Source organism: Cetorhinus maximus, unplaced genomic scaffold (assembly GCF_964194155.1).
Source record: "Cetorhinus maximus unplaced genomic scaffold, sCetMax3.hap1.1 HAP1_SCAFFOLD_196, whole genome shotgun sequence".
Classification (NCBI taxonomy): Eukaryota; Metazoa; Chordata; class Chondrichthyes; order Lamniformes; family Cetorhinidae; genus Cetorhinus; species Cetorhinus maximus.
In genome coordinates, this window is record NW_027596175.1 from 516,672 (window position 1) to 577,619 (window position 60,948).

At 41.9% G+C, this 60,948-nt stretch overlaps 1 protein-coding gene across 1 annotated transcript; it reads left to right on the forward strand.

Annotated features, from left to right (window-relative positions):
- Positions 1–22,090: 22,090 nt before the first annotated feature.
- LOC144673007 (ras-related protein Rab-18) lies at positions 22,091–58,237 on the forward strand. The gene is made up of 7 exons (XM_078535006.1): positions 22,091–22,291; positions 28,657–28,712; positions 33,021–33,082; positions 51,047–51,119; positions 51,325–51,443; positions 54,333–54,399; positions 54,896–58,237. Exons 1-7 carry the CDS (start codon positions 22,224–22,226, stop codon positions 55,069–55,071), a joined length of 621 nt encoding a protein of 206 aa, XP_078391132.1. The 5' UTR covers positions 22,091–22,223; the 3' UTR covers positions 55,072–58,237.
- Positions 58,238–60,948: the final 2,711 nt, after the last annotated feature.

The window sequence follows — 60,948 nt, forward strand, 5'->3', positions numbered from 1 at the left end:
ATTCTTAGCCATTGTCATAACAATGCTTAGAGTGAAGGTCACAAGGAGGCAGAAATAATCAATGTTTCACTCAGAGAAACTAATAATTCACATAGACATAGAAATATATATGAACCAATTTTAACCCATCAAAATCAATGTTAGGGGAATGGTAACAATATCAAAATAGGGTTGGTGGACCTACTGCCCTGTGAACGCTAATGCTCCAGCAGCTGTTCTTTTTACCGGGGCCTAGAGTTGGGCAGGTAAAGGGCTGGTCTAGTTACTACCTAACATTTCTATATGCAAGCTGATGACACCCAGCTCTACCTCACCACCACTCCTCCAGTGCGTCTGAATTGCCAGGCTGCTTGTCTGATGTGTCTACTGGGTGAGCTGAAATTTTCTCCAATTAAATATTAGGAAGACTGAAGTCATTGTCTTTGACCCCCACCACAATCACCACTCACTAAACCCCGACTCCATCCCTCTCCCTAGCTGATGCCTGAGGCTGAAACAGACTGTTCACAACCTTAATGTCATATTTGACCCTGACATAAACTGCTGATCATGCATCTGCACCATCACTATGACCGCCTATTTCCACCTCCGTAACATTGCCTGACTCTGTCCTGGCTCAGCTCGTCTGCTGCTAAAACCCTTATCCGTTTCTTGTCTGGTGTTAACTATTCCAATGCACTCCTGGCCAGCCTCCCACATTCTACTCATTGTAAACTTGAGGTCATCCAAACCTCTGTGCCCATGTCCTAACTCTCATCACTCTGTTCACCAATCAGAATGATGGAATTCTCTCCATAAACCTCTCTTTCTCTCTACCTCACTTTCCTACTTAAGACGCCCCTGAAAACCTTTGGTCATCTTCCGAACATCTCCTTATGTGGCTCAGTGTCATAGTCTGTTTTAAGATGCTCCTACGAACCACCTCTGGATGTTTTAATATGCTAAGGGCATCTATACAAATACAAGTTGTTCTCGTAGTATACTCTTACTCCTAGTTACTATTTCATTATTAATATACACTAGAACTTTGGAATGTTCTAAGGTTGTGAAAGGCGCAATGTGAATACATGTCTTATTTGTTTTACGTTTATAACTTTTAGCTTGTCCCAAGCTGCAAGGAAATGTGGCCTGTGTTACCAGTTCATGGTGAGGGAGGGGGGGGTGTTGTCGGAGCTGCAGCCAGCAACATTGAAGACCAGCCCCAGCATCTTTGTAAGTGGGTTAAATTAAACGCAACAGAAAAATTATCTTACTAATCCTGTGGTCATCTAGACACAAGGTGCCATAGACTGCAATCCTGTGGTCATCTAGATACAAAGTGTCATAGACTGCAATCCTGTGGTCATCTAGATACAAGGTGTCATAGACTGCAATCCTGTGGCCATCTAGGCTCCGCGACTTTCATCAACTAGAAGGAATTCCATTCCATCAATGTTCAACTCATCTGTGACCATTGCCAATAGATTCTGCAGCTGTGTGTACTGGACCCTGGAAGCAGCCACAAGACTTACTTACTCAGGCACTCCCTGGTGCCCAAGCTTTTCACTCTCGCACCTCCCGCACACCTTCAAGGTTGGATTTAGTTGGTAACAAGGGCTCTCATTAAAGAGATGGCTACTAATTGCAGTGAAGAACCCAAGGATAGAAGCAGAGGAGAAGTACAGTACCTGCCTCACAGCAACCCGAGCCAGTATCATACAGACCATTGGTCTCCTGAAGAGGAGATTCCGGAGTTTGGATTGACCTGGTGGTGCCTTCAGCATGCCCCAGGTAGGGTCTTCCAAGTAGTGGTGTCTACTCTGCTTTGTAAAACTTGTTGCTGAAGAGAGGGAAGCCCTGGAATGGATAGTGGACGTTGAGGCGTCCTTAGATGAGGAGGATACTGAAGATGCTGATGACGAGCAACTGCATCCTGAACAATATCATGGACTACACGGAGGATGCACATAGGCACTAGGGAGGCTCAAGAGGAACTTCAGTTACATGGATGAATTGGAGAAGCTGGGGCTGTTCTCCTTGGAGAAGCCAAGGTTGAGAGGAGATTTGATAGAGGTGTTTCAAATCATGAGGGGTAGGGACAGGGTAGATAGGGAGAAATTGTCCCTTTTGGTTGAAGGATTGAGATCCAGAGGACACCAATTTAAGGTGATTGGCAAAAGAAACAAAAGCGACATGAGATAAAATAATTTTATGCAGCGAATGGTTAAGTTCTGGAATGCCCTGCCTGAATGTGTGATAGAGATAGGTTCAATCGGGGCTTTCAAAAGAGAATTGGATAATTATCTGAAGGGAAATATTTGCAGGGCTATAGGGAAAGGCAAGGGAGTGAGATTTGGTGAGTTGCCCTTGCAGAGATCACAGTCACAATGGTCTGAATGGCCTCCTTTTGTGCTGTAACCATTCAATGGGCAGGATTTTTCACTTTATATGTTAGCTGCCAGTCTCTTTTCATTCTCTCTTTGCCTCTCTTATTTGTTTTTACACTTCTCTCTGAGCTTTATAAACTTAGATTGGTTCTCAATTGTATTATCCACCTCGCATTTGTCATATGGATCATTTTTTTGCCTCCTCTTTCTGGCCATCTCTTTCATCATCTATGGAGATTTGAATTTGTTAGTCCTACTTTCCCCTCCTATGAATTTACTTTGACTGTACTTGAATCATCTTCTCTTTAAAGGCAGCCCATTGTTCTGTTACAGTTTTGCCTGCCAATCTTTGATTCCAATTTTGCCTGAGCTAGATCTGTTCTCACTGCACTAAAGTTGGTTCTGCCCAAGTAATTATTTTTACTCTGGATTGCTCCTTGTCCTCTTCCATAGCCAACCCAAAATTTATGATACCATCATCACTATTCACTAAATGTTCCCATACTGACGCTCAATCCACTTGACCCACCTCATTCCCCAGACCAGATCCAGCAACGCCTCCTTCCTTGTTGGACGGGAACAAATACTGATGTAGAAAATTTGACTGAACACACTTGAGAAACTCTTGCCTCTCTTTGCCCTTTATACTATTACTATCCAAGTCTACGTTAGGGTAATGAAAGTCCACCATTATTACTTCTCTATGGTTCTTACACCTCTCTGTAATTACCTGGCAAATTTGTTCCTCTATATCATTCCCACTATTTGACTGCCTATAGAATACACCCAACAATCTAATGGTATGGATATTTCTGTGCTCTAACCAAAGAGATTCTGTTCTTGACCCCACTAGGACATCCTGTCTCTCCAACGCTATAATGTTCTCCTCAATCAATGCTGCTAACCCTCCCCCTTTCTTCCTCTCCCTGTCTTCCCTTAACGCTTTATATCCAGGAATATTTAGCATCCAGTCCTGCTCTTTTTTCAAGCCAGATCTCCACTGTCACCATGATATCATAGTTCCATGGGGCTATCTGCGCCTGAAGCTCACCAACCTTATTTACCACACTCCATGCATTCGCATGCAAGCACAGTAAACCTAATTTATACCATTACCGCTCAATCTGACCCCTTATAATACCTAAAAATTTCCTACACTAGTGCTATTTTCTCAATTTTCTGTGCACCTTGGTTTTCCTCTCTAACATTACCTCCTGGTTCCCACATTCCTGTTAAGCACTCCCCGATAGCACTTGCAAATTGCCCCACAAGGACATTGAGCTCAGCATTGCTCAGAAACCTGTACAGGTTCACCCCCCCCAGAGTGTCCCAGAAATCTAAATCCCTCCCTCTTTCACCATTTTTCCAGGCATGCGTTCATCTGTTCTCTCCTCCTAATTTTATACTCATTTGTGTGTGGTACCAGGTGTGATCCAGAGGTCACCTTTGAGCTTCTGCTTGCTATTTTCTTTTCTAGCTCCCTAAACTCTGCCTGAGGTACCATATCCCTCTCTTTACCTAAGTTGTTGGTACTGGTATGGATGATGCTCACTGGCTGTTCATGCTCCTCCACCCGCTCAGAATCCCTAAACATACCATCAGGGAGGTATCATACCATCCAGGATTCACAACTGCGTCTGCAGGAAAGCCTATCTGTCCCTTAGTTATCGAAGCCTCTATCACTTTCCCATTTCCAATCTTTCTCCTGCTCCCATCTACCACAACATCCCCCACACCCCAGCCCCTCCCCCCCACCCCACCTCCATACAGCAAAGCCAGCCATGGTGCTGTGAACTAGGTTTTGGTGGTATCCTGGAGAGGAATTCAGAACTAACTTCCAACCCTCTCTCTGACAGATTCCTGGGGCTTGAATCAGACTGTTTGCAATCTTGGTGTCATATTTGACCCCAAGATGATCTTCTGACCACATATCAGTAGCATCACTAAGACTGACTATTTCCATCTCTGCAGCATCACCCAACTCTGTCCCTACCTCAGCTCATATGCTGCTGAAACCCTATAGCCATGCCTTTGTTACTTGCTTGCACTTAGCTATTCCAATGCACACCTGGCCAGCCAGTCTGTAAATCTGAGGTCATCTAAAACTATGCTTCCTTTGTCCTGAGACACATCAAGTACCATTTACCCATCACCCCAATGCTCAGTGATTTACACTGGCTCCCAGGTTTAAGCAGTGCCTTGATTTTAAAATTCCAGCCTTGTTTCCAAGTTCCACCATGGCCTAGCCCCTGCCTTGCCCAGTAATCTCCTCCAGCCCCACAACCCTCCAAAATATCCACACGCTTCCAATTCTGGCCTTTTGAGCAAACCTGACTTTAACCACTCAACCATTGGTGGCCATACTTTCTGCCGCCTGGGCCCTAAATTCTCCCTAAACCCCTGTGCCTCTCTACTTCACTTTCCTACAATAAGCTTCCCCTGAAAATCTACCCATGGCCTATCTTTTGGCCATCTGACCTAATATCTCCTTATGCGGTTCAGTGTTATATGCTGTTCTACAATGCTCCTGTGAAACACGTTGGGAAGTTTTAGTATCTTAAAGGCATCTATATAAGTACCAGTTGTTGTTGTAGTATCCTTTCACTCCTACTTATTATTTAATTATTTATATGTACTGGAGTTTGGAATGGTTTAAGGTTGTGAAGGCATTATGTAAATCCATGTCATATTTAGTTAACGGTTCAAATTTTTAGGAGATCTGGCCTATGTTACCAGTTCATTGGCGTTGTGATCCAGTCAGCAATACTGAAGACCAGCTCCAGACTTTCTGTATAGTGGTCCAATTAAACACCAAAGTAAAATTAATTTCCTATAGGTTTGGGGAGGATTGATCTCTTTTATGCTATTGAAAAGGCTGTGGGCTGTTTCCTACTTGACGTACAAGTCTCCAAAGTTGTGCGGGTTTCCTAATTGGTTGGGAATATTGTCATTCCCAGTTTAGGGAGTCCTTGCTCCAGTAATGCAGGTCCCCATGTGAGGAGCGAACCTTGGTTCCACTCTGTGAAAAGCCAATTGAACCATGTGCAACACTGTCTGTGATTTGGCATAATTGAGTCCGGTCTATTTTCTAGCAGTATTACTAGAATTTCACTTGGTGTCTCTGAGAAAAACCATAGAATTTCAAACTCCAGCTCTTTAATTTTACTTTTAACTTAAGAAAATCTGTCTAGGGGTTAAGTGAGAGTGAGGGTGAAAGATCAGAGACCCATAAAAGTGGTGTCCACAAGGTGTACAAATAATTACTCATCGTCACATATCTTAACTGCATCTTATTTTAAATCCTTAACTGTTTCCATGGGTTTTGCAATGTTAAAGATAAAAAAACTGGCTTGAACTGACTTTATACAAATTTTCCTAAATTTGTTTTGAATCAGTTTTTCCCACTAATTTTCTCCCATGTTTTACACTAAACATAAAGCAATGCGTTTTGAAATATTATAAAATATTTATCTTTAAAGATACTTAATCATTGTGCTGCTGCTCTTCTGCCCCCTGGTGGATTCTATATACATGTTTGTTTCGAATTCATTGGGCAGAATCGTCCCAGATTTGCACAAAGTGCAGTAGCGAGTGGGAAAAAGGATGTTTTATCCACTGGCCGCAATGGCAGCTTTTCACCTTTTCATGCCAATCCCGCCTCATTAAATCACACATTCCCAGGAAACACATCCTCTCATTCGCTCGCCCCGCCATCACCTCAGGCCTCCAGGTAAAACCGGGCGCCATATTTAAAGAGCTTCAAGGGATAGGAAGCTGCTGCGAACTGATGGCTACCAAATGGAGGAAACATGCTGCCCCAGATTTAACGACACCTCCATCGAGCACCAACTGGAATTCAGTGGAGGCCCGCCTTGATATCTTCTATACCCACTCTGGGCAGAGACCAGCAAGCAAGGTCACCAATCCTGCATGGGAGGTGGTGGCTGTGGTGGTCAGTGCCACCACCCTACAAAATAAGGCAGTCACCCAGTGTCGAAAGAGGATGAATGGCCTCATCTGTTCTGCCAGGGTAATTCACTCTTCTCATCACTCTCAACTCACACACTCACAAACCCATCACACATCCACAGGGATCTCACACCTCACGAGACACCACCACTATCTCTCACATGCACCTTCACATCTCAATCACATCTTCTCAAGCTCATGTCCTCATCCTGTCCATGGCTCCGCTCACCACACAAACATTCCATGCAGTGCCATGTGTCCTGTTCACACTCTCTCCATCTGTTTTCATGCAGGAGAAACTGGCTCACAGCAGCAGGGAGAGGTCCCAGATCAGGGGTGGAGTGGCCCACAGTAGACCTCTCAGTCACTTTGAGGAGTGTGTTATCGCGCTGACTGGTGAGGACATGGACCGTGCCTGCAGCGATAGTGAGGTCAGTGGCGAGTACCCACCTGAGGATCCTGCACTACATCACCCATCTCTCAATGCAAAGTGAGTGCTCTCTCTCCTGCTTTGGACTCTGCTGCCATGCACTAATTATCTCTACTTTGTTTCACAGGGAGCTCTGCCAAGGGACTGACACCCTCAGCCAGCCAGTCCCTCAGCTCCATCCAGGTCCTCACCTGCAACCAAGAGGACACCTCCTCTATTGAAGAGGTGGAAATAAGCAGCCTGGAAGACCCGTCACAGCGCTTACCCACACCTTCCATCATCACAGAAACACACACCTCAGTGGGGCCTAGATCTAGAGCAGGTTCAGCTTCACAATCTGGTAGTCACAACAAGATGAAGCAGGTTCAGCTGATCTCCCCGACATTGGAGGACTGCTGGGGAAGAGGCATCTGTGAGGTCCGTGTCAGATGACAAGCCTCTGGATTCTGCCTTCCAACTCATCGTGGAGAGTCATCACGTAGAGCTATTGGAAGCCCCCAACAGAGTGACATGAGAGCCAGAGGGGTGCAACAACCTGCTCGATGATGAAGTGGTGCCCACATACACATGCATGGAGGTCTCCATGGGGAGGATGGCAGACACCATGGAGACCATGGTCCAGCAGAACACGGAGATGTGCGCAAACCTGTACTCCGCTGCAGGAGCCATGGGTGAGTTCCTGCAGTGGCAACGTGAGAGAGCAGTGGGGCACCTTGACGTCCCTCCAGGTGCACCTTCCCCTCAAGGAGCCAGGCCGGGGCCCTCAGGCAGCCAAAAGGAGAAGGACAACCTTGGGTCATCCACTCAGGCATCTCAGAGGCTTATTCTGAGTCTCATTTGCCTGTGACCCCCTCAACCTAGTCCTCTGTCACTACAGAGGGAGCAGATGGCCCACAGGAGGACAGCGAAAGAAAGCCAGGGCCCTTAAGGCCTCAGCTGTCTAGCAGACCCAACCTGAAGTCAAGCTCAGGCACAGACAGCCCTGTTTGTATGGGGGCCAAATTAAAAACACCCAAAAAATTAACTTTCTGTAAACATTTTGGGATCTGGTCCTGAACTTCTATGGTGACACTGACTTGGGTTCCAGCCTTTAAACTGTCTGATGGAGCACTTGGTGTAACTGAGTCTCTGTCTGTTTTCCACAGCCTTTCTCCCACTATGCTATCAATTTTACTTTAATTTAAGTAAAGCAATCTAGAGATAAAGTGAGTGACGGTGAGGTCCATAAAAGTTCTGTCCATGAGATATTTAAATAATTATGCACCATTGTTTACCTTAATGCACCTTGATTTGAACCCCTAACTTGTTTCCTTCAGTTCTGCAATATTAATGATAAAAAATGACTTTAACTAACTTCATCCATATTCATTGGAGTTGTTTGGACCCAATCTTTCCCACTGATTTTCTCGCACATTTTATACTAAACATAAAGCAAAGAAATTAATGTGTTTTCAGAATGATGTTAAATATTATCTTTAAAGATCCTTAAGTAATCTGCTGATGCACTTCTGCCCCCTAGTGGATCCTATATACATGTTTGTTTGAACTTTAGTGCAGAAAATAATTCAATCTGCCATAGCAGTGGAGTGGGCATAAATATTATACTTGCCGAGACTCACAGGTGTAAAATTTATATAATTTACATTCTCTTCATATTCTCACATATACATTGATAAAAGAGGATCCTGTACTTCACACAGTGGTAAAGATCAGTTTATCTGTTGGTTTTCATTCAAGCTTTGAGGATGTTACAGGTGATGACAGATAATCAGAGAAAAAGGAGTTTTTCAGATAGACCCCTGAAGGTGATACCTATGGGGGCGGAGGGGGGGGTTGCGGTTTACAATCTTTAGGTTGGATAGGTACCTGAGAAGGGAATTGTAGGAAAACAGATGCTATAGCAGATGAAGCATAATGCCCATGGGCAAAGGGTTGTTGCTGAGGACAATCCTTGGAGAACTGTCTGACAACCTAGCTCTTTCTAGTGTTATAGTACGTTATGGTCATAACTGCATACTTCCATCTTTACCAGTTATATCCTCATATAGGCCAACTCGTCATGAAGGAAGTTTTTATCCTACCTTACACTATAATAACCCAACCTATAGCTTCTAATCAATGGTGGACACAGCCATAAAAGTATTCACCAACACCCAATGGTATGATGTTTGTATAATATGACAATTTAGGAACACAGAGATACAGGTATGATATTATCTTTATAGATCCTTAATTACTGTGCTGTAGCACTTCTGCCCTCTGGTGGATTCTATATACATGTTTTTTGGACTTCATTGCAAAAAAAACTCAGTCTGTCATCACAGTGGCCATTACAGCAGCCATGTCTCACACATTAGAGGTGAAATTTATATAATTTTACTTGCTGTGCAGAATCTCACATATACATTTCTTAATGAGGCCTTTTTATTTCTGACCTTGATTCAAAGTTTGTGAGTTTCTCTAACCATTGCATACCTCACTTACATGTAATCTTTAGTTCAGCGGTTATACTCTCTCCCTGAGCCTGAAGGTTGTTAGTTCAATTCGTACTGCAGGGACTTGTGCACAAAATTTAGATGGACACTCCAGTGCAGCACTGATGCAGTACTGCACTGTTGGAGGTTCTGCCTTTTGGATGTTATGTTAAGCCGTGGAAGTATCCTATTGCAGTATTTCGAAGAGGAGTATGGGTGTTTTCCAGGCCGCTCTGGACATTTACTCTCAACCAACATGATTGAAACTGATGATCTGATCAGTATCACATTCCTGTTTGTGGGATCTTATTGTACACAAATTGGTTGCTGTGTTTCCTGCAAAACAACAAAGACCAAGGCCGGAATTTTCCACCCCGTTGGCGTTGGGTGTCATGGCGGGTGGAGGGGGTGGAGCAACATGGTAAGAAGGCCAAAAATCGGTTTCACGCCAGCGTGAAAGCAAAGCGGGATCATCCGATGGTGTCCGCCATGAGGGAACGCCAATCCTGCTGGAGGCCGGCGTGAACCCGCTTTGTGTCCCACGAATGGATGCAAAGTAAGGCCCAACCAGGATCGTCCCCCCACGCCAGATTTACTGTTGTGCTGGCCGTAAACACAAGTGTTCTGCACAAGTGTGACGTGCAGAAATCGGGACTTACCGTTAGGGCCTTGATCAGATTGCGGAAGGTGGGAGGTCTCCGTTGATGTCTTGGGTCTGCTTCAGAACATCATGGTCTTGGTCATAGGCTGCTACGGGGGATCAGTGAGGCGGGGGGGGTGGAGGGGAAGGTGTATTGTTGGTGGTGGGAGAGGAAGGTGTATTGTTGGGGGTAGGAGAGGAAGGTGTATTGTTGGGGGTGGGAGAGGAAGGTGAGGGGTGAGGTTGCGGGGGTGGGAATGAAGGTGTCGGGGGGACGAAGGTGTTGGAGGGTTGAGGTTGGTGGGGGAAGAGGGAGTATGGGGGGAGGAGGGTGTAAAGGGGAGAATGCAGCAAGTGAGGATGTAGGTGTAAGGGGGGAGGAAAGTGTAAGGGAAGGAGTTTGGAGGGGGATGATGTCTGGCGGAGAGGAAGGTGTCCGTGGTGGGGATGGAAGGTCTCCAGGTGGAGGAGGGAGTAAAGGGGGCATGTCCAGGTGAGCGTGCAAGGGAGGGGCCTGTGGAATAAATGACCACCGCCTGGGGAGTGAACTGAGGGTAGGCATAGTAGGAGGGAATGGTGAGTATGAAAGGGGGCAGAATGAGTCAGAAGGGTTGGAGGGTGAGGGTGCGATGGTATCGGTAGAAGGGACGGTGAGGGTGGTTGGTGGGGACTCAGAAGCAGACACTGATCCTGGGGGTGCGAAGGAGGAGGTCAAGGAGGTCAATGTGGATGGAAGTGGGATTATCAGGGAGGTAGGGAATGTATATGTTCATTTGGACATGCTGGAAAGAAAAGGGTTCTGGCAGGAAAGTGACAGTGGGGAGGTTAAAGTTGATGCCGGGAGGGGGGTCGACGGTGATGGGGGAAAGGACATTGGTGACTGGGGGAGGGGAAAGAATGGGGGAGCGGATCAGAAATGTAATGACTACCATGATTGTAGAACGAAAGTGAGCGGAGCCTCATGTTGGCTGGGAACAGGTGCTGCATGGGAGTGTGATCAGTGGATGGGCGGAGATGCAGGTCAACTCAGATGGACAACTGAAAGCAAACCCCAGCAGGCAGCATTGAAAATGCTCAGATGAGTGTGATGGAGGAAGGATCCACATGTGTTGGAGTCTGCTTGCATGAGGCGCCAAAGGCCCTGCCCCCCATACACACACACACACACACACACACGCACTTCTGCAGAATCACTCGTGTGCCGGCTGCGTGCAGCTGAACTGCTAGTGAGGGGAGATGCAGAGGGAGTGCTCGCGAAGCCTATAAATGAAGCTGAAAAACAACATTACACATTATTCAGTGAAAGCAAATATATTTTCAGGTTGTAAATTGACAAAATGTGTTCACCTGTGAAACATTTGTGATCAGAATTTCATAACTTTTCTAGGCCTAGGTGCTGCCCTGACATCTGCAGCAGGGGTGGAATCAGCCTGTGCAATGGTTAGCCCTGTTGCCTCTGATGGCTTTGAGGGCACTGGTTTCCTTTGGTTGTGGTCCAGCTGCTTCCAGAGGACGAGGTTGAGGGGGTCACAGGAAAAGGGGACTCAGAGGTAGAGGACAGCCTCTGAGATTCCTGAGTGGATGACCCAGGGGTGTCCAGCTGCCGCTTCTCCTCTCTTTGGGTGCAGAGGTCCGCCGCCTGACTCCTTGAGGGGAAGAGGTATGTTGAGGTGCCCCATTTCCCTCCTGCAATGCTACTGCAAGAACTCACCCATGGTTACCGTGATGAAGTGCAGGTCTGCGCATATTTCCACGTTCTGATGGACCAGAGTCTCCATGGCATCCACCATCCTCCCCATGGAGACCTCCATGCATGCATATGTGGGCACCACTTCATCAGAGAACAGGAAGATGCACTCCTCTGACTCGCGAGCCACTCTGTTGAGGGATTCCAACAGCTCTGTGTGGTGTTCCCCAACCTTCTGCTGACTCTCCAGGGTGAGTTGGATGGCCAAATCCAGAAGCTCGTCATCTGACTCGGGCCTCACAGATGCCTCCTCCCAAGCAGCCCTCCCAGTGCTGGGGTGCTCAGTTAAACCTCCCTCCTCCTGCTGTGGACACATGTCCATGCGGTGATCACCAGGTTGTGAGCCCGAGCCTGCTCTAGATCTAGGTCCCACCGAGATGTGTGCCTCTGCACTGGTGGAGGGGGAGGGTAAGCCCTGTGACAGGTCTTCCAGGCTGCTTATTTCCAGCTCTTCAATGGAGGAAGTGTCCTCTTGGCTGGAGGTGAGGACCTGGATGGAGCTGAAGAACTGGCTGGCTGAGGGTATCGGTCGCTTGGCAGAGCTCCCTGTGAACTAAAGTAGAGATAATTAGTGCATGTCAGCAGAGTCAAAAGCAGAAGAGAGAGCACTCACAGTTGTGTTGAGGGAGGGATGATGTGGTGCAGGATCCTCACGTGGGAGTTCCCCGCTGACCTCACCGTCACCACAATCACGGTCGACGTCTTCACCAGTCAGCATAATGGCACCCTCTTCAAAGTGGGTGAGGGGTCTAATGTGGGCTACTCCACCCCTGGTCTGGGACCTCTCCCTAGTGATGTGAGCTAGCTTCTCTTGCATGGAAACAGATGGAGAGAGTGTGAGCAGGATGAATGGCACTGTGTGGAATGTTTGTGTGGTGAGTGGAGACATGGACAGGATAAGTACGCGAGCTCCAGAGGATGTGAGTCCGATGGAGATGTGAGCGTGTGTGTGAGATTTAGTGGTGTTGTTCCTTGAGGTGTGAGATCCATGTGGATATGTGATGGGCTTGTGAGTGTGTGAGTTGAGAGTGATTAGATGGTTGCTTTACCCTGGCAGAACAGATGTCACCATTCATCCTCTGCCTGCACTAGATGGCTGACCTCCTCTGTGCCCCGGTGGCGCTGACCACTGCTGCCAGGCTGGATTGGTGACTGGTGGACCTCCTGCGGCCAGAGTGGGGGCAGAGGACATTGCGGCCGTCTTCCACTGCATCCAGCAGGTGCCCCAGAGAGGCGCCACTAAATTTGGGGGCTTACATCTTCTTTGCTTTCAGGGCTATCTGTCACCAGGAGCAGTCCTGGTCTGAAGACATGAAGTTGGCATGTGCTCTGGTGCACTTTAAATATAGTGCCCGGAGTGAGGAAGCGCAGGTGTCATGGTGTGGTGGACAAATCCGAGTCCGCCCACCAGTGATCCAGCATTTTTCCTGTGAATGCATTATTAATGGCACGATATGGCACGAAAAGCTGCCATTGCGGCCAGCGGGTAAAACGTGCATTTTCCTACCGGCTACCACACTTTGTGCAAATCTGGAATAAGGACGAATATAGAAATGTAGGAACAAGAATAACCATTCAGCCCTTCAAGCCTGTTCACTATTCGACCAAATCATGGCTGATCTCTGTCTTAACTCCATCTATCCTTTATTCACTTATGCAACAAAAAAACCTACTAACCTCAGGTTGAAATTTCCAAATAACTCTCCTTAAAAGCTTTTTGGGGGTGAGAGTTCAGGACTTCCATTACCCTTTGAGTCAGCAACCCCAACTGCTCATCTTTCTCGTGGGGAACTAATCTTGCCAACCTCCTCCCTGTCTATCTCACCTCTCTCAATGCTGAGCCTGTGCGCTTTCCCAGGGGATAAGCCATTACTATCTCCATCTGCATCTGTCTCCACAATGTCCGTTCAATTGTGAACAAAGCTCTTGCCATCCATCTTGTGGATGGTTGCATTGAGGTCACAATCTTGATGGAAACCCCCTTGTTGAGAGTTAACGACACTTTCCCCCAGTGAAGACCTTCCACCAGTTATTCACCCCGCCCAGACTGTGGCAGTTGCAGTGTGACTCTTATCACCAATAACACCTTGTTCTGTGTTCTTACTCCTCTGACGCTTTCTCCTCTTTTGAACATCTCACCTTGTTCACTCACTTTCTTGCTCATTTAAAATCCTTCCACCCACCAAAGTACCACAAAATTTTCTCACTGAGATATCTTCACTATTTTCCTCCCTCAGTCTCTGCAATGAGTGGCTTCTCATCCTTGATGATGTCAATGCCCATCTCAATCTCGCTCTCTCTCCTCTGATTTCACTTCTCTCCTAAACTTCCTTAATTTCACCCTCCAAGTAAACTTCCTAACAATACTCACGGCCATCCCCTTGACCTTTCCATCTCAGATGGTCTCGCTACTTCCATTGCATTAATTCAGGGCCTCAATTGGCAGCAGGGCAAGAAGACCCCCACAGGCCTCCCTGCCCAGATTTAATCAGGGAGGAGGCAGGAAGGTGGTGGTGTCCCCATCCTCTACCCTCCTGCCCGATTAAATGTCAACCCACCCCGCCCCCCCGTCACCAAATTCACCACAGGAGAGGGCACTATGTTCCACCCAGAGTGCCCCGGTATCTCTCTCTCTCCCTGATGCCCACAATGTCTGCAACTCAGACTCCAGTTCAGAAACTCTGCGCCAAATTTGCGCAAGTTACAAACACATACAGCAGATATGATTGTCCAGGGGTGTCAGGCATTCCATAGATTCCCACATGCTGCAGTCACGGCACACACCACCATCCCTCCCATGTCTGTCTAAGCTTATTTATTTTATAATTTAGTTAGCTAGAGTCATAGTAGGCTACAGCTTCCTAGCTTGCAGACAAAAGAAGATCACCCGCCAACTACTGGAGTTTGACAAATGGTCGAAAAAAAAGTACCTCCTCCCGCTCTGATCTAAATTCCCAAATTAGCATTCTGTCCTCTGATCACTCTGTGCTTCCTCACGCTGTACAGGGCACAATTTTAAAATTTATGGACTAGATAAAATGTGGAATTATTATGAACTGTGAAGAGACTAATGAGAAATTTTGAGATAGGCTGGTGGAATATGTGGACAAGTGACAGGTGAAATTTAATGTAGAGAAGGGTGAAGTGATTCATTTTGGTAGAAAGAATGAGGAGAGGCAATACAAAATAAAGGGTACAATTCTAAAGAAGGTGCAGAATTATAGGGACCTGGGAGTACCCGTGCATGTGGCTGGCAGGTAGAGAAAGCGGTTAATAAAGTATATGGGATACAGAGCTTTATAAGTTGGGGCATAGAGAACAAAACCATGAATGTTATGATAAACCTACATAAAACATTGATTCGGCCTCAATTGGCGTATTGTTTCAAATTCTGGGCACCACATTTTAGGAAGTATGTGACAGTATTAAAGATGATGTAGAAAAGATTCCTGAGAATGGTTCGGGATGAAGAACTTCAGTTATGTGGATAGAATTGAGAAGCTGGGGCTGTTCTCCTTGGTGAAGGGAAAATTAAGAGGAGATTTGATAGAGTTGATCAAAATTATGATGGGTTTGGACTGGGTCAATAGGGAGAAACTGTTCCCATTGCCGGAAGGATCAAAAACCAGAGGACACAGTTTTAACATAATTGGCAAAAGAAGCAATGGTGACATGAGGAAAAAGTGTTTTATGCTGCAAGTTGTTAGGATCTGGAATGGACTGCCTGAGAGTTTGGTGGAGGCAGATTCAGTCATGATATTCAAAAGAGAATGGGACAATTATCAGGGCTATGGGGAAAAGTTGGGAGTGGAACCAGGTGTCTTGCTCTTCATACAGCTGGCACAAACATGACAAAATGGCTTCCTTCTGTCACCATTCTATGATTCTAGGATTTTGATACTGCAGTCAAAAGAAAGAGACAGGCAATTCAGTCAATCACTGAAGACTATAAACAATGCTGAACTGACCATTCCCAGGTGATTTGTAGGTATAAAATAATTGTAATTCCATATTTCTGTAGGTTCTATTGCTTGATTAACAATGTATTGAATGTATTGTGAAAAGCATAATAAATATTTTTAGTGGCTGACTGAAGCTCTTTAGTGTGACCTCAGTATTTCTGTAATTCCCGGGTAAGAACTCTAAAGACTGTTAGCACTCAGAAAAATCTTACAGACTCCAGCCCCAGCAAGTGGCGGGGTACAGTTTAGCTGCCTGGAGGTGGCCTCCTGATGGCAGACCATGGGACAAGCATTCCAGGCAGGCTCAGCGGCCGTCCCATAACTGCTTGTGCTCAGCTGCAGCTCCAGGCTGCCCTTTGGAGAAGTTTCCAAAGTGCCTTTTAGCGGTTGTAACTGTGACTGAGCAGCCATCTTTAGGATCCACTCTGCTCACCTCCTACTAGGGAGGGGGCTAAAAAAGGTGCCTTAAACATTGTCTGCCTCACCTTTCTGACTGGGTAGCCACATCCAGAGGGTTCACCTTCTGCGGCAGAAACATATATAAGACACAATTTTGGGACCTGGAATATCAGGGCTCTCATGGACACACCCACAAGTTAACGTCCAGAGCTCTGCACTGCATTTGTTGCCAGAGAACTCTGGCGATATGACATCGACATCACTGCTCTGAGTGAGACCCAGCAAGCTAGAGATCAGCAGCTCAAAGAACTCTGAGGCAGCTAAACTTTCTTCTGGAAAGGGAAATCAGAAGAAGAACACAGAATTCATGGAGTTGCCATCAAGAATGAACTTGGGAACTGGCTTCATGAGTTCCCTCTTGGAAGAAATGAGCATCTCATAACTCCTCATCTCAGACTGGCAAGGGGCCAATTTTCCACTGTGATCAGTGCATATAAACCCAACTCTGAATGCCAGTGACGAAACCAAGGAAGATTTGTGCTAAACTTGACCGAGCTGTCCGTGGGGTTCTGAAGGAGGGCAGGCTTATTCTTCTCAGAGACTTCAATGTCAGAATTGGAAGAGATTCCAATCTCTATAATGGAACAATTGGCAGGGAAGGAGTTGGAAATGTCAGCTCTAACGGCATTCTTCTCCTTACCAAACGTGTAGAACATGAGCCTATCATCACCAATGTCCTGTTCCGCCAGAAGAAGAAGTACAAGATGTTATGGCAATACCCACAGTCCAAGCACAGGCACCTGATCGATTATGTCATTATCTGTGCCCGGAATCACAAAGATGTCCACACCACCAGAACAATGACAGGGGCTGATGACTGCTGGACTGATCACCGACTTTTTCGTTCGATTATGTCCATTAAACTGGCTCCCACAAGATGGGGTGCAACAGAAGAGATATCCATGAAAGATCAATGTTGAAGCTCTGAAGGGCCCAATCAAAAGAGATCAATTCCAACAATGCCTTAGGAAACTTCAATCAAGAACAGAAGAAGACTGTCCACAGTGCTTGGTATGTCCTTAAGGTCAATATCATCAATCACTTCAAAGAGAAACTTGGGTTTTCTGTCAGGAAACATCAGGATTGGTTTGATGAAAATGATCAGGATATCAACAAACTGATTGATCGCAAGCACAAGACTTCCTGCGCCTGGCGGAATGACCCAATCTCAAAGCAAAAGAAACTGGCTTACCAATAAGCAGAGTACAACGGTGCGCTCGCAACATGAAGAACATGTGATGGGCAGGCAATGCAAAGGTAATTCAACATCTCACTGATATGAATGATATTCATGGCTTCTTCATTGCCGCAAAGACCATTTATGGTCCAAGTACTCAAGGACCAGTTCCTCTGAGACTAAAGGATGGGGGAGATTTGACCAAGGAAAGGGAAGCCAATTGGATTTGAAGATTTTTTCAATCAAGAATCAATTGTTGATGTGTTTTCAACTCAATCCTGCAACACCCAGTTAGAGGTGAGCTTGTAGCTCTGCCAATGCCTTTGGAGGTGATGAAAGTCATCACACAAATGAAGAACAACAAGGCAGCAGGAGGTGATGGAATCCCTGCTGAAATCTTTAAGTAAGGAGGACAGGAACTAACATTATAGCTCCATGTCCTTATCCTACAGATCTGGAATGAAGTAATTTAGGGGACAAATTCAGCCATGGAAATTAGAGAGGCATTGCCCTGCTTTCCATTGCAAGACCCCTTCAGAATCAACTTATTACCCTTGCTAAAGGGCAACTCCCTGAATCTCAATTTGGCTTTAGGCCATCAAGGGGCACGGCCAACCAGATTTTTATAGCTTGCCAACTACATGAACAACATCAATCTCTCTACATAGTATTCTTTGCCTTGACAAAGGCCTTCAACTCTGAAAATTGTGAAGCACTCTGGAAGATTCTGTTGAAATATGGATGTCCTCAAAAATTCATTACCATCTTTTACCTGCTTCATGTGATCCTTAACAATTCATTTACAGCCCCTTTGAGGTTAAGACAGGAATAAAACAAAGTTGTGTCGTCACTCCAACTCTCCTTTCGATCTTCCTTGCTGCCATGTTCCTTCTGACTAGAGACAAGCTCCCTGCTGGAATGTAGCTTATTTATTGAATGGACAGTGTTATGACCAATGCAGTTGGTAAAGTGGAGTTATTTAAAGGTCCCAGAGGGAAACGTTAAACAACTGCCATGACCTATTATTTTAAGTGTTATGTTTGAGATGCGATTCTAAATTCAGGAATCAGGCCATCAGTTCTCGAGGTTTTACATTAAACTAAATGAAACATTTTATTAATTTACACAGCTTAAAAATATATATACACATGGCTACAAATTACTACTATCATAATTTTTAACAAATTCCCAAACTAATCTCCATTAAGGCAACAGCAACCCATAGACTTAACCGAACTCCAGGCAAAGCATTTTCACCTTACGAATTCAAAATGAGGTTCTTTTCACTTTGGTTGCTGTGGAGACAGTTGGAGGATTACTGCTGCCTTTTGATCTCACATTGCCTGTCTTGCACACCCGAAAACTGCTGAAGTTATACCTACCACCACTGATTGAATTCAAATTCTCATTGTCTCACCAGCCTCTGTGAACTTCACCTTTTAACAATGAAACCCCTTTCATAGTACCAATTTTATTAGTAATATAAACATATTGCTTGGTAGCTGTTAGATAGGCATCAGTTTTCACCCTACTTATTGAATGCTGTAATCAAAAAATGCAAATGCACGCTATCTCTGTTACATATAAAAACTAGTACACATCAAAGCACCCAGACTAGCTGGCTTTTATCCAATTAAGACTAAACCTCTATTTTAAAAGGTAAATATTTTCCAATAATATTATATACATTAATAGCTTCATGACAACAGTGAACTATTTAATCTCAAAAGACTCCAATCAGAATCCAGGACCACCCCAATTTCAATCATTGAGTGCCAATATGCTGATGATGCTACAGTAAGTAATAGATCCCCAGAAAATTATCGATGTATTTACTGAGGCATACGAGAAAATAGGACTTACACTCAACATTCAGCAGACCAAAGTCCTCCATCAGCAAGCTCCAAATGCACATGCCCCAGCCCCATTGATTAGGATTCATGATGAGTGCCTGGAAAATGTGGAACACTTCCAGTACGTTGGAAGTTATTGACAAAGAAATCCAGCGTCACCTGAAATCTGCTGGTGCAGCCTTTGGCCACCTGAGGAAGCAAGAGTTTGAAAATCACAACTCCAAAACTGAAATCAAGCTCATGGTCTATAATGTGGTTGTGATCCCTTCCTTACTGAAACTTGGACAACATAGAGGAGGCACCTCAAAGCACTGGAGTCATAGCATTAATGCTGCTTGTGGAAGACCTTGCATATTAAATGAGAGGACAGATGCACCAACACCAGTGTCCTCTCGCAAGCAAGCACCACAAGCATCGAAGCTATGATTAACTGCCATCAGCTTCATTGGGTTGGTCATATAGTTTGGATGTCAGATACCTGGCTCCAAAAGGAGGTCTTCTTCTCCCAGTTCAGTCAGGGGAAATACACCAAAGCAGGACAGAAGGAGCACTTCATGGATGTGGTGAAAGCCAACATGAAGAAATGTAACCAGATAGCCCGCTTCTACCTCCTTCCCAAAATCCACAAACAGGACTGTCCCGGTAGACTGATTGTGTCAGCCTGTTCCTGTCCTAAGGAACTCATTTCTTCCTATCTTGACTCCGTTCTCTCTCCCCTTGTCCAGTCTCTTCCCGCCTACATCCGCGATTCCTCTGATGCCCTATGCCATATCAACAATTCCCAGTTCCCTGGCCCTAACCGCCTCCTCTTCACCATGGACGTCCAATCACTCTACACCTCCATCCCCCACCAGGATGGTCTTAGGGCTCTCCGCTTCTTCCTTGAACAGAGGCCCGAACAATCACCATCCACCGCCACTCTCCTCCACCTGGCTGAACTTGTTCTCTCACTGAACAATTTCTCCCTAAACTTGTCTCACTCCCTCCAAATAAAAGGTGTGGCCATGGTTACCTGCATGGGCCCCAGTTATGCCTGTCTCTTTATGGGGTATGTGGAACATTCCTTGTTCCAGTCCTACTCATGCCCCTTCCCAAACTCTTTTTTCAGTACTTCGATGGCTGTTTTGGTGCCGTTTCATGCTGTTGTCTGGACCTGAAAAAATTTATCAATTTTGTTTCCAATTTCCACCCCTCTATCACCTTCACATAGTCCATCTCCGACACTTCCCTTCCCTTCCTTGTCCTCGCTGTCTCCATTTCTGGTGATGGACTGTCCACCAATATTCATTACAAGCCCACCGACTCCTACAGCTACCTCGACTACAGCTCCTCACACCCCGCTTCCTGTAAGGACTCCATTCCATTCTCTCAGTTCCTTCGCCTCTGTCGCACCTGTTCCGAAGATGCCACTTTCCAAAACTGTGCTTCTGACATGTCTTCTTTCTTCCTTAACCGAGGCTTCTCCCCCACTGTGGTTGACAGGGCCCTCAGCCATGTCCGACCCATCTCCAACACCTCTGCCCTCACACCTTCCCCTCCCTCCGAGAACCATGATAGAGTCCCCCTTGTCCTCACTTTTCACCCCACCATCATCCGCATTCAAAGGATCATCCTCTGCCATTTCCGCCAACTCCAGCATGATGTCACCACCAAACACATCTTTTCCTCACCCTCTGTCAGCATTCCATCGGGGCTGTTCCCTCTGGGACCCTCAGGTCCACTCCTCCATCACTCCCAACACCTCAATCCCTTCCCACGCACCTTCCCATGCAATCTCAGAAGGTGCAACACCTGCCCCTTGACCTTTTCCCTCCTCACTGTCCAAGGGCCCAAACACTCCTTTCAGGTGAAGCAGCGCTTCCCTTGTACCTCCTTCAGTTTGGTCTACTGCATCCGCTGCTCCCAATGTGGTCTCCTCTGTATCGGGGAGACCAAACACAGGCTGGGTGACCACTTTGCAGAACACCTCCGGTCTGTCCGCAAGCATGAATCAGACCTTCTGGTTACTTGCCATTTCAACACACCATCCTGCTCTCGTGCCCACACGTCCACCCCTGGCCTGCTGCAATGTTCCAGTGAAGCCCAACGCAAACTGGAGGAACAGCACCTCATCTTCCGATTAGGCACCTTACAGCCTGCTGGACTTAACATTGAGTTCAACAACTTCAGATCATGAACTCTCTCCTCCATCCCCACCCCCTTTCTGATACCCCTTTTTCCATTTATTTATAATTTTTAAAATATATTTTTCTTTTCCCACCTATTTCCATTATTTTTAAATGTATTTCCATCCATTGTTTCATCTCCACCTTTTAGCCTATTTCGATCCCTTCCCCTCACCCCACCCCCACTAAGGCTATCTGTCACTTGCTCATCCTGCTTTCTATCCTTAATGTCACCATTAGCACATTCCTTAGCTAATATCACCACTGTCAACACCTCTTTGTCCTTTTGTCTATGACATCTTTGGTAATCTCGTCTTTGCCTCCAGCGATCACTGACCCTCTATCCAGCTCGACCTGTCCCACCATCCCCACCCCCCCAACCAGCTTATATTTCACTTCATTTCTATATTTCCTCAGTTCTGATGAAGAGTCATATGGACTCGAAACGTTAACTGTATTTCTCTCCGCAGATGCTGTCAGACCTGCTGAGTTTTTCCAACTATTTTTATTTTTGTTTCACATTTCTAGTCATACCGACTCGAAACTTTAACTTTGTTTTTCTCTCTCCACAGTTGCTTTATTTTATTCAAATACAGATATGAGAACTGTTTACTGTCTAAAGTACAAAATATGTCTGGTCTTTTTTAGCCAAAAATATCCTTTTATTGAGTGACCATGGGGTGAGAGGCAGGTCACCAACCATCGGTGCGTGCACTGGTAGGTATATATATGGACTGGTGGGTGTATGTCGATCAGGGTTGTGGATGAGAACCATATGATTGGTTAGAATGTGTGTCAATCATTGTTCAGCAACGCTACGTCATGTTACATAAGGGGCGCGGCCCCCCGTTGTGGACGGGCAAAGTGTGGATCGTGTCGTAAATTGTGAGGTTTTGTTTGTCTGGAGGGGGTATCGTAAATTAAGGGGCGGGGGAGGTCAGTTTGGAGGCGGGTTTCGCGACGCGGGGCAGTGTGAGCGCCATGGAGGAGGACATCCTGACCACCCTGAAGATCTTAATAATCGGTGAGAGCGGCGTCGGCAAGTCCAGGTGAGGCAGCACCGAGTTCCTGCTGGCTCCGGGCGGGCAGGTCCTGGACTTCGCTTCCTGGGGCCGCGCTGCATGTAGGCCCCGGCCCTCCTGACGCAGCACAACAGTATCCTGTATTGGCCCATGGGTTTGAAAATGTCACCACTTCTGTTTTTTTCTCTTTGAACAACAGTAATGGCAACGGTACAGTTTTTGCAGTGCAGAGACCGGCTTATTTCGCTCACACTGCACAGCGATGACAGTGCTCATATCTCCAAAACTCTATTAAATCCAACCCTAATAATTCTAACCCCTTAATCTTTATTCCAATCTTAAATCCCAATATTAATATCTAACTTTAACAGTGCTGACAATTCCTATATCTTCAAACCTGTACATTTAACTCCCTAACCCTAATAACCTCCATCTTAATCTACCAAACCCTAACAGCCCCTATATCTCCAAACCCCTACACTTAACTCGTCTCCAATTCTAGCTACGTAAACAGCAGCGCTAATAACCCTAACCCCTAATCTTAATCTGCCCTAATCCTAAATCCATATTGAACTGGGGAGGAGTGATGGTTACCTAATACACTGAGGGTGGCTGGGTGGAGAGCTGCTTCAACGAATGACACTGCACTGACTTCAGGGGGCGGGGTTATCCAGTAATCAAGAGTAAAGTTTATTATGGTCTTATTTTGAACTGTCCAGGTGAACTATTTGGGTTTTTATTCCTACATTGAGCATGTGGTAGGATCACCATGCTTTGAATGTTTATAGAGGTGTGCTTAAGAATTTTGATGTAGATTTTATTTGTTTAATTGTTGCCTTTCAGGTCACTGAATTGTAATTTAATGCAGATGCTTTGCCCCATTGATGTACAATCACAAACTATTGCACTGATAATTAAATCTCTTATATGATATGTAAAATAAAAACAGAAAATGCTGGCAAAACTCAGCAGGTCTGGCACCATCTGTGGAGAGAGAAAGAATGTTAACGTTTTGAGTACTTATGACTCTGAGTCTGAAGAGTCATACGAACTCGAAATGTTAAATGTTAACTCTGTTTCTCTGTCCACAGATGCTGCCAGACCTGCTGAGTTTTACCATCGTTTTGTTATTTCAGATTTCCAGCATCCATAGTCTTTTCCTTTCGGTATGTAGGATCTAATTAATTCTGCAGAGCACAAACAATAACAGACCTGGCATTTCAAATATGCAGTTGAAAGAAAGAAACATTTTATTTGTAAGGATGTTTTACACTCTTTGCCTGTCAATTCGGATGTTTAATTCATCATTTGGAATCACTTGAGCCATAAAGGCCCCATTTTATAGAGGCACAAACAATAACTGCCAAATGATAATCAAGTGCATCTCCTCATGTCTTTTGCATACATTTGTGTTGCTGCCTGCATTCACAACTTGCTCTAGTAGAGCAATAGCTCATGTCAGGTGATAATTTCTCTTTACACAAAGTTACTGTGTACCAATTCTTTTGAGCTATTGAACGTATATTCTATTGCAGAACATAATTTTGTATATCACTAATTTTGGTCTGGTGCTGTTTGCTGCTTACACTAGCTAACTTGAAGAATTTGCCAACCACATGGATCTACTGCTATTTTTGGACTTAGTGACTTGTGAAGTAACATTATGGAAGAAGAAAATAAAATTTTCTAAATTCAGTTTTTAGTTTAAAGATCCCATTATATATAAAAAAAAAATATCTGAAGTGTGCATTGGTCCACTGGAGAATGAAACTGCGGAATTGATGATGGGAAACAATGAAATGAACAAGTATTTTGTATCTGTTTTCATAGTAGAAGCCACAAAAAAAATCTCAAGATTAGTAGAAAAGCAAAGGGCAAAAGGGAGGGACAACCTTAAAGCAATCACGACCACTAGAGAAAACGTACTAGGAAAACTAATGGGACTAAAAGCTGACAAGTCCCTTAGACTGATGGCCTGCATCCTAGGGTCTTAAAAGAATTAGTTGCAGAGATAATGGATGCATTGGTTGTAATCTTCCAAAATTCCCTAGATTCCAGAAAGGTCCCAGCAGGCTGGAAAATCACAAATGTAACACCACTATTAAAGAAAGGAGGGAGAAAGAAAGCAGGAACCTATAGGCCATTTAGCCTAATGGCTTAATATCTGTCATTGGGAAAATGCTAGAATCAATTATTAAGGAGGTAGTAGCAGGACATTCAGAAAATCATAATGCAATCTGGCAGAGTCAACATAGTTTTGTGAAGGCGAAATCATGTTTGACAAGTTTTAGTTCTTTGAGATGTAACATGCAGGGTGGATAAAGGGGAGCCAAAAGGCATTCAGTAAGGTGCCACATAAAAGATTACTGCACAAGATAGCTCATGGTGTTGGGGTTTAAAGATTAGCATAGGTAGAGAACTAGCTAACAAACACGAAACAAAGTTGGGATAAATTGATTATTTTCAGGTTGGCAAACTAATGGAGTGCTTCAGGGATCAGTGCTGGGCCCTCAACTGTTTACAATCTATATTAATGATTTAGCTGAAGGGACAGACTGATTTGTAGCCAAATTTGCTGCTGATTGTATAGGTAGAAAAGCAAGTTGTGAGGAGGATACAAAGAGTCTGCAAAGGGATATGGATTAAATGAGTAGGCAAAAATTTGGCAGATGGAGTATAATGTGGGAGAATGTGAGGTTATCAAATTTGGCAGGAAGAATAAAAGGTAGAATATTATTTAAATAGACTGCAGCATGCTACAGTACAGAGGAATTAGAGTATATACGTGAATCACAAAAAATTAGCAGGCAGACAGCAAGTAATTAGGAAGGCAAATTGAATGCTGGCCTCTACTGCAAAGGAGATGGAGTATGAAAGTAAGGAAGCCTTGCTACAGCTGTACAGCACATTGGTGAGAATGCACCTAGGATACTGTGTACAGTTTTGGTCTCCTTACTTAAGTTTGGATATACTTCCATTAGTAGCATTTCAGAGAAGGTTCATTAGATGGATTCCTGGAACGAAGGGGTTGTTTTGAGGAAAGTTTGAGCAGGTTGGGCCTTTGTTTATTGGAGTTTAAAAGAATGAGAGATGAGTTTATTGAAACATATAAGATTCTGAGGGGGCTTGACAGGCTAGATCCTGACAGGATGTTTCCGCTCATGGGGGAATCTAGAACTAGGAGGTACAGTTTAAAAGTAGGCCTCTCATTTAAGACTGGGATTAGGGGAATGTTTTTCACTTCAACATTTAGCCCTTAGAATTCTCTTCCCTAGTGAGCAATGGGGGCTGGGTCATCAAATATATTCAAGGCTGAGTTAGACAGATTTTTGATCTACATGGGAGTTGAGAGTTATGGGGGACAGGTAGGAAAGTGGATTTAAGGCCACAATCAGATCAACCATGATCTTATTGAACGGCAGAGCGGGCTCGATTTGCCAAATGGCCTATTTCACCTCTTGTGATATTATTGATAATGCATCATGCTAGGGTTGCAAAACTAGGGTCAAAGGAGGTGGTGGTGAGATGGAGTTGATTTTTTTTTAGTGGATGTTTTTGTTCCACATATATTAAAGGTTTAATGCAACAATAACACAAATGAATGAAAATGGTCACAAAAGATAAATAATTGCCCTCGGTCTGTATGAAAGTCAGATCAAAAAATGCCCTCCAAAAATGTCTCTTAGGGCCTGAAGTCCTGAGATCTAAAATATTAGGAATTAACCATTGGAAAGTTGTTGCCACAGAAGAGCTCATTTACTCTCCCAGGGAATCAGTTGTTGGTATTTTCCATCTCTGCTGCTCCAACATCGATATGTGCACATGTAAGGACCATTTACACAGGCCTGAGGGATGATCCTGAAATAAGGCAATGAATTAACTCCACCTGGAATAGTGTGGTCACTGTATTACAGTGGGCATTCTAGTTTTGGAGGATTCAACAGCCGACAAGCTGGACTGCTATTAATGATTAAGCATGTATGGTAGGAGGAGAGACTTAAGGAAGTTGGGAATGGCTACACTGCCGAGGGTTCAATGGTCTGTGTGATGTAGATGTCCTAACATTGCAGATTGTTGGGATGTGGTGGGGTAGGTGGAGGGAAACATGAGTCCAGTCCAGAAAAGAGAAGGTAGAAACGTTAAATGTAACAGTAATATAAACCTTTAGAAGTTCATCAATTTGCATCAATCATTTTTATCTTCAGAATCTTGGGAGGTTGAAATTTTTCTACTTAAGTGACTTTTATTCAATTCCTTTCCAATATTTTTAATGAGGCTTGAATCTGCACTTGGGAACATAAGCTATTTAGTCTTGTGAGCCTGTTCTGCCTTTCAGTGAGATCATGGCTGATCTGTGACCTAATTCCCTGTGCCCGCATTTGCCCCATAACCCTTAAATCTTTAGTTAACAAAACAACCTGCTACTCTGATTTAAAATTATCTAGGATCAACTTCTACCACTTCCTAACTTGCTGCAAGGTCCTGCTGTAATTTTCAGACTAAGCCCCAGTCTTAGTCTTCACAATCTTCACCCTATCTGTTCCTCTTAATATCTTGAAACCTTCAATCAAATCACTTTTTAACCATCTAAATTCCAGGGAATACAACCTGACTTTGCATAATCTTGGAGTGCAGGTATCATTCTGGTAACTCTATGCTGCACTCCCTCCAAGGCCAATCTGTGGTATCCAGAACTGCTAGCAGTACTCCTAGGATTTGTATAGCTGAAGCATAGCTTCTACCCTCTAGTTTTTTAGATATAAAGGCCATTAGTCTTTGGATTATTTCCTGTACATGTTCATGATATTTTAATGATCTATGTACCTGGAATCTCCAAGCCTTTTTGGAGCTCCAAACTTAATTGGGTAGTTTAATACCTTTATATATGCACGTAATTATGACTTAAGTTACAGAGAACAAGTATGTGCAAAAGTCACATCATTGGTTAGGCTACCATTTGTAATACATTGTCAATCCTTTTTCAATGCTGCTTACTAAACTGTATGTACCACCCACAGATTGTCAGATGGAAGATATCTTGTTTTACATAAGAAATAGGAACAGGAGTAAACCATAAGGCCCCTTGGGCCTGCTCCACCATTCAACATGATAATAGCTGATCTTCTACCTCAACTCCACTCTCCTGTTTTCTCCCCATATCCCCTGAGAGAGCAAAAAATCTGTCCATCTTGATCTTGAATATACTTAATGATGGAGTATCCACAACTCTCTGGGGTAGAGAATTCCAAAGATTGCCAACTCTTTGAGTGAAAATATTTCTCGTCAATGATCATCTTCTTATCCTGAGACTTTGCCCCTGCGTTCAAGATTCCCCAGCCAGGGGGAACAGCCCCTGTGTCTAGTGTGAGGAGGAACAGCAGCTCCTCTTCTGGTTAGGCACTTAACAGCCTTCTGGATTCAACACAGTTCAACAACTTCAAACCATTTGCTCTGTCTTCCATTTTTAATTTTTTTTTCTCCCCAAGTGCCAATCTGTATCTTGTCATGTTTTTGCTTTCTGGCAGCACTGACCTTTGTTCTGCTATTAACACCTACTCTGCTGCAATTTTTTGTTTCTTCAACACTATCATTACTGCTCCTTTTGCCTTTGGTTCCATGACAACTTTGCCATTTAATCTCCCGCACCCCTCTAACCTGTCCCTGACCTCTTTTCCTTCACCTCCCCCTCCCCTCTTTTTCAACAGCATAAAACCCAGTCACATTCCTGCCTCTCTTCAATTCTGAAGAAGATTCATATTGGACTTGAAATGTTAACTAACTTTCTCCACAGATGCTGCCAGACCTGCAGAGTTTTCCAGCACTTTGTTTATTTCAGGTCTCCAGCATTGGAGTGTTTTGCTTTTATTAACCCCTGTGTCCATCCTGTGAAACCCCTTCAGAATGTTGTGTGTTTTAATGAGATCACTTCTTATTCTTTTAAACTCCAGGGAATATAGGCCCACTTTACTCAGCCTCTCATCACAGCAAAACCCTCTTGTCCTGCGAGCCAATCTAGTGAACCTTCATTGTACTGCCTCCACTGCAAATATATCCTTCTTTAAATATGGAAACCAAAGCTATACAGAGTTCTCAAAGTTTGTTTTCACCAAAGCCCTATACAATTGTAGCAAGACTTCCTTATTCCTTATTCTTATTCTTATACTCCAGTCCCCTTATAATAAATGCCATAACAGTACCATTATATTATTGTTTTCATTAAACTAAGAAAGAAAATCTTCATATTAAATCACAGCAATTATATTAATGAAATTACTCATTTCACTGACCATTTTTGCTGAAATGAGCTTCTGATAGTTGACCTTGCTTTTGAATCCTTTGTAAAATCTTTTGAGCTTTGTTCCATGACTTGACATTTCTTTTAATATTTTCAGTTTGCTACTACGGTTTACAGATGATACCTTTGACCCAGAGCTTGCTGCAACAATTGGTAAGTTTCTCCTGTAGGAGATTAACAATATTAGATTGTTTTTATGAATAATACTATTGAAATCCTTGTGCTCACAGAATGTATTTGAGCTCACAGAGAAAGCCCTTTAATGAAGTTGCCAACATAAATAAGTTTTTAGCAAAACTTCAATGAAGTTATCTTATATGAAGATGACTGCTGCTGAGGTTTAGCCATTTTATTGTATAATTATTTCTAATTGCTTAGTGTTCCTTTGTACTGATCTAGCTGCAGTCGGTGCTGGAGAAATGGAATACCTCTCCACTTTTGGCACACCGTATTAGTTTTGTGCTTTCCCAGCTACTAAATAGGTTGAGTGCAGAATAAAGCTCCAACTATTTGCTAGACTGAGGGAAAAAAATACCCTACTACGTGCATTTCCAGAACCAGCTATCTTTAGAACTTTGCTGGCACTGATGGAAAATATTATTCAATTTATGGTTAGTTTGGCTATGTGGACAAATGTCCACTAAAAACTGTTTCGACTTGTCAAACTTATCATGGAATCATAAGCACAGAAGGAGACCATTCAGAACATTGTGCCTGTGCAGGCATGAGCTATTCAATTAGTCTTGCTCCCTCCCTCTTTCCCCAGATCCTTGCAAATGTTTCCTTATCAAGATTTATCCAATTCCCTTTTGAAAATTACTGTTGAATCTACTTCCACCACCCTTTCACACACTCGATTCCAGATCATAGAAATCTGTTGTCTGTTGGTTCTTTTGCCAATTCAGCTCCTTTTATTATTTGGTCAAAATCCAGAAATTTTCCTGTCTTACGCCACTGTGGAAAGGCCATTGCAACAAGGAATCCTGTGCTTCAAGGAGAAGACCCACCACCATGTTAGGACAATTAAAATGAGTGATATAGAGGGCATGGGCCAGCATTGCTTACATCCACAGAATGTGTCAATCTTGCTAGGCTCTCTTATTGTGAATGTTGAACTTTGAAAGATAGTTATGTTTTAAAATGTCACCTTTAAATGAAGGTGAAACACAACATTCTGAAGTCTTGATAAGCTCCTCAGCTCGAAGACTTGCCCATGTCATCTGATTACCATGGAGAGAGAAACTCAAACAGAAACCCATTGAAGTGTCAAGTGACAGTTTTAACATCTTTAAACAGTATCTCACAGAAAAAGGACAACTGATGTATGAAGCATGGAGAGACAAAAAATCTGCTGCTGAGGAGCAGAAGGAACTGTTTTGTATTAACAACCAAACAGGATGTTTGTGAGAGTTTGCTTTCTGTTCAGAAGAAAGGAGACAGAACAGACAGCTCTTGAAGGTTCAAGTAATGGAGTGTCACCACGGTGTGCCATGCGGGTGGCAATCTGATCAGGAAAACTCAGTTGAGTAGAGCGATTGTCAAAGGACGCTGGATGTTTCGATCTGGCATGGTGGGAAGAAGTGAACCTGCTGAAGAGCTGGGAGTGATTTTGGGACAGTTCCTTTATTGCTATACATCTGCCAGAAACATGGCACCCACTGAAAGGGTTTTGTAAGACATGTCTTTGTTGTGAAAGTACCTTTTCTTGATGAATTAGTTGCCTGTTAATTAATGTTTGATCTATAATGATTTTAGTTTTTTACAGTAAAAAGTGAAATGTTGCCCTTTGGTTCTTCCCATCGGTCACAGGGAAATCCATCTCTTTTTAAAAGTTATCTTTCTTCATGGGGGATCCTAACACTCTTTGTAAATTCCTAATCATCGCTTAAAATTACCTCCATGTCCTTGTGTCAGCAAACCTCAACAATGTCCTCTAGGTTTTATGTTTCATATTTCACCCTGCTCTTTTGAATCTGATCTTTAGCGTATTATCCTACTGCCTGACTGTTTTTCCTCTACCATCAAACTCCTGCACTCTAATTCAGTTTTCAAATACTTCTTGTTACATCTCTCACCATCTTCAAAACCTACCATTATATCTTCACTCACCCTCTCCCATCTGCTCCCAACTTTCACTTGGCATGCATTTTCCACCCTTCCCCCTCCATTCTGTCAAGCTCCTGTTGTGAAACACTTTTAAATGCATGTTATTACAGCATAGAGTCGCACCACTCCTGCTTTGAAAATGAGTTGTTGAATTGCCTTGAAACTAACAGTCCAGCCGCACACTAAGACTGGTAAATGAAGCAACAAACCTCAAGCACAACTGATCCCGTGCCAACCCCATCCTTTCATGGCTGGAACTTTGACCCACACTGAAGGAATTAATTTCTCTCTGGCTTCAGGAGTCATAAGTGAAAAAAGTCTGCAATCTCATCCCACTTCAGAGTATGCGTGAGTCCATAGTACTTGTGGTTTATTTTTGAATAACACTGTCAATCTCATTCAGACAATAAAGATTGCTGATAGGGTAAGCAAAAAAATTACAGTAGTACAGTTTGGATGCTATTCTAATTTTGTGGTTCAAGTGCTTTGTTAAGTAGTCTTTTTTTAAACCTTTATCTAAATTAGGAATGTTTAATGTTGAAAAATTCCATGGTGTTCCATTTCCAGCTTCTGACTTCCCAGATGTCTTGAGCGCAGCAAAATAGCAATATGTTTCCAAATAGGCTTCACGTCCAGAGCACTGGTCCATCAGATCATTCTGGCCTGATAATTCTATGTAGTACCACCTTTCATATGAGCTAATCCTCCCCCTGCCGGAAACTGGGCCAACTCTTGCTTGAAGAAATTCAGTGCATTGGGGCCCACCACAGCCTGCTCCAGAGGTCCACTATTCTGTGCGAAAAGATCCATCTCCTGGCATCTCGAACTGCGCCAACTGTTGCAAGGGCATCTACAATGAAGCACAGGCGGTCAGATTCAGTGATAGTAACAGCCAATACCTGGCTGCACTGCCTTGCAGATATGCTACAGTGCTTGTGGGAATGCTGCTATGGAAAAGCAGAAGACAACCAATACCACCACTTCAGTTGTCAAACAAGGGCTGCTGCGTCACCAAACTTTTGGCTGCACTTTGGCTTTCCTCTGTTTATTTTTTCCTGTTGCATCTTGGCCCCTTCTGCTATGACAAAGACTGCTTATGGGGTGAGCTACTTTTTTCATTGTTCCAAAACTTTTCATAGTTTGTTCCATTAATTTGACATTCTTATTTAATTGTTCCTATCTCTAAACTTCAAGCACAATTTCTGCTCCCATTACTAGTATCCATTTATTATCATAGGCCTAGGGTGCAGATTTAACGAAATGGTCTCAGAAAATTGGGTGCAGGTAGCACATTCTTTTATATCTACTTCAATCATTTGGATGTAAACTACTTCAACCTGAAAAATGTAGGCTGCAGGTACTTATTCCATATTGAGAAATGTGAGAAAACTAAACTCTAAATGTGAGAGTACATGAAAACAGAGAATTTATAAGTGATTTATTTGTGGAAGTGGATAATTAAAATAATTTACAAAATGCACAAGAGAATTTTCTCAGCAACTTCTTCCTAAATATCTATATTGGGAAGACAGAAGCCAATGTCTTCAATCCCTGCTGCAAACTCCATTCCCTAGCCACTAACTTCACCCCTTTCCCTGCCTGTTTCATCTCTGTAATATCATCAGACCCCAATCCTCCCTTGGCTCAACTGCTAAGACCCTCATCCACCCCTTTGTTACTTCTAGACTTTATTATTCCAATGCTTTTGCCTGTGTCCAAACCAGGTTTTATTTACCCATCACCAATATGCTTGCTAACCTGCAGTGGCTCCCAGTTGAGCAATGCCTCAACTTTGAAATTTTCTTCCTTATTTTAAATCGCTCCATGCCTTGCTTCTCGCTATCCTTGTAACCCCCTCCAGACCTACAATCCTCAGATCTTTGCCTCAAATTCTGGGCTCTTGTGCATCCTCAATTTTAATAATTCCAACATTGGTGCCATGCCTTCAGCTGCTGAGACCGTAGCCTCTGGAATTCTCTCCCTAAATCTCTCAGCCTTTCTACCACTTTTTCCTCATTTAAGACACTCCTCAGAACCTAACCTCTGGAAATTTACTTAACCAATGAAAATTTGTAGGGCTATGGGGAAGGAGTAGGGGAATGGGACTAATTGGTATCTCTTTCAGGCAATTATGATGGTCTGAATGGCCTCCAGAGCTGTAAGATGCCAGGATTCTATTCAGTTCAGTTTGTTCAGTATTTTTATATGCTTGGGCTGGAAAGATGGGAAAATATTTCAGAAGAGATGGTGATGGATCATGAATCCAATTCGCCATCTAAATTGGGCGGTTGTTTCAGAATTCCTCCTGAAGGTTTGCAGATTAAGAATTTATACACGTATGTTTTTTCTTTGCAGGTGTTGACTTTAAAGTGAAAACGATTGCGGTTGATGGAAATAAAGCAAAACTTGCAATATGGGTGAGTAAAAGAATTGAATAAGAGATGTCTTCTGATTGCACAATTTGAATACAGATTGACATCTAAAGGAGGAATCATAGGGCTGGATAAAATGATGCCATAGAATTTGTGTGAACTTGTGCATAAAGGCATGACTGCGAATTCGTCAATAATACCCACAGTATGCCCTATGAATGCCAGAACTCCTGGTTTGTCTACTTGTTAACTCAGTAAATATATTAGGTAACTTTTTTCCCTTCATTCAGGCTGCTTGATCCTTTAACAACCCTTTTGATGTTCAGTCATGACTTCTGTAGTCTCTTTATAATGGTCCTATTTCATTTATTTTTATATACTTTGTATGGAGCAAACTTTGATCCGTGGCTCCATCTGCCCCCTCGCAATTATGTAAGAGGTAAAATGACACTATTTCAAGGAGAGTAGGGGGGTTTATTCCTGATGGCCAGACTACTATGTAACCTTCAATCAGGATTACACAAAAAGATTATCTGGCCATTGTCACATTGCTGTTTGAAAGAGTTTGCTGTGCACAAATTGACTGCCACAAGTCTGTCTTTCTTTTAAGTTCTGGTTAACTTCCTATGAGGAAATTGACCTCCGTTCTGTTCAGTTCTGGCTGGCCTGTTAGTATAGCTGAGTTCCATCCTAGGACTGGTCTCAATGCAGTAACCTGAATGCTTTCCCCCTATTGTGTCTCCAGACACCTTTCATTTGCTTCTCCAATCTGGTTGTTCCTGTATGAAGTATTGTGTGGTGTCATTAGTAATCCTGAGATTACTAACATTGAGATCCTGTTTTTTGGTCTATGACCTAACCCTGGAATTGCTTTTACAGGAGCCTAAATTCTGTTTTGCCCTACACCATTGAATCTGACATGGCTTTCACCTGGTTTCCTCTCTCTCTTGCCCTCTACACTTTTACTTTCACTTACATCCCTTATCTTCATACATCTGAGGCAACATGCTCTTTTGGATTTATGTTGACAGTTACAGAAGTACTCCCCTTGCTAATGTATGTCTCACTTCCATTATATTCCTCTACTGTCTTTCACTGGCCAATTTTCCGTGGAGCCAGGAATTTGCTTTGATCTAAATATGAAACAATTGTTTTATATACTGTTAAGCTTATTTGTCAAAGTTTTACATAGTATTTACAGCACATAAATAGGCCACTTGGCCCAACAGGCTTTTGTCGATGTTTATGCGCCACCCTCACCCCACTTCATCTAACCCATATCAACATATCCTTTTATTCATTTTCCTTTGTGTTTATCTAACTTTCCTAAATTGCAACATAATAATAAAAGCAGAATACTGCAGATGCTGAAAATCTGAAATAAAAACAGAAAGTACTGGATAAACTCAGCAGGTCTGGCAGGATCTGTGGAGAGAGAAACAAGAGTTAATGTTTTGAGTCCAATTTGACTCTTTGGAGTTTTTCCAACAATTTCTGTTTTTATATCCCTTAAATACAACTATGGCAAGCGCCTCAACTACTCCATGTGGCAGTGACTTCCACATTCTAACCACTCTGGGTGAAGAAGTTTCTCCTTAATCACCAGTAAATCCAATAGTAATTATCTTACATTAATGGCCCCTAGTTCTTGTCTCCCTGCAAGTGGAATCTCTACACCTAAGCTATCAAACCCTTTCATAGTCTTAAAAATCTTCTACCAAGACATCCAGTAAATCCTATTTGCACCTTTACCACTGTTTCCATATAATTTTTATAATGTGGAGACCAGAACTGTTCACAAGTGTGGTCTAACCAAGGTTTCTATACAAGTTTAATGTAATTTCTCTGCTTTTCAGTTCTATGCCTCTGAAATGAACCCCAGCCCTTTGCTTTCTTAGTGACCTGATTCACCTGCATCACTTTTTGATGTAACTGGACCCCTCGGATTCTTCTGTTCTGCAGCCCCATTTAAGCACTTGGGGAATTAAGCCATTATGGTATTCAGCATTCCCTTACTTCTGCTTTTGTTTCAATGGATGATATTCTGTTTTTAACCTTTCAATGGGTGATATTCTGTTTCTAATGTTTAAATCCCCTATTTTGTATGTACCTGTTGGGTGACCACCTGTTGGACCATATATTTCCAAAGCCCTTCTCCCAATTATGTGAGGCAGTGTCTTCTGAAGTTTGTCACCACACTCAAGTGCAATCAAAATACATAAAACTTGAAATGTGTTTTGGCCCATTACTCTTAACTTAATTTCGGTGCCTTGAGCGAGTGCTTTCAACTCCATGCTTGAAAGAAAACGATTGCCCAGTAATTTGAATTAAAGAAAGCATTGCCCCCCCCCCCCCCCCCCCCCCCCCCACCCCACCCTCCCCCGCCCTGCTTCCAGTTGAGGCCCTTGAGGCAATTAATGCCCACTTAAGGGCCCCACCCCATCACCTTTGGTATTAATTCAGCAGTGGGTGGGGTGCTCACCATGCAGGGAGCAATGCAAGCAAACCTTGGTGTGTTCTGGGGGCAGCGGATGTCCTTTGTTCAAAGGTACAGTGCCTAATCGAGGGACCTGGCATCAGGAAGGGGGTGAGAGAGACCCCCACCCCCCCACTCTCTTACTGTCGACACCTCCCTTACGACCACCATCTTGGCAACTCCCACCTTTCCGACCATCACTCATCTGTGCCTGGGTCCCCTCTCAATTCGAAGGATCGGGCAGATGTGGTACTAGCAGCAGCCACTGCTTCCCCAGCGTATAGAGGGGCTGCCAGCAGTGCTTGGCGGGTGGGACTTCTGCCCCTGGGGTCCTTGATCTTAGGGAAGACCCACTGTTGGCCTGTCAAGTGCCTGAGTGGCACGAGGTGTGGTGAATCTTCCCAAAAAGAGGTGAAGTGGGGGTTTAATCAACTCTCAAGCTGGCGGCAGAGAGCCCCGTCACTGCCACAAGATTCCGCCCATAATGACTAACCAGAAATAACTTCCAATTAAGAAAACACACGGACTGCAGTGGTTCAAGAAAGCAGCTCACCACAACCTTCTCAAGGGCAGTTAGGGATGGCCAGTGATGCCCACATCCCATAAATGAACAAAAGAAAATGTTGCTACACTGCATACCTTTAAATGCTTCAATTGCCTGAATTTTTGCGGTCAGCGGTGAAGCAAGTGTTTGCCCCTGCTCTCGAGCAAAGTTGCACACAAAGACCTAGTGATTTCTGTGGAAGTGGGCATTTCCATTTTTTCTCCATAGCAGTTTGAATCTGGCACCAAATCTTGGTGTGCAGCAGCAGTGATGTCAGCAGGTAGGCAGCCAATCAAATTTGAAGCATTCACACAAAGCAAGCCAGGAAACTAAAAGCACTTAAAATCTTCAATTTTTCGTTTAATTTTAAGGTAGAAAAATAAATGTGACTTAAAGTTTTCTTTTTTGAAGGTGTGTGGAATTTTTAATCATGGTTTGACATTCCATAAATATAAAATCAGCTTTTCAGGGCCAGTAATTATGAAGTTGGTTTGCCGCTTAAAAATCCAGTTATGCTTCAATCAACTTACTAACTTTTTCCAGGGTTTTTCAGAATTAGACTAATAAAGTTAGAGTTGAAGCTCTCGTTGATTCAAGATTGTACGGAAGATAGCAGTGTTTGTTAGTCTCTACACCACACCCCATGGAGGAGCGTAGACTTGCTGATAGCAACTTCAGGATTTGTTTGAGTAACCATCTAAACTGCAGGGTCTTGAATTTTTTTTTAAAGTGAGTCTCTCTTTTTCTGACTGTTGTGTCTCTGATCCTTCGGCATTTTTCCAAAGCTAATTCTTTAGTGTGCATCTGTCATTTTCTTTTACAACGTCTTTCAAACTCCTAACAAATAATTAGAATTAGAATTAATCATTAGGAATGAACTTGGGGGTAACCTACATGAAAACTGCATTTAACATGATTGTAAAAGGGGAGATCCTGACTGACCAACCTTCTTGAATTTGATGGTGCCCCTATTGCAACGCCACTTAAGGTCAAATATTACTAGTCCTGCTATTTTGGATCACTACTTACAAGTACCTCAGCCAGTTCAGGAGCAAATACTTACCATAAACCATGGGAAATATTTCTGGATCTGGGGCTTTCCCTGTCTGCTTTACGTCCAGTAAAAAAGGAGTATTCAACAAATATCAGTTGTCATCTTTCAAAATACTTAAAAATAATAATTTATGACTATTGCAACACCTGATATAGATTAACCTAGATCAAAATTGAATTACTAAAATTCCAGAGAGATTGCCTTGGATTCAGTAGTAGCTTGATCATCCTAACAGTGCATCAGGGAAAGTAGCCCAACTAGGATTTTTTTACATAATACATGTGCCAGAAAGTATTTGCCTTGTCTATGTGCTCGTAATAATTAATATTGTGAACTGAATGGATACCCTGTATGGTAAGGAGAGCATCCACTTCATCTGAGTCTGTAATTCAGTAATATGAACTCTTGATGACTCCAGCTGTTTTAGTCTTTTCCTCCAGAGTTTTTTAGGAGGCCAAGGCTTTCAATTTCTTTCTGGAGATGTAATATTGCCTCTAATAACTATCTTGGCTACTTCTCATAGGAGAGTTGGCTTATGTCCCTTCTTGTGGTTATTCTCCAAGAACATGGCAATTTGATTTGTAACGTGAAACAAGAATCTGGTCATCCAACAGGGAGCTGTTGAAGCATGACTTAAGCTCTCTGGCAGAACACCTATAGAAAGGGTAAAGGGCACAGTGTTCTGATCATACAGTTGACCCAGTTTCACATCTTGGATTACGACAATCTAGGAAAAGTGGATGGACTGGGAGTGGGAGTGGTTGATTCAGAAGCACGGGTAAGGACTGACTCAAAAATAAAGATTGTCAGATTGTACATATAAGTACAAAGCTTGCATCTGGCCAGCTATGTTAAAGGTCTTGTGCCTTTTGCAAAGGGTACATTATACTGATTAGTAAATTATCTACTGAAAGATTGAAGTTGTAATTAAAATCTCTTGCAGGTACAGGGGCTAGTGCCAGAAAGGAAAAAAAATCTCTGCTAAAAGTTTAATGTTTGAGCATAAGTACTAGCAGCATGATTGATTGTTTAGTTTTTCTGGGCAGATTGCATAAGCCTTTTTCAGGCAATGCCCTCCCAGGGGAATTACCCCTTATGAACTATAAATGGTAACTCTACATGTATTTAAAATTGATAAATAATAGCATAGGCAAGATTTAAAATAACCCATCAGTTGCTATTAGAAACTGAAGTTAACTGCGGACACTTAATGGTTTTGCTCAGTTTGAAATATTTCTGGAGCATTTGGAATTGTGATTAAATGTTGGCAATGTATGGAGATTTTGAAAATTAACTTTTATCAGTAGTAGGAATGCCAACAACAGCAACTTGCTACATTTCATGGAGACAATGCCACTTTCTTTAGAACTTATTCACAAAAGCGGGCACAATCCCCAGCTCCATGGGTCTGTATCGGATATTGGTTGCACCTCTTCCAACTTGCTCACTGGATTTAAGCTTGCCAGAAAATTGTGGTGTAAATTCAGGGAGCACGATGGTTTAACATATGGCACTCATTGCCAATATCAGCATTGCCATGGATTCTGGGTCCTTGTTTTTAACACTTGCATGGATATGCCTAAATCTGTTCTGAGATTTTGATAAAAAGAGGTGTTTTCAATTTCATTGATCAACAGAGGTTAGGGTGCCATTGTTTGACATGACACTATTAATTTTTCCTCTCTGAAGAAATATTTTGCCTGTGCGTACAGCACGGAAAAAATCATCATTCCGAAGATTTATTTTGTTGGATATAACTATCGCTAAATGTGTAGCTGAATGCATGATTGGTTTTCCTCTTTTTCTGCCAATTTTCCCCTTCCCTTATGTTCTCTGAAGGTATTGACTATTTAGCATATCGTTCCACTAATACCTCACCCTTAAGCCAGGTTCAACGTAGTTCAGTCGTGAACTTTACATGCTAAACTGTAGAATTTTAATGCTCAATGTGGTCTGTTATGAAGCCTGAAATCACTTCTGTATGTAAACTTGAAATTCTAAGCTTAATCAACCGAAACAGCAATTTTCTATAATTCATGAAGTTTTTTTGGCACAAATTGTAACTTTTTCTTGTCTTGAACTTTTGCTGATGTCTTTATTGAGTTAGACAAGCCCATACAAAATCATTTGTGTTCAGCAGTAAAAATTCACATCTGTAAATGCTGTATGCCATGAATGCAAAAGAAAAAGGTGGTTGTTGATCTATCTGCTGCAAAATATATTTTTGAAATAGCAAGATGTGGAAATCATTTATACCATTACGGTACAGTTCAGGTTGAGTGTTCATAGCATGAATAGTAATATTTCATATCTAACATCAATAACTGCTCAGCTGAGTATTGAAATTAAAAGCTTCTCAAATTGTCATGCATAATTTTATGTTTGGACTCTTTAATGGCATCTAAAGAGCTGCATCAATTATAGTGGTAAATAATAGGCAGGATTTTTTTGTTTGGCGGGTGTCCACGATCAACGGGTCCGGGAGTGGCTGTCGACTGCATTCGGGCCCCAACAGTGATTTCGTGCTGGCTGGCCAATTAACAGCCAGCCAGTGTGAAAGGCGTGCTGAAATGCTCAGCACTGCTGGGGTGGGAGTTTGAGGAGGGCAAACGCTGAAGTCGGTGCAGGGGACCGCGGAATGAAAGCTTCATGAAGGCAGAGAGCTGCCTCAGGGAGCTGAAGAATCCAAAAGCAATAATAAAAAAAAAAGTTTTAAAATGCTGAAAAAAATGTCCGCATCTCAGAATCAGTCCCTTTATTTCTTTTCTTTATTCATTCACAGGATGTGGGCTCCGCTGGCTGGGCCAGCGTTTATTGCCCATCACTAGTTGCCTTTTGAGAAGGTGGCGGTGAGCTTCTACACATATGGATTATGAAAATTCTGTCCAAACATTTTTATTTTTTATCATTAATACCAGAAACCTCATCCCTCCCTTGGATGAGGCTTCTTCAAAAAGGCAAATGCCGTCTGGACGATTCGCCCACCTGCCAACTGTAATGTTGGGCAGGCAATGAAAAATCTCCATCAATTACAATATTAATGGCCTTAATAGGCCTCTTAATTGTCGGCTGGCGTGCCCGCCAACCGAAATATCACGCAAGTGCGCGATGACATCGGGCCGCTCGCCTGACGTCATCACGCGCTATTTCATGCTCAAGTGGGTCAGGCGCACGCTTGCACACCAAGCGAAAAATTGTGCCCATTGACTCTGAAAACTAGTTATTTCAGTGTTTTACAATATTGTGAATTATTTCTGTGGCTTCACATTGCAGCATCTGAAATGTATTAAAAAAAAGTCTTGGGGCGAATAAGCGATTCTAGACACTGTCTGATATAAAAGCCATTGAATAAAAACTCTGATAAATGGAAGTAATTTTTGAAATTTAATGTGTCCTAATTATAATTTTTTTAAACTCATAAATAATGTTCAATCTTTATAATTATGTATGTGTGATATTTAAATATTGAACAAGCTTAATATCTGGCAGGATATTGGAACTTCACATGAACAGGAAAAAACAATTTCACTGAAATGATGTTCTGTTTGTTTTTGACTGCTTGATTAGAATTTGCTTTTAATTATGAACGTATGTAATAAAATGATCATGTCAGGAAGTTACTCCAAGTTAGATTTTGACTTTGCTCATCAGTTCTGTTGCTTACATCTCCTGAATCTTAATGTTTTCCTTGTCCAGCTTCTTGTTTTTGTTCATGCTTTAAAACTTGGATCACATTTCTGCCATGTATGGACCCCCCACACAATCTAAACTTGGTGTTCTAAGGCCTGGTGCTGCCATTCTGTGCCTTATTGACGATTGCAAGGATGATAATACCTCATTATGGCTAATAAGTCTGTTTATACTGAGTGACAGTTTAATTGATCTTGTGCTTCATCTTGGTATTTGATTTTGGTAGATATTGATGCACCTCTGGTGCCTATTTTACCTGCTCTTGGCCTTTTCCATCTCTTGCTTGGAGCAGATCACCAACAGTTGGCAAAATCAACAACCATGGCAAGGTAATAATACAAAACAGAATATATAAAAAACCTTTTGGATTTGGCTACTGCATGTGAAAGAACAGGGATCTCTGCAGCAATTCCTGGTCCTCTTGTTCTAAAAATAATACGTGTGAAGGAGCATGCGGTCAGTGTAGTACTTCTTTTGAAGCCAGTCACTGTTGCAATGTAGGAAAACGCAGCAGCCAATTTACACAAGGTCCATCAAACAGCAGTGTGACAGTGACCAGAAAATCAGATGTTTTTCAATTGATATTATTATATTCAGAATCACAGGGATTTGAGGGATAAACGAGGTGATATTGAGGGATAAATGTTGAGCAGGACACTGGGAGAACACCCCTGCCCTTCTTTAAATAGCGCAATGGAATCTTTTATGTCCATCTGAGAGGGAAGACTGAGCTTCTGTTTAACATTTCATTCAAATAGTGTAGCACACTCAGTACTGCACTGAGATGTCAGACTACAGTAGTTTATGCGAGCAAGTTATTGAAACAAAAGTGTGTGGCTTTGTTTTTACAGGGAGGTAAAGTTAAAAAGACTTTGTCAGGCCCTGGTTGTTTACGGTTTTTGATGCCCAATTATAGGAAGGATACCACAAAAAAAATGCGTATGTCTGTACCAAAGATGGTACAGAAGGGGACTTGTATCTGTAAAGAGTGTTTCTTTTGTTTTCTATACAGCTGATGAGATTAAGTGGGTAACCTCTCCAGTGTTTCCAACATTATGAATGGTTCTGATTAGAATTTGAAGGTTGAAGCAAAATAAATAATTTAAAATCGATAGTTGCTTGCTCACTGATGTTTGATTTGGGATTCATCCACGAGCTAAATTCCAGAGACGAAGGAAGAGAAGTCTTTCTTTGGCATCAAGGCATTTAACCAAGTGTGTCATCAAGGAGCCCTAGTAAAACTGAAGTCAATGAGGATCTGGGAAAGACTCAAGTGGCTGGAATCTTAACCAGCACACAGGAAGATGGTTGCTGAAGGCCAATCATTTCAGTCCCCAGACCGCTACAGGAGTGCCTCAAGGCAGTGTCCTAGGCCCAACCATCTTCAGCTGCTTCCTCTGGGACCTTCCCTCCATCATAAGGTCAGAAGTGGAGTGGTTCGCTGATGATTGCAGTTTAACTTCATTTGTAATTCATCAGATAATGAAGCAGTTCATGCCCATATACTGCAAGATTTGGACAATGTCCAGACTTGGACTGAAAAGTGAAATGTAACATTTGTGCCACCAGACAATGATGTCCAAAAAGAGAGACTTGGACACTTCTTGACATTCAATGGCATTACCAATTGCTAAGTCTCCCACCTTCAACATCCTGGGGAGTCACTATTGACCAGAAATTCAACTGGACCAACTACATAAATGCTATAGCTACTAAATTGGGTCAGGGACTAAATATTCTGCAATGATTTGGCTCATCACCTGACCCTCCAAAACCTCTGTCCACCTACAAGGCACAAATCAGGAGTGTGATAGCACATTCTCCACTTGTCTGGATGGGCAGCTGAAACAGCGTACAAAGAGTTCATCATCCAGGGCAAAGCAGGTCACTTAATAGGCACTTGGTCCATTAGCTTAAATATCCACACTGTCCACCACTGGCTGTCGTTGTGGCATCTGCAGGATGCACCGTAGCCAAGGTATCTCCACTGGCACCTCCTGAACCCAGGACCAACATCAGCTAGAAGGACAAGGCAAAAGGTGCATGAGAATCAGTGTGCTTGCACACAAGCAGGGGAGAGACCTCATCCTGAGTGAGACACAGCCAGAGTGAGTGTGGGTATTGGCAATTTTGTGAACAGTGGGAATTTGATGCAGAGGGAAAGAGGTGCTCTTTGCATTTTTTCTTTGCTATCCAACTTCTTAAATCTTCAGAGAGTGATCTTGCCCTGCTGCAGCAATAGAGGCTACAAGGGAGAGAAATGACTGGTAAGTAGTGGGTAAGGTAGGGTAAGTATTTACTAGTTTTATGGCTTATAGTTTAAGGTCTTATGTGGTTTATAGTTTGTATATTCTGTAGTAACGAGGATCAGGAAAGAATAGCCCGAGAGTAATTGATTTAAAAGGTTTAATTTAAAGGGGTAAGTCATGGCAGGAGAGCTCAAAGCCATGGTGTGCTCTTCGTGCTCCATGTGGGAAGCCGGGAACATTTCCAGTGCCCGGGACCAGCATGTGTGCAGGAAGTGTGTCCAGCTGCAGCTCCTGGAAGCTCGGGTTTCAGAGCTGGAATGGCAGCTGGGGACACTGTGGCGCATCCGTGAGTCTGAGAGCATCGTGGATAGCACGTTTAGAGAGGTGGTCACACCGCAGCTGAAGGGACTTGAGAAAGGAAGGGAATGGGTGACCACCAGGCAGTCCAAGAGAAACAGACAGGTAGTTCATGAGTCCCCTGGAGTCCTGCCCGCAAATTGGTATTCCATTTTGGAGGCTGATGAGGGCGCTGGTTCCTCCAGGGAGTGCAGACAGAGCCAAGCTTCTGGCACCACAAGCAGCCTGTCTGTACAGGAGGGGAGGAAGAGCAATAGTAATAGGGGATTCTGTTGACAGGGGAACAGATAGGCGCTGCTGTGGCCATCAATGTGACTCCAGGATGGTGTGTTGCCTCCCTGGTGCCAGGGTCCGGGATGTCACTGAACAGCTGCAGGGCATCCTGAAGGGGGAAGGTGATAAGGCAGAGTTCATGGTACATGTTGGTACCAATGACATAGGTAGAAAGAGGGATGAGGTCTTGCATCAAGAATTCAGGGAGTTAGGCAGTAGACTGAAAAGCAGGACCTTTCAGGTTGTAATCTCTGGATTACTCCCAGTGCTACCTGCTAGCGAGCACAGAAATAAGAGAATAATGCAGATGAATATGTGGCTTAAGAGTTGGTGCAGGAGGGAGGGTTTTAGAATCCTGGATCACTGGGACCATTTCTGGGGAAGGTGGGACCTATAAAAGTGGGGAGGTCTACATCTGAACTAATATTCTAGACTAATATTCTTGCTGGCGGGTTTGCTAGTGCTGTTGGGAGGAATTTAAACTAATTCGGCAGGGGGAGGGGTCACAATGTTAGCAGAATAGGGACACATCATAATACAGTAAAACAATCAAGCCAGAGGGAGTACAGCTGCATTAAGTTTCAAGGGAGTAAGGCAAAGCTGGATGGCCTCTACTTTAATGCCAGGAGTATTACAGGTAAAACGGATGAATTAAGGGTGAGGATTGACATGTGGAATTGTGATATAGTAGCCATCACTGAGACGTGGTTGAGGGAGGGGCAGGATTGGCAGCTCAACATTCCGGGATATAGAATCTTCAGGCGAGACGGGAGGGGGTAAAAGAGGAGGAGGCATTGCATTATTAGTTAAGGAGTCAGTTACTGCAGTAAGGAGAGATGATACCTTGGAGGGGGCATCGAATGAAGCTTTGTGGGTAGAGCTTAGGAATAAAAAAGGGGCAGCCACGTTGTTAGGTGTTTATTATAGACCCCCAGATAGTCAGCGGGAAATTGAGCAAATATGTGCACAATTCGCAGAGGTGTGTAAAAACATTAACAATAGGGTAATTATATTAGGTGATTTCAACTTTCCCAACATTAATTGGGATAGACATAGTGTTAAGGGCTTGGATGGAGTGGATTTCTTGAAATGTGTACAGGAGAACTTTTTAGGTCAATATGTAGAGGGTCCAACAAGGGACGGCGCAGTGCTGGACCTAATTCTGGGGAATGAAGCCGGACAGGTGGCTGAGGTGGTGGTGGGGGAGCATTTTATTGATAGCGACCACAACATGGTACAATTTAAGCTTGTTATGGACAAAGAAATCGATAAGTTGCAAAAAAATGTTTTGGATTAGGGGAGAGCGGATTTTAGTAAAATAGGGCAGGATCTGGCCAGGGTAGACAGGGAACAGCTACTTGTGGGGAAATCTACAGAAGAGCATTAGGCGGCGTTCAAAAAGGAAATAGGGAGGGTACATGCTCAACATGTTCCCTCTAGGGTGATGGGAAGTATCAAGCCCAGAGAACCACAGATGACCAGAGATATTCAGGTTACGATGAGAAAGAAGATACACGGGGAGCAAATCAGCAGAGGCATTAGTGGAGTACAGAAAGTGCAGGGTGGAACTTAAGAAAGCAATTAGGAGAGCAAAGAGGGGATATGAGAAAAATCTGGCTGCTAAAAGGGAAAATCCCAAGATATTCTATAAGTATATCAATGGGAAGAGGATAACCAGGGAAAGAGAAGGGACCAAGGGGGCAATCTATGGGTGGAGCCAGGGGACATCAGTAGAGTGTTGAACGAATACTTCACATCCGTCTTCACCCAAGAGAATGAGGGTGAAGGCATGGAACTCGGGGAGAGAGACTGTGAGGTTCTTGAGCAAATTGATATAGGGAGTGACAAGGTATTGGAGGTGTTGGCAGGCTTAAAACTGGACAAAGCTCTCGGTCAGGATGATTTGTGTCTCAGACTGCTAAGGGAGGACATCGCAGGGGCTCTGACCCAAATTTTTAATTTCTCTCTGGCCTCGGGGTGGTGCCAGAGGACTGGAGAACAGCTAATGTGGTTCCGCTATTTAAGCAGGAATGTAGAGATAAACCAGGGAACTACAGACCAGTGAGTCTCACGTTAGTGGTAGGGAAACTGTTGGAGAAAATTCTGAAGGAGAGAATCTATCTCCACTTGGAGAGGCAAGGTTTGATCAGGGATAGTCAACATGGCTTTGTCAGAGAGAGGTCATGCCTAACAAATTTGATTGCATTTTTTGAGGAGGTGAGCAGGTGTGTAGATGAGGGTAGTGTAGTTGATGTAGTTTATATGGATTTCAGCAAAGCCTTTGACAAGGTCCCACATGGAAGACCTATAAAGAGGGCAAATGCACATGGGATACAGGGTAATTTGATAAGGTGGATTGAAAATTGGCTTAGTTGTAGGAGACAGGGTGATGACAGAAGGCTGCTTTAGTGATTGGAAGCCAATGTCCAGTGGCGTACCACAGGGATCTGTGCTGGGTCCCCTATTATTCGTCATTTATATAAACAACATAGATGACTTTGTTGGGGGTAGGATTAGTAAGTTTGCGGAGGACACATGATTGGCCGGGTGGGTAACAGTGAGGTTGAGTGTCTTGGGCTACAGGAAGATATAGATGGGATAGTCAAATGGACAGATAAGTGGCAGATGGAATTTAACCCTGAAAAGTGTGAAGTGATACACTTTGAAAGGAGTAATTTGACAAGGAAGTATTCAATGAATGGCATGGCACTAGGAAGTTCTGAGGAACAAAGGCACCTTGGCGTGTGTGTCCATAGATCTCTGAAGGCAGAGGGGCATGTTAGTGGGGTGGTGAAAAAGGCATATGGGACACTTGCCTTTATCAATCGAGGCATAGATTACAAAAGTAGGGAAGTCATGTTGGAGTTGTATAGAACCTTGGTGAGGCCACAGCTGGAATACTATGTGCAGTTCTGGTCACCACATTATGGGAAGGATATGATTGCACTGGAGGGGGCGCAGAGGAGATCCACCAGGATGTTTCCTGGGATGAAACATTTAAGTTATGAAGAGAGGTTGGATAGACTTGAGTTGTTTACGTTGGAGCAGAGGAGACTGAGGGGTGACCTGATCAAGGTGTACAAGATTGAGGGGCATGTACAGGGTGGATAGGGAGCAGTTGTTCCCCTTAGTTGAAGTGTTCCCCTGGGTCAGTCACGAGGGGACATAAGTTCAAGGTGAGGGGGCAGGAGGTTTAGGGGGATGTGAAGAAAAACTTTTTTACCCAGAGGGTGGTGATGATCTGGAATGCGCTGCCTGGGAGGGTGGTGGAGGCGGGTTGCCTCACATCCTTTAAAAAGTACCTGGATGAGCACTTGGCACGTCATAACATTCAAGGCTATGGGCCAAGTGCTGGTAAATGGGATTAGGTAGGTAGGTCAGGTGTTTCTCACGTGTCGGTGCACACTCGATGGGCCGAAGGGCCTCTTCTGCACTGAGATTCTGAGAACACTACCTATTTCACCTTGAGCATATGTTGCAATTCTTCAGTTGCTGGAAATTCTTACCTAACAGCATTGTGGAAGTATCTTGACCACACTAACTGCAGCTTTTCAAAAAAAAAGTTAATCAATACCACCTCACGGGCATCTGGGGAGGTGTGGGTGGGGCAATAAATGTTGGACTTATCAGTGATGCCTACATACTGAAATTTTTTCCTAAAAGAGAAATATTAAATAGTATGAGAAGCAAAAACAAGAAAATGTTTAGACAAGGTGACTCAGGTAGCAAAAAACACTAGAACAGACTTAATAGGCCCAGAGTCCTGTTTTATGACAGGACTACTTCAAGTCCTGTGACTTATATAAAAGTCACACAAAAGTCTTTTATGTATCATGGCTAAGCACTGAATAAATTGCTTTGATCCTTAAATAATATTACTCTTCGGAATGCCTACTCTTGTAGCAGATTGGGCTGCAGGCCCTAAATGGTATTCACTCTAGAGTACTAATAATAAATTTGGGGTGGGGGTTGTGGGGGAGCTATGTCATGCCAGTTGGTGGCTCACATATTTATCAACTCATTAAAGTTTGTGATTTTTACAGTCAATTTGGATTTAAACTATTAGGACCTGATGGTTTGTCTACCTTGAGCTTGAGTGGCTTCATTTTTATCCATTTTCTATGAATAATTCTACTGGCTCTCATGCTATTAAAATTGTAATAATCATTATATCTGTGAAACTGAGGCAAAGTATTTATTTCACTGCCATTCCATCAGTCTACAGTGTGGCTGGTTTGTTAATTTCTTAGTAGCCCTACATGTCTTGACTAGCCCTTTAACATTAACATTAACGTGTATATAAAAAAAAATATTTTTACTGCCCTTCTTTGTTTATGAAGAGCAGGAAAAGACCAACTGTGACAAACAGAATATGGAATGTTTTGCATCCTAGAGAACTTTTTAAATTTTGTAATATAATTTTACTTCTGCAATGAACAGCAAAGTTTTTTTTTCTGTTTTTCCACCCAAGCAGAACTTAGTTTATTCTGAAGATGGTGTGGTGAAAGGGAGGTTGTTAAAGAACATAAGTGTGGGAATGAGACAAAATCTTTCAGTATAAAGTGGCTACATTTTTATTTTGCCTTGTCTACTGCAGTCACCTTAAATGAAGTTTTCAGAATGTGAACCCAATTAAATCCTTTCTTTGCCCTTGGTGATTTTAAAACATGTACTGAGTTGGGAACCTGTTGACATTGGTAATTAGATCCAATGGATACCTACTGATTACCATCTGTACCGGTTCACTGTGCCAAGTGAGTGATATCTGAGCAGGGAAAATTTAGTGCAAACCCAGCATTCGACTCTGTGCTAGGGTGCCTCCTGATTAGGATTCAGTACAGACCCGGAAGCAGGCCTGCTGAAGCTTCAGTGCAGGTGCTCACTGATACCAACAGGGCTTTCAACTGCTTGCAAAACCTAAAATGGAAGGTCGCTATAAGAATGGTGTAAAACTAACCTATAATACAAAAAACTTCTTGCCAGGTAAGAGATTTGCATTACCTGAGATTAAGGTGCTACTATATATTGGAGAAATTTCCCAATCTTTTTAATCATCCAAATAAACTACTAGATTTATTTGTTTTAACTAAAAAGTTCATCTTAGTCAACATAAGTTTAGGGAGACAATTGAAACAGTTAACTTGTGCCAAAAGCCATGCTTGTTAAATCTTCAGTTAACAGAATTCTGGCTTTTGAACTGTTGTTAATAATATACACTTGGATAGATTTGAAAGTCATCAAGCAAACCACAAATATATTATAAACGAAACAGTAATCTTTCACTGCCATGGAGTTGCCATATTGGGTGGTGTTTGCCCTTCTGCTTGCACAAGTATTCATGTCTTCTATGAATATTGCAAATTCTGGATAGAGTTGCTGATTTCAACTCGAAGGTTGAGGGCTGTTTAGAATTAAGGGCATATGTATTAGCTTAGCTGTAATGATTTCCCTGCTACTAAGAATGTCATATTGTTTATAAATCTTTTCATGCTCTGGAACCAGTTATGTTACATATGGATCACTATCAGGACTCTTCTGTGCCCAGAATTGAAGGAGTTCAGAAAAACCTGTCCCACCCATCCTCTTAGTTTAATTGCTTCTGTATCCTTCAAGTAAAATTCTTGGACTAGCATAACTTCACATTTCATTCTAGATGATTTAGACAAACTTTTGGATTGTTCACTGTGCAATTAATCTCCTTAACATTCCATGAGATCATTTTAAAAAAATTTGTCGTCTTACCAATGTAGCTCATTTTATAAGATCATTCTGGCACTATAGTCTGGCATGTTTAGATTTATGCTACTGGCTACTTGGGTGCGTTTAATCTTCAGGAATAGTTTAAGAATTCTGAAGCTTGAGAAGTTTGTTATCCAAAGAATCCAAAGACTTTGGCTACTGTTATTTTTAGCCACAGGGGGGCGCTTACAGCCAAATTATGGGATTTGTTCCTCTGGCATTTGGCAAGCTGAAATCCTCATGCTGTTATAGTCATAACAAGTGGAATCTACTGGGCTTTACAACACTGGATATTATCTATGATAAATGAGATGCTCTTCGCAGTTGGTGAGGCATACACAATTTGTTTAGCATAGGCACACTTAAGTGCTTAATCAAATGTTACTTGCCAGAACTTTCCACGTTATATCTGGTATCATTTTTATCTATTTTAGACCATGCCACTGAATGCAGAAAAATTTCCCATTTCAACACTACCCTGAAATGGCTTTGCAAAACCAATGTATTAACTTTCTAGGTTTTTTTAGGTTCTGTTATCAGTAGTACGCTGTTTAAAATTAAAATGCATCTGGTTGGCATAGTAGCATTCGAAATTGGCATTCCCCTCTAGAAAATTTTAAAATTTATGGGGCGAAACAGACTTGCTAGTTATTTTTTATTATTCTTTCATGGGATATGGGTGTCACTGGCTGGGCCAGCATTTATTGTCCCTCTATAACTGCCCTTGAGAAGGTGGTGGTGAGCCGCCACCTTGAACCGCTGCAGACCCTGTGGCGTAGGTACACCTACAGTGCTGTTAGGGAGTTCCAGGATTTTGATCCAGTGGCAGCGAAGGAATGGCAATATATTTCCAAGTCAGGATGGTGTGTGGCTTGGAGGGAAACTTGCAGGTGGTGGATTTCCCATGTGCCTGCTGCCCTTGTCCTTCTTGGTGATAGAGGCCACAGGTTTGGAAGGTGCTGTTGAAGGAGCTTTGATAAGTTTCTACAGTGCATCTTGTATATACTGCTGCACTGTGCATCTGCGGTGGAGGGAGTGAATGTTGAAGATGATTACTAGGGAGCAGCTGTTCAAGCATGGCAGATAATGTATTCAAAACAATGTCACAAAACGTATTTTGGTCTATTGTTTTTATATAAAATATAAAATGAAGTGAGCAAGACTGATTTTCTGTCTCAGATAAATTTCCCTGTAGTTAAAAATTCTAACTACCAGAAGTGTGCTGTTCAACACTTTGATCTACCTACAGTCTTAATTTGGATCTGCAATTTTAAAAATGTATGATTTCAAACATCAAGTATTTATTTCTGACTTCATTTCTAGTTTACTGGTGACAACTGTCATTTCATGCAAATTCAGTTTCGTGGGTGAAACATGAAGATTAGATGTTTCTCTTTTACAGAAAATAGTGTGATGAACACCTAAAATCAATTTGTTTCACCCTTGCTGAAAAATCCAGCTGTAAACTTCACTAATTTTAAATCTGCTTCAGCAAAATACTAATACAGTAAACTAACTATGAAAGATGACAAGACAGCTAGACAAGTACTCACTTTCTCACTTTTCTCTTTCCTCTATCCCCACACCTCACTGCCTGTCAATAAATTTCATTGTTCTTTGATTTCAGGATACTGCTGGCCAGGAACGGTTCAGGACCTTGACCCCCAGTTACTATCGAGGGGCACAAGGCGTCATACTTGGTAAAATTAGTTTACAACTTCTAAAGTCTGATTGCATGCAGTACTGCTTTACAATTTCTTAGCAAAATAACCTTTCTACCCATAAAGCAACTTTATTCATCAGGCACCAAAAACGTTGCAGTCCTGTTCACATCTATTTTAATGCTGCTTTGTCTCCAAGGTTAAACTACCTGCATTTATAAATTTGGAAATGCTTCTTTTTCAGTGTATGATGTGACCAGAAGAGAAACCTTTGTAAAATTAGAAAATTGGCTGAATGAGCTGGAGACATATTGCACAAGAAATGATATCGTGAAAATGTTAGTTGGAAACAAAATTGATAAAGTAAGTGATGCAATTTAGATGTCTGTTGAATTATCTTTGTTTTTAATCTAATATATCACATAATGTTGACCCTCTCCAAAATATCACTTCTTTGTAAGCTTTTTTTGAAATACCCTTTCCAGTGGTAAAGTTGGGATTTGTTTCTCATTACTGCCTGTTCTCAGCCCTTAATATCTTCAGGCACTTTAGTAGCAATAGCAGTAGAGTACTTATATTTAAATTGGGTTAGAAATAGAATTTTAATTCTGAGTTGCTTCAGCACGCCTATCCATATCATGTTTTTACCAGTATGCTGTGAGGCTAAGCCAGTAGATGGAGCAATGTACAGCATTCAATGTAGAGAAGAAGAAAAGGAGAAAGTAAGACATTTTGTCTTTGCAAGTTGGAATTGGCTGTCAGAAGATTTTCCATAGCCCAGACTAACCTGGTAGCTGGGTGATGGACTGCAGTTGAGGACTTTTTATGTATTTGTGTACATACAGCATTTTAAAGTTTCTTTCCAATGATGCTGCATCAGACCCTATATAATAGTTTCTTGTACTACTGGTCAGTTTGTCATGAGGTAAATGAATCTGTGAAAACCAGGATGGCAGTACCTTGCTATTATATATTTTGTTTTTGAACTCTACACCGATGTAAAAATATTTTGTGTTGCCTTAATAGTTTTAAAAATATTACTACTTTCACAATACAAGTAAGCAGAAATATGACAAATTCATTTAAACAAATAGGCAAGGCAAGAGCTTTATTGACAACCTCATAATAACAAGAAACAGCAAATCCCAATTTTCCCAATGGCAAGTTTACAAAAACTGCATTGTAACACATCCTGCACCATGTAAGAAATCTTCAGGATGATCAGGACACAATGCAAAAAATATGAAATGAACCAAACTTTAATCATATCCCAGTATTAGCATCTGAATGGAAATGCTATAAGAGGATGAGCAGACATTGTACTTCAAAAGGAAAATAAACAGGAACAGTCAGGAATTCGCTTCCACTTCTTGCCAATCCTGTTAATGGTTGTTACGCGCTAGGACACCAGCCATAATTACTGTTACCATGGTTTTACTAATCTTGTATCTTGCCAGTCCTTTGTGACACATCCATGTCGTCTTTCAAGGTTATTGGTTGCACTCTGATCGTATTGTTTTCCTATCAGATTCTTTGTTTCAACTGCCTGCCAATGAATTGTCTTAATTGCATTGAAGTTCATTTTTAAATGCAACATATTGGTTTCTGTCTTTGATGAAAATTAGTGTAATCGAATCACCACAAAGACAATATTGCTTCATTTTCATTATTCTATCAGATGATAAGACCATTGTAATGTTTTTTACTCCAACATTCACATCAGCTTTAATTTTAAACTTAACCCTAAAATCTCTTCATTATTGAAAAAATGCTCATACTCTTAAATATGCTACTGTTGGTTCATATAAACTACATAAATTGAGTTGCTCCCATAAAATTCTAGATGGCTGTTTAATGTTGTCTCTAATTTGAAAAGCCTAATAGTACTAATAGATGCTTCTCTAATCTTGAAATAAAATTTAAAACACTAGAAATATACAGCAACAGCATCTGACAGGAAAGATCGGCTAACATTTTGAATAACAACCCTTTGTTTCCGATGTTTTCTGCACTTGTACCAGCATTTCATTTTTATTTAATTTGGTAGATCTGTACCTGTATAATTTTTTTACAGGCTGCTACAATAGGTGCACAGGTTTATAAAAGTACTTTTTGTGTTGATAGCCCAAAGGTTTCCATCTGACTACTTCATAGCTGAAAGGCTAATCCATTGATTTTGTTATTGTGATGCATCTTTCAACACAGTAGTGATCTCGGGGATCTTTACAATGACATTTTTCAAAGAAAATGTGTTATTGCTACCGTTTTGAAACAGTAGGGGTGTCAGTGTTTTCAAGATCAACATAAAAACCAAAACATTAGAAAGATAAATGCTTCTGCTTGAGATCTTCCATGCAAACTCTTGTGATTACTTTTCAGACACATGCCCATCAGAAGGTTTTGAGAAGTGTGACTTGCCTCAGATTCAGTAGAATATTTCTTCACAATATATGAACCATGCATAACAATCATTGACACTTCAGTTTCTTCCAGTGAGAATCTTCAGGATTATTTCGCTCTTTAGCCTTTTTCCAAGCTTGTCCTAGCATACTGAATTAGGCACATGTCTTGAAATTACACTTTTAGAATATCGGCTTAGTATGTATGAAACTCCTTTGAAATATTTTGCGATGCTAACCCATTGACTCATCAAAATAGCAAAGGACGTTTGTATGAGTGCATGCAGTGTTTGTATGCTAATATCCACTGAGGCTGATTTCAAGTCCTGTCTTTCTAAACCAGTATCCCAGTGGCATCTCCCGAAAGTATTCATTCTCTCTGGAGTAATGAGGAGCACCTGAGGATAACAAGAAATTTGTACTCAATGCGATCAGGTGATCCTTTCCTTATGCAATGTATGCATAAAAGTTCTCATTCTGGGCTATGCTGTTGGTTATCCTGTAGCCATTGGTAATCATTGTGAATGATGGTCAATATTTCTGATCATTGTATTGCCCAGAGTGAGAATTGTTCAGCTGTGGCCCATTAAAAAATGCTGTACTCCGGGCCCTAACTATGACATGCAAAATTAGATTGCACCTCCTACTCCTGCTTTAAGACCCTCCTTTGGGCTCAGTATCCCTGTTGAGATGTTATAAACTTTCAAATACCTATGTCACCCTGACACGAATTAAAAAGTTATTTCAGCACAACCAAATTTAGTTACAACCCCCCCATCCCTAAGCCCATTGATGAAAAATGAATGTTTTAGCAAAGATATTTATGAAGCTGATGCTTTTGGTTTTATTGAAGGAAAACCGTGAAGTAGATCGGAATGAAGGGCTGAAGTTTGCAAGAAAACATTCCATGTTATTTATAGGTAGGTGGACAAAAGTAACTCCTGAATTTCTTTTTTGAATTGGGGGGAAAAGAGGAAAGGAAATAATTTGACAACCATGGTAGGGATTTCAATAATTTGTATTGTCTTTACATAAATGTTCTGCTACTGCCAGAAAAAAAAATCATTGCTGAAAATCAACAAAAAGTGCAAAACTGCTAGAAATGTGCAGCAGGCCAGTTGGTATCTGATGAGGTGGATTTAGTTGACTCTTCATTCTTTGGACGTTGCTAGACCTGCTGTATATTTCCACCTATGTTGCATTATTGTTTTGTGTGTGATGTATTTATTTCGGTTAAGTAGCATATCACCTGTTGAATATAGTTAGTTATTTTCACTTGCAATTCATCAGTTACAGCACATTATTGTGCATTTACGCTTGTAGTTTTCTTCACATTTTTAAAAATAAGTTAGTTACTGAACACTTCAAAAGCACAGCAAATGTGCTCTAAATCTTTGTAAAATGTTTATTTTGCAGAATCAAGTGCAAAAACACGTGATGGTGTGCAGTGTGCATTTGAAGAACTCGTTGAAAAAATTATTCAGACACCTGGCTTGTGGGAAAGTGAGAGTCAGAATAGTAGACTTAGGTTATCTGACTCACCTGATGCCAACAGTGGAGGTTCCTGTGGTGGATATTGCTCCATGCTGTAAACTGTAAGACTTTGGAGTCATTTCTTGCCAATTTTAAACAATTGGTGAGCTATTTGTATAAATTCTAAGAGTTGACATTGCAGTTTGCACACTTTGTTCAAATCATGTAAAACAATCCCCAATAACTTGCCCAAGGCCAGATTAGTTGTAGACATGCAGAACCTTGCAATCCAGGGTCAATGTTCATAAAACATTTTGCTTGTAATGTCAAACCTTCTTGTAATTTGAAACAGTTACATATCAAAACTCTCTGCAACGGTTTTCATCAGTGAGGGTCAGGGTTCGTGTGTACACGTTCATATGGTCTAGTTTCATCTAGTAACAATCTACCCACTGTGGACTTGAGATATTTTCTTCCTTTGCTTTGTTCATATTTTTTCACACTTCAGTGCCGAACCTCCCATTACTGTCTTTCCCCAACCCCCAAACTCAGAAATGTTTCATATGGTTTGCAAATTTTGGAGTATATGTGGTATGTGTTGGGAACACTTGATGTTAAAATGCTTCAATATAACTGAATTTTCACTACTGTTAGTCTAGCTGAATAAACATCATATAGATGCAGTAAGCTTGTATCAGATGTTAAAATAACATGCTTTCATTCATAAACTAGTGTTCAAAATTGTTCTCGTGAAATCTTGCTGAGATTTTTTTACAGCAGCTGAATTTTTTTAAAACTCACTTCCCAGTTGTGCTAAGCAGATGTACCCCAATACGCAGACACAAATTGTAACTCTTAAGATGAAACTATATGATTTTTACAGCCTCCACACTATAATACGACGAAGATCAGAACTATTATAAGGCCCTTTCTGCGATAATCAAAAGATGCAAAATTTGGAAAGATTTCTTGGAAATATTTATGAATCTAACCTTTTCAGTTAACTAAAAGCTGAACAGCACTTGTATTTTTAATCTTAAACTTCAATGTATGTGAATGTCTATTCAGTTTTTTGTACATTTAAGACTGCATTATTATGAAGGCACATTATGGAAGACACTTTGTAAGTATTGTACAAAGAAACTACAGTCTTTTCTTTAAAATGGTGATTCCAAAATCATTAAACATTTATAAGAAATACAGATTGAAGGTTGGTTAGTAATTGTAGAGTGTTTGTCAGTTGTTAAAGATGAATCAAAAAAAAACTGAAGTATACATTCAAGTCTGTGTCACTGCAGCTCACTTCCAGTGTTTGTGTATTGCACTGTACATTTGCTGAAACTGAAAAAAGATCTGAATTTGAAGTGGATTGTCATAAAGTGAGATATATGTAAATAATCCATGTGCTATTCAATTTCGCTATGTTATGTCTTATCTGTCTGGTGTCTTTTTGCTATAGTTCTTAGAATAATAATCCAAACATTTGTTGATGATAAAATGCTAAATCTTTGAATTGGCAGGTTGAAAAACAATATCTAGAAATAAGTTTAGGTATTTCAGTTATTAGGTAGCACTCTTGATTATTCGTAAACTCCATGCCAGCCTTATACACTTGCAAGTATCCTCTTTAAATCACCACTATTGAAAATTTATTTCTCTAAAAGTATATCAGTTTTTATGGTTCAAGCTAGATTTCAGAGCACACAACTGTAGAGAAGATAACATTGAAATCATGCTTTTTAAGTTGCATTTAGAAAATACATAATGTTGCATGCTTCAATATTTTATTTGAACTCTGGTGTCAATTATTTATACACAGAACACATTTTTCAATATGTTTACTGTGGCCTGCTTTGTAGAATACAATAAAGTATGAAATAAAATTAGGTTTGATTGCAAAAAAAATAAACATATGGCATGCTGCAGTAAATGTGCATTTTTGAACTTCTTGAGTTGTTGCCAAGGGACAAAGCAACAAATTTACAAAAATAGAATGGAACAGATTACTTAATTTGGACCTTTTATAAATATAAATCTTCTGAGTAATCACAAATTTAGATATTGTTCCAACTTGAGAATACTTGACAGTTTTGTAGGTAATCAATTATTACTTGTAAGAGATATTTGATTTTAATGAATTCATGTACCCAGCATGTCCAGCAAAATATATCTCTTTATTACAGCTTGCAATCAGTGTTTACCTAGTCCTATGTTTCATTCGAGTTTTTTTAAAATAACTGCTAAATGGCTTCAAACTATGAACAGTTTTGTAATTTAATTCTTTTTCATTAGATTGAATGCTTTCTGGCACTTACTCTAATTGTGATGTTACCTGTTTGTTTCTAGTAACAGCATAAATATGATTTGCATATATATAGAATCAAGTGTAGCAGCTGACTTATTATTCTACTGAATGTTTCTTATCCTGATATGCATTTACTATACTTATTTATTTTTGAGGAGTCTGTAGCATTCCTTAAAAAGAAAAGTGCCAAACCTCTGTTTAATGATCAGGCTCATCAGATAGCTCAGGCAGCTTTAAGTGGTGAGCTTTATTGACCTGGAAGGTCTCAAGTTGAATTGCTAGTGTTGAGTGAGCTGACCAGGATGGCAGTATGGGTGCTATAATCCCAGCACTCCATTTTCGAGGAAAGGAAAATCACTCCCTTGATCCAAATCCAGCAGCTTCCCCTAGGCGTGTGTTGATTCAGTGCACAGACTCGACTGATGCTCCCATGTCTAAACATCCTTCTGATATTCACTGTCTGGGCTCCCATTTGAACAGTGGTCACCAATGGTCAGTAACTGAGATACCGGAGCTAACCGATATGGTACCTTCCTCAACAAGGCATCCTCAACTTCAGGAGGGGAGAAGGAGATGAGAGAAAACTGCTGAAAAGGAAAAGTAGTAATGCAATATCCTGCAACAATGTAAGACATCTGCCAGTTCAGTCAAGGGTAAAGAGTTAAATTATTTGTCCAATTATAACTGCAATTATTTGTTAGTGGTATGATGACAATCTAAAGATTGGGGCTTGAGAAGTAGAAATGTCTGCCAAATAGATTTATTTACGGTTATTGTATTGCTAAAAGATAGTCTGAGAATGATTTGATGGGGTAACTTTTTACTATTTTACAATTTGATAGCATAAGGTATTGCATTAGAATATATATACTGTATATAAATAAAAATACTACATGATTTCAAGTTCCAAGAAATTCATTAACGTTTTGTAAATATTGCTTCTCTTTGAATATAATGGATAAACCAATGAATTGCATCAATATGTCTTTTTAAGGATTGTGTTGATTTATTTTAAAACACAGGAGTTACTCTGAAGTTAGGCTGGTTGAAGTATTTTGTATGTCTCCAGAGTAGAAGACACAAAAAGCCTCCCAAGTACTGTAGAAAAGCAGGATGAGAGGGAGTGAGAAACTAAATCACTAAAGAAAAAGTGCTAGGAAAACTAATGGGACTAAAGGCTGGAGGTAGTAGCAGAATATTTAGAAAATCACAATCCAATCAGGCAAAGTCAAATATGGTTTTGTGAAAGAGAAATTGTACTTGACAACTTTGAGAATTTAGCAAGCAGGGTGCATAAAGGGAAACCAGTTGATGTGGGCTTCAATTTTCAAAAGGCATTCTATAAGGTGCCATATAAAGGTTAATGCACAAGATAAGAGCTAGCAGTGTTGGGGGTAATCCATTAACATAGTTAGATAACTGGCTAGGAAATGATTAGGATAAATGGGTCATTTTCAGGTTGGCAAACTAAATAGCGGAGTGCTGCAGGGATCAGAGCCTCAACTATTTATGATCGATAGTAACTTGGATGAAGGGGCTAACTGTATTTTAGCCAAATTTGCAGATAATATGAAGATGGGTAGGAAAGCAAGGTGAGAAGAGGATATAAAGGGGTTTAGATTGGTTAATTGAGTGGGAAATAAATTGGCAGATGGAGTATAGTTGAAAAATGAGGTTATCCACCCTGGGCAATAATTAGCCTGGAATTAAAAGTCCAATGATGACCATGAAACCATCGTCGATTGTTGTAAAAACCCATCTGGTTTACTAATTTCCTTTAGAAAAGGAAATCTGCTGTCCTTACCTGGCCTGGCCTACATGTGACTCCAGACCCACAGCAATCTGGTTGGCTCTCAAATGCCTTCTGAACAAGTGCAATTAGGGGTGGGCAATAAATGCTGCCCCAGCCAGCAATGCCTACATCCCACGAATGAATAATATAAAATGTCAGGGTAGGTGCTGGGATGATTTTTCCACTCAGAAAATCTAGAACAAGGGGGCCCCTTAGAAATAAGGGGTCTCCCATTTAAGACACAGATTAAGAGGAATTTCTTCTCTAAGAGTGATTAGTCTGTAGAATTCTCTTCCACAGAGAGCAATGGAAACTGGGTCATTGGATAGTTTCGAGGCTGAGTTAGACAGATTTTTGATTGGCAATGGTTATGGGAGTTAGGCAGGAAAGTGCTGTTAAGGCCACAACCAGATCAGCCATGATATTGAATGGCAGAGCAGGCTCAAATGGCCGAATGACCTACTCCTATTTTTTTTTTTTAATGATCTTATGAACTGATTGATCAGTCACTAGTTTCCTGTCCACCACCTACTCTGATTTTTCTTGAATTCTAAGCAAAACACATGAAATTATTGCAAGATGCATTAATGCTAGTATAGCAGTCATTTGTAGCCAAAGTGACTAACTACAATGCTTGAGACGCAAAATGGTGTTGCATTTACTTATGGTGACAGTTTCACAATAAAAGGGTTTTGATTATTCTGGACATTAAATTTGGGAGGCAATTCAATGACCAGAACAAATTGTGAAAGAAATTGAGGATATCCCATTGGTTTCTGCCATCAACAGAAGTAGCCTATTTCCATCATTCTCGAAAAAGATGCTAGGGGCACTATACTGAGTGTGAATTATAGAAGTGAATAATTTACAAACACAGAGCTACTGTTCCTAAACTTGGTCTGTAATCAGAAGAATTCAGCTTAAAAAATTGATTTTTTTTATTTATGGTATGTGCATATCAATGGCAAGGCCAGTATTTATTGCCAATCCCTAATTGGGAAGGTAATGATCTAGACATGAATATAGGAGGTATGGTCAGTAAGTTCGCAGATGACACGAAAATTGGCGGTGTGGTAAATAGCGGGGAGGAAAGCCTTACACTGCAGGATGACATAGACAGGCTAGTCAGATGAGCAGACCAGTGGCAAATGGAATTTAATCCTGAAAAGTGTGAGGTGATGCATTTTTGGAGGACTAACAAGGCAAGGGAGTACACGATGAATGGTACGACCCTCGGAAGTACAGAGGATCAGAGGGACCTTGGTGTGCAAGTCCATAGATCTTCGAAGGCAGCAGGACAGGTAGATAAAGTGGTTAAGAAGGCATTTGGGATACTTGCCTTTATTAGTCGAGGCATTGAATACAAGAGCAGGGAGGTTATGTTGGAGTTGTATAAGGTGTTAGGCCACGTCTGGAGTACTATGTGTGGTTCTGGTTGTCACACTAGGAAGGATGTGATTGCACTGGAGATTCACAAGGGTGTTGCCTGGGCTGGAGTGTTTCAGCTATGAAGAGAGACTAGATAGGCTGGGATTGTTTCCCTTAGAGCAGGGAAGGCTGAGGTGGTGGGGGGGGGAACCTGACTGAGGTGTACAAAATCATGAGGGGCATAAATAGGGTAGATAGGAAGAAACGTTTCCCCTTAGTGGAGGGGTCAGTAACCAGGGGGCATAGATTTAAGGTAAGAGGCAGGAGGTTTAGAGGGGATTTGAGAAAAGAAATTTTCACCCAGAGGATGAGGGGGTATCTGGAACTCATTACCTGAAAGGGTGGTAGAGGTGGGAACCCTCACATTAAAGAAGTATTTAGACGAACACTTGAAACACCATAAGATACAAGGCTACGGGCCAAGTGCTGGAAAATGGGATTAGCATAGATAGGGGCTTGATGGCTGACACA

What these genes read in the sequence shown, in the direction of transcription:
- LOC144673007 (XM_078535006.1), top strand. Translation starts at nt 22,224, where the DNA reads ATGGAGGAGGACATCCTGACCACCCTGAAGATCTTAATAATCGGTGAG. An exon ending in AGAGCTTGCTGCAACAATTG is followed by an intron (nt 28,713 to 33,020) that starts GTAAGTTTCTCC and finishes TTTTCTTTGCAG; the next exon opens with GTGTTGACTTTAAAGTGAAA. An exon ending in TTGGAAACAAAATTGATAAA is followed by an intron (nt 51,444 to 54,332) that starts GTAAGTGATGCA and finishes GTTTTATTGAAG; the next exon opens with GAAAACCGTGAAGTAGATCG.